The sequence below is a fragment of the Antechinus flavipes genome, chromosome 3 (genome assembly GCF_016432865.1).
Source record: "Antechinus flavipes isolate AdamAnt ecotype Samford, QLD, Australia chromosome 3, AdamAnt_v2, whole genome shotgun sequence".
Classification (NCBI taxonomy): Eukaryota; Metazoa; Chordata; class Mammalia; order Dasyuromorphia; family Dasyuridae; genus Antechinus; species Antechinus flavipes.
This window is the reverse complement of record NC_067400.1, coordinates 438,572,130-438,644,218: the sequence shown is the minus strand read 5'-3', so window position 1 is coordinate 438,644,218 and position 72,089 is coordinate 438,572,130.

Here is a 72,089-nt window from a genome sequence, read left to right as displayed (position 1 = left end):
TAAATCTTGCTCATGTTCCAACATGGAAATTAGTACACACTAAAATAAAAGTCAATGAAAAAAAAATTCTGGATATATGTCCAACTTTATCATTTAGGAATATGATGCATATTTTTCTAATTTTGGCACAGAAAATCAATGTGATTAGAATATACATCCAATAACATTGAGAATTTTAAGGGAAGTAAGTGACCAAATACCCAAAAGTATTCTTTATTGGTTTTACAACTGTAAAATTTGGAAGAGGAACAAAAAAATCCAAAGGTTATCAATCACTAGAAAGGAATCATAGATCATAGCACTTCAGATTAAGAATTATTTGAGTTCTTTTACTATCCATTAGTATCCATTATCCATTTCTCAATAATAGAAGTTGTATATTTAGAGAAATAAAAAAAAAAGATTTAAAATGTCCCTTTAAAAATGGGAGGGACAAGCTTTATACCCCTATGAGGTCTATATCCCAAAATAAAGTACCTTTATGTGCAAAAAATATTTTGCAGATCTTTTCTTGGGGGAAAAAATTGAAAATTGAAGGGAAACCTATTAATTGTGGAATAACTGAATAAATTGTGATATATGATTACAATGGAATACTATTGTATAATAAGAAATGATGAAGAGTATGCTCTCAGAAAAATATGGAAAGGCTTTCATGAGCTAATGCAAAGTAAAATATACTGTATACAAAGTAACAACAATATTATAAGACAATCAGTTGTAAATGACTTAGCTATTCCCAGAAATACAATGATCCAATATAACTCTGAAGGACTTATAAGAAAAAATGTTATCCATCTCCAGAGAAAGAACTAATGTTATCTGAATATATATTAATGCATACTTTTTTGGTCTGTTTTTTTCTTTTATGATATGACTATTATGAAAATGTTTTGTATGACTACACAAGTATAATCTATATCAAGTTGCTTGTTTTCTCAGTAGGGGAATGAGGAAAAAGGAAGGGAAAGAATTTGGAACTCAAAGTTTTAAAAACAAATGTTAAAAATTGTTTCACATGTAATTGTAGAAAAATAAAATACTAGATAACCATTTTAAAAATTAATTGTGAAAAAAATGAGTGACTTCCAATTCCAAGCCAAAAGTCTGACAATATTTTGTTTCAGAATATGCTACACACAATATGATGATGCCATCATTATAGCTGGTGATTTATAGCTCTTTAAGGCATGCAAAGCGCAAAAGTTCCTCATGCTGCATACTACTCAAGTGAAATTCTATCTACATGATGTCCACATGGACTAATATTAACACATTAGATAAGAAAAAATGTTTTGTTATTAAATTAGTGAGACTGCAATTTAGATTGTGGTTAAGAAGGGAATGTCTTGCATTTTATGGATAATAAATAGTAAAGCAACTGATTTAACCATTAAATACCAAAATGAACAAGCAGAAAAAAAGCAATTGCTTTTTCATCTCTTGCAAAGAAATAGTATTATACAATAGGAATAAAAATTAACCAAAATTAAAAAGATTCCAGTAAAAGTTAAGAGCTAATTTTCTAAACAAATGCCTATTCCAAACATAATAAAGCTGCATAAAACATCACAGTAATGATGTTTAGTTATAGGTTATCTTGAATTTTGACCTCTTAGTAAAGACTGAGACTTATTGCAGAAAGAATGTGTGTCTCCAGGAAGAAAAATTACATTGCAATGCAAGTGTTCTAAGTTTTCTCAACCTTCTTTGAGTGATACAATTTGCCAATTTCTGTTGTGACCCAACTCAATATATAGCTGCATCTAGAGAAAGACTAGCCAGATTTGAATACTTGCTTTTAGACAATATTTCTGTAATATTAGATAAATCAATTAATTTATCTCACTCTCAGTCTCCTCATCAGGATTGTAGGGAGAGGAGACAAAAGGAGAGATGGATTAGTACCCTTTAAGGTCCATTCCAGCTCTAAATCTAACCAGATAATACTATGATGAAATATTGTCAACAATTTAAAAAGAAAATGTTCCAAATACAGAGTTTAAAGAGTTGGAATGTTCAATATTTTGTTTTGGTCATTCTGGGAAGAGGTCTCTAACCCCAGATTCTGCCCTTGGCTCTATTCAGAATTTTTTCAATGAGTTATGTGAAAATCTATACAACATGCTTATCAATTTTTGAAGTTGGCAGGGATAGCCAGATAAAATTCTGAATGAGAGAACCAGGATCCAAAAAGCTTTCAAAACACTAGAACATAAAGTCTCGTTTTTAGGTTCAAATACTCAACTGCCCAGTTAGAAAATGGAAACTTAAGGTTCAATTATAGTGGGGGGACAAAGACCTTAAATACTTGATTTGGATTCAAAGGGCCTGGGTTTGAATTCTGGTTCTGCAACTTCCTTTTGTAATTTTAACATTACTCATATAATTTTGGGCAAATAAATCACTTAATCTATTTCTCAATTTTTTCATCAGAAAAATGATAAATTTGATGATAACATCTAACATCCCTTCCACTTCCAAATCTATGTTCATATGTCATGGAAATTTAGTGGACTTTAAGAGGCCCAATATGAGTCAAGAGTTTAACCAGACAGGCAGAAAGAAGTTTCATTTAAAATTTAGACTGTATAAGTAGCAGCATAGTGACCCCAACTTACATTTGTGTTTCATCATGTCACATTTATAATATGTTGTATTCAATTCTGAGTACCATATTTCAGGAGAAATATTCATCCTCATCACAATAAATAGTATTTATATAACTCTTTAATATATGTAAAGCTTTTTATAAATCTCATTTCACTTGATCCTCATAATCATCCTGTGATCACTTTGGTTGCCATGTGAAGGATGGAGCTAATGAAGGTACTATAGCAGTCTAGACAAGATACTACATGGGAATGAAAGAAAAGGTAGTTGTAGTAGAAGTATAGAAATAGAAGACTAGGTAGGAAAGATATTGAAAAAATAGGATGAAAAGGACTTTTCAAATGAAAGAATTGGTAGTGCAATAAATAGGAGACTAATCCTGGAGGCAGCAAAACTTGAATTCAAACCCAGCCTTGGATACTAATTAATTATCTGGGTAACCATGAATAAGTCACTTAACCTATTAATTCACTTTTCTCAATTATAAAATGGGTATATTAATAATACCTACATTCCAGGGTTTTTATGATACTATAATGAGATAATATTTAGAAAAGTGTTTAGCACAGTGCCTGTCACTTAGTAGGAGCTACATAAATGTTAATTCCTTTCTGGAGAATGAAGGAGAGAAAAGAGTCAAAAATGGCTTCAGGCCTGAAAGACTGAGCTGATAGTGAATGTAATCAATTGAAATAAGGAAGTTAAAGGAGAGGATACAGTTTGAAGAGGAGTTCAGTTTTGGACATGTTAAATTTGAGATATTGATGTAAGAGCAAAAAGTGACTAATCATCAGCAATTAGAAACAGAGGAATATCGTTTTGGACAAAGACTGGGGTTGGTGATGCAGATTTGAAAGTCATATAGATGTGAGTGATAATTGAAAATATGGAAGTGAATGAGAGCAGCAATGAAGATGGTAAAGGGAAAAAAATGGAGGTCGAGGTTAAATCTTAGGGTCCACCCATATTTAAGGGACAAGAGAAGAAAGATAAGTCAATAAAAGAGATAAAGGAGAGATCCAAGAGGTAAGAAGAAAATGAGAGTGCTTTATGACAGGATCTAAGGGATAAGAAAATATCAAAAAGAAAGAAGCAATAAAAAATACCAAAAACTAGAGAAGTTATGAAGAACAGGGACTGAATAGTGGCCATTGGACCATCTTGGATTCATCAATTTTCATTAATCAGAAGTGATGGAAGCTTCAATGTCAGATTTTGTGGAATAAGACAGAAGAAAGCAAATGCAACAAGTATAGATTATTCAGAGTTAGAAGTAAAGTAGAGGAAATAGAATGATGGCTTAATGGGGCATCATACTGAAGGGAAGATTTTAAGAAATTTTTTATCATTGTTGTTTGTCTCAAGAGCATGTTTGTAGACTAAGGGCAGAAAGCCAGTAGAGAGAAAGAATTGAATCTGCATGACAAGAGAAGAAATGATTGCTTGACTAAAATACCACAAGAAATTTAAAAGGATAGGCTTGAGTGCAATTAGCCTTGGCAAGAGAGTTTATCCCCTGATTTGAGAAGGCAAAGAGATAGAATGAATGAGCAAAAAGTTTTAGGGTGTAGTTGGAGGAGATAGGAAAGTTTATTTTAGAAGACCTTGATCTTCTTATTAAGATAGGAGACAAGATAAAGAAGAGCTGGTTTAGGGACTACTAAATTTTCTAATTATATATTCACTAAATCATGCCCAGTATCCTACAAATATTCATTGAAGTTTTACTTCCCACATAACAAAAATCAGAAGATGTGTTACTCAGTGCAGTAATAATTTCTGTTTATAGCTATAATTTGGTGTTATAATGTACTAATGGGAAAGGCCCATTCCATATCCAAGTTGTTATATATATTTTTTTATTATTTCATAATTCCTTGAAGTTTTAAACTCTCAAAATAAGCTTTACTTGCCTTATCACAACTACAAAATGTTAAATATTGGTACAGTAGAATTCCTTTTTGTTTCATGGACAGATGCATGATAGGATGAACAGGCAGCCATATATAACCAATAAAGAAACTCTGAAGAAGAACAATAATAAAATATCACCAGGAACGGAAGGGAAAAATAAACCAGGAAAAAACCCAAAATGTCCTATTGATACCTTTCAATGTCAGTAGAAATTCAGGAAGGCTTCTAATATGTTGGTTGGACACTCTCTGATAAATTTTGAGAAGATATAGATAAGAGGCTGGCCAGATGTGAATGGATCATATTCAACATCATTGGCAGAAAGTTTCAAATCTATAAGACCACAGATATGTTTGAGAGTAGAATTCTTTGTGAGATCCCCTCTTTTGCTTTGTATAATTGCTTTAAGAAAAAAAGTCGCTTCCGGTTAAGATGGCGGAGAGGAGGCTCACAGTTGCATAAGCTCCGCGCTTTCTCTCACTATCCACTTCATTACAAGCCTCTGAATCAATGCTTGACTGAAAAAAACCCACAAATAGTTACCAAGAGAAGCCATCCTTGAGATCCGCCAAGAAAGGTCTGTCTTTACTGGAGGGCTGGGGCGGTTTTAGATCGGGCGCAGGCGGCGGGCAGCGGCAGTGAGAGCACGGGAGCAGACTGGAGAGGGGGTGGGGAGTGATCGCAGCTGTCTCTGTGGGGAGAGCTTCGCTACAGGTTTGGAACCTGCAGCAAGTCAACAGCCCAGCAGAGAAGCTAAAAACACCGGGGCTGAAGAACACAACCGCAAACAGCTGGAGTCTCTCAGGACCTGGCCGCCCCCCCCTTCCCCCCCTCAGTGACTCAGCACGCTTTGGGATCTCAGAGCGCAGGCGCAGCACAGTCCTGCTAGTGCCTCACTGCTGCCACCTGCAGTCTGTAGAGGAAGCTCGATAACACACCCAGCCCCCCCCCAAAGAAAGACTCCAGTTTTTTCTGTTTTTCTTTGGTAGTTTGTCTCTGATTAATAGACAGAATGAGCAAGAAGCTGAAGAGGACTTTAACCCTAGACAGCTTCTACACAGATAGAGAGCAGACTCTAAATCCTGAGGAGACTAAAAACAGGCAGTCCCCAGGTGATTCCCCAAAGGAGGAGATCGTCTGTTCCTCAGCACAGATGAACCTCATAGAAGTGATTAAAAGGCTCTCACAAGGGAGCTAGAAGAAAAATGGGGAAAGCAGAGTGAGGCTTGGCAAAAGGAGAAGGAAGCTTGGGAAAGGGAGAGGGAGGCTTGGCAAAAGAGCCTGGAGAAGTCAGTTAAAGAGAGAGTGGATAAAGAAGTAAAATCCTTGAAAAATAGGATTAGTGAACTGGAAAACAAAATTGGCGAAATGGAAAAAAATTCCACAGAACAAAAGAACTCAATTGGACAATTAGAGAAAGATTTTAAAAAAGTGAGTGAAGAGAATACTTCACTGAAAATCAGAATTGAACAAGTGGAATTGAATGACTCGAGGAGACAAGAAGAATCAGTCAAGCAAATCCAAAAAAATCAAACAATGGAGAAAAATGTGAAATACCTTCTGGGGAAGACAACAGACCTGGAAAACAGATCCAGGAGAGACAATCTGAGAATCATTGGACTCCAGAAAAACATGATGAAAAAAAGAGCCTGGACACTGTCTTCCAGGAAATTATCAAAGAGAACTGCCCAGAAGTCATAGGAACAGAGGAAAAAATAAACATTGAAAGGATTCATCGATCACCCACTGAAAGGGATCCTAAAATCAAAACACCAAGGAATATAGTGGCCAAATGCCAGAACCCTCAGATGAAAGAAAAAATATTGCAAGCGGCTAGAAAAACCCAATTCAAGTATCAAGGAGCCACAATAAGGATCACCCAGGATCTGGCAGCATCCACATTAAAAGATCGAAGGGCCTGGAATATGATATTCCGAAAGGCTAAGGAACTTGGTATGCAACCAAAAATAACTTACCCAGCGAGAATGAGCATCTTTTTCCAGGGAAGAAGATGGACATTCAACGAAGTAAGCGAATTTCATCTATTTCTGATGAAAAAACCAGAACTTAACAAAAAGTTTGATCTACAAATATAGAACTCAAGAGAAATCTAAAAAGGTAAAGATTAATCTGGGAACTATATTTTGACTATATAGATGTATAAAGAATACATGTATACCTTGTTCTAGAAATTGATGTGGAAAGGACATTGTACCAGAAAAAGGGTAAAGTGGGGGTAGTACATCTCATGAAGAGGCATAGGAAACCTATTATATCTGAGAGAAAGAATGGAGGGGGATGAATATAGTGGGTATCTTACTGCCTTCAGAATTGGCTTTAAGTGAAAAATCTTAAGACATATTCAATCTATGGTGAAACTTCTCCCATCTCATTGAAAAGTGAGAAGGGAAAAGTGGAAAGGGAAGGAATAAGCTAAGCGGAAGGGAATACGGGAACTGGGAGGGAAAGGGGTAAGATAGGGGGAGGAACTCTAAGGCGGGGGGAGGGACACTAAAAAGGGAGGGCTGTGAGAAACAAGGGGTGCTCACAAGCTTAATACTTGGAAGGGGGGGAAAGGGGAAAGAAGGGAGGAAAGCATAAACGGGGTTAACAAGATGGCAAGTAATACAGAATTGGTCATTCTAACCATAAATGTGAACGGGGTAAACTCCCCCATAAAGAGGAAGCGGTTAGCAGAATGGATTAAAAGCCAGAATCCTACAATATGTTGTTTACAGGAAACACACCTGAAGCGGGGAGATACATGCAGGTTAAAGGTAAAAGGTTGGAGCAAAATCTACTATGCTTCAGGTGAAGTCAAAAAAGCAGGGGTAGCCATCCTGATCTCAGATCAAGCTAAAGCAAAAATTGACCTAATTAAAAGAGATAAGGAAGGACACTATATCTTGCTAAAGGGTAGCATGGATAATGAAGCACTATCTATATTAAACATATATGCACCAAGTGGGGTAGCATCTAAATTCTTAAAAGAGAAACTAAGAGAGCTGCAAGAAGAAATAGACAGTAAAACTATAATAGTGGGAGATCTTAACCTTGCACTCTCAGAATTAGATAAATCAAACCAGAAAATAAATAAGAAAGAAGTCAAAGAGGTAAACAGAATACTAGAAAAGCTAGATATGATAGATCTCTGGAGAAAATGTAATGGAGACAGAAAGGAATACACTTTCTTTTCAGCAGTTCATGGAACCTATACAAAAATTGACCATATATTAGGACATAAAAACCTCAAACTCAAATGTAGTAAGGCAGAAATAGTAAATGCATCCTTTTCAGACCACGATGCAATGAAAATTACATTCAACAAAAAAGCAGGGGGAAGTAGACCAAAAAATAATTGGAAACTAAATAATCTCATACTAAAGAATGATTGGGTAAAACAGCAAATCATAGACATAATTAATAACTTCACCCAAGAAAACGATAATAATGAGACATCATACCAAAATGTATGGGATGCAGCCAAAGCGGTAATAAGGGGAAATTTCATATCTCTAGAGGCCTATTTGTATAAAATAGAGAAAGAGAAGGTCAATGAATTGGGTTTGCAATTAAAAATGCTAGAAAAGGAACAAATTAAAAACCCCCAGTCAAACACTAAACTTGAAATTCTAAAAGTAAAAGGTGAGATCAATAAAATTGAAAGTAAAAAAACTATTGAATTGATTAATAAAACTAAGAGTTGGTTCTATGAAAAAACCAACAAAATAGACAAACCCTTAGTAAATCTGATTAAAAAAAGGAAAGAGGAAAATCAAATTGTTAGTCTTAAAAATGAAAAGGGAGAACTCACCACTAACGAAGAGGAAATTAGAGCAATAATTAGGAGTTACTTTGCCCAACTTTATGCCAATAAATTCGACAACTTAAATGAAATAGAAAAATACCTCCAAAAATACAGCTTGCCCAAACTAACAGAGGAAGAAGTAAATATCCTAAACAGTCCCATCTCAGAAAAAGAAATAGAACAAACTATCAATCAACTCCCTAAGAAAAAATCCCCAGGACCAGATGGATTTACATGTGAATTCTACCAAACATTTAAAGAACAATTAACTCCAATGTTATATAAACTATTTGAAAAAATAGGGATTGAAGGAGTCCTACCAAACTCCTTTTATGACACAGATATGGTACTGATACCTAAACCAGGTAGGCTGAAAACAGAGAAAGAAAATTATAGACCAATCTCCCTAATGAATATTGATGCTAAAATCTTAAATAAAATATTAGCAAAAAGATTACAGAAAATTGTCACCAGGATAATACACTATGACCAAGTAGGATTTATACCAGGAATGCAGGGCTGGTTCAATATTAGGAAAACTATTAGCATAATTGACTATATCAATAACCAAACAAACAAAAACCACATGATCATCTCAATAGATGCAGAAAAAGCATTTGATAAAATCCAACATCCATTCCTAATAAAAACACTTGAGAGCATAGGAATAAATGGACTTTTCCTTAAAATAGTCAGGAGCATATATTTAAAACCATCAGTAAGCATCATATGCAATGGGGAAAAACTGGAACCTTTCCCAGTAAGATCTGGAGTGAAGCAAGGTTGCCCACTATCACCATTATTATTTAATATCGTATTAGAAACACTAGCCTCGGCAATAAGAGTCGAGAAAGATATAAAAGGAATTAGAGTAGGCAATGAGGAAACCAAACTATCACTCTTTGCAGATGATATGATGGTATACCTAGAGAACCCCAGAGATTCTACCAAAAAGCTATTGGAAATAATTCATAATTTTAGCAAAGTAGCTGGCTACAAAATAAATCCCCATAAATCCTCAGCATTTTTATACATCACCAACAAAACCCAACAGCAAGAGATACAAAGAGAAATTCCATTCAGAATAACTGTTGATACCATAAAATATTTGGGAATCTATCTACCAAAGGAAAGTCAGGAATTATATGAGCAAAATTATAAAAAAGTCTCCACACAAATAAAGTCAGACTTAAATAATTGGAAAAATATTAAGTGCTCTTGGATTGGCCGAGCGAACATAATAAAGATGACAATACTCCCTAAACTAATCTATTTATTTAGTGCTATACCAATCAGACTTCCAAGAAAATATTTTATTGATCTAGAAAAAATAACAACAAAATTCATATGGAACAATAAAAAGTCGAGAATCTCAAGGGAACTAATGAAAAAAAAACCAAATGAAGGTGGCCTAGCTGTACCTGATCTAAAATTATATTATAAAGCAGCAGTCACCAAAACCATTTGGTATTGGCTAAGAAATAGATTAGTGGATCAGTGGAAAAGGCTAGGCTCACAAGACAGAATAGTCAATTATAGCAATCTAGTGTTTGACAAACCCAAAGCCCCTAACTTCTGGGAAAAGAATTCAATATTTGATAAAAACTGCTGGGATAATTGGAAATTAGTATGGCAGAAATTAGGCATGGACCCACACTTAACACCATATACCAAGATAAGATCAAAATGGGTCTATGACCTAGGCATAAAGAACGAGACTATAAATAAATTAGAGGAACATAGAATAGTTTATCTCTCAGACTTGTGGAGGAGAAAGAAATTTGTGACCAAAGATGAACTAGAGACCATTACTGATCACAGAATAGAAAATTTCGATTACATCAAATTAAAAAGCCTTTGTACAAATAAAACTAATGCAAACAAGATTAGAAGGGAAGCAACAAACTGGGAAAACATTTTCACAGTTAAAGGTTCTGATAAAGGCCTCATTTCCAAAATATATAGAGAACTGACTCAAATTTATAAGAAATCAAGCCATTCTCCAATTGATAAATGGTCAAAGGATATGAACAGACAATTTTCAGAGGATGAGATTGAAACTATTACCACTCATATGAAAGAGTGTTCCAAATCATTATTGATCAGAGAAATGCAAATTAAGACAACTCTGAGATACCACTACACACCTGTCAGATTGGCTAAGATGACAGGAAAAAATAATGATGAATGTTGGAGGGGATGCGGGAAAACTGGGACACTAATGCATTGTTGGTGGAGTTGTGAACGAATCCAACCATTCTGGAGAGCAATCTGGAATTATGCCCAAAAAATTATCAAAATGTGCATATCCTTTGATCCAGCAGTGTTTCTATTGGGCTTATATCCCAAAGAAATACTAAAGAAGGGAAAGGGACCTGTATGTGCCAAAATGTTTGTAGCAGCCCTGTTTGTAGTGGCTAGAAACTGGAAAATGAATGGATGCCCATCAATTGGAGAATGGCTGGGTAAATTGTGGTATATGAATGTTATGGAATATTATTGTTCTGTAAGAAATGACCAGCAGGATGAATACAGAGAGGCTTGGAGAGACCTTCATGAACTGATGCTAAGTGAAATGAGCAGAACCAGGAGATCATTATACACTTCGACAACGATATTGTATGAGGACATATTTTGATGGAAGTGGATTTCTTTGACAAAAAGACCTGAGTTTCAATTGATAAATGACGGACAAAAGCAGCTACACCCAAAGAAAGAACACTGGGAAACGAATGTGAACTATCTGCATTTTTGTTTTTCTTCCCGGATTATTTATACCTTCTGAATCCAATTCTCCCTACGCAACAAGAGATCTGTTCGGTTCTGCAAACATATATTGTATCTAGGATATACTGCAACATATCCAACATATAAAGGACTGCTTGCCATCTAGGGGAGGGGGTGGAGGGAGGGAGGGGAAAAAAATCGGAACAGAAATGAGTGTCAATATAATGTAATTATTAAATAAAAAAACTTAATAAAAAAAAAAAAAAGAAAGAAAAAAAAAAAAAAGGAGAAGGAAAAAAAAAAAAAATAAAGATACACAGAAATGGAATAAAATAAATATTAAGTAAAAAAAAAAAAAAAAAAAAAAAAAAAAGTCTACATTATGTTCACCTCTGTCCTTTGTATCCAACCAGCACCACCTGAACAATATGATAAAACCCTGAATCAAAAACTACATGTTTCCTCACCAGGATCTATAATTGTATATAAAAATTTTTCACTAGGATGTATATTTCCATCATTAAAATTGTCAATGACTAACTTTATGAGTTCACCTTGAATAAAGAGTTTTATCATATTCTCTACATATAAATATGCCTCTACAAAAAAAGGGGGGGACAAGTAATGTGGTTTTGTGGAAAACATATAGATTCTGGAGTTAGAGAACCTGGCTTCAAATTCTACCTCTGCTATTTACTACCTATGTGATACAGAAATAGTCACTTATTCTCTCAGGATTCCAGTTTCCTCATAACTACAATAAAATGATTGGATAGAATGATTTTAGAAATACTTTCCAATTCTAAATTTATGATTCTATATACAAATACTTCTACTTTATAGAAAATATTCAGGTCCTATTTTATGAGACATGACAAACTCTCACCTTTTCTTTATTCTTTCATATTTGTTCTTCAACTTTTCTTTGTGCTTCCTTAAAACTCTAGTGCTTATTTTTCTCCTTGTTACTTTATCATACTTTATAAGTAAATTTTCTCTGAGAAGGTAAGTACCTTTGTACCTAGCATGATATACCTTTAAAATTGCAATCAAAGCCAAGAATCACTCATATTCCTAATGACTTAATGGGAAAAGAAAATATTAGATTTTCTATGACTGTTGAAAGATAGCAAATCTTCTATAAAATCATTCAAAGTATCTTAGTCTCTAATGATGTTCTTAAGAGTACACGTATTGCTACAAGACTATAGCATGGGCAAATGAATGTGTTACAACAAAACTATCTTAAATTAACCATAATAATTCTCCCTTTCCTGCTTCCATATGAGACTTCAATATAAAATTTCTGCATATACTTAGCAAATTCATATTTTGACCAATGGTCTTATTAATAATATTTCCAAGTATATTCTAAATGTGTTCCCCTTAATAATTGTTGCTCTTGAGCAATAGCAGACTAGCAGGAAAAAGAACTAGCTTATAATGAGGGCCTCAAAAAGTCTTTCAAAAATGCATTAGATGAAATTAATTTTACTGGGAAATCTTCCAGTTGCAAAACTAAGGAAATTTCTGTGTGTGTGTGTGTGTGTGTGTGTGTGTGTGTATGTGTGTGTGTGTGCGCGTAGGTGGTCCTGTGGGTGCCAGAAGCATAAGTGTTGGTTGAAGGAAATTGCACCTGCAAACTACAACAAAATGAAATAGCTTGACTTTCATTTAATTTTCCCTTTATTTAGGATTTAAACTTAAATCCTCTAATCCTAAGTTTTCACACTCAAGAAGCACCTTTAGCAATAAAACCACTTAAATGCAATCAAATATCAATGGAAAACTTTAATCAAGGTAAATATTTTGTAATCGACTCCAGAGCCTCAGGCCTGAGCCCATATGTATACATATATGGGATTTTTTCCCCAGCAAATGTAAACATATTGTACTCTTTGTCCATAATAGACATCCTTAGAAAACTGATTCTCCATGCTAGTGATGTGATTTCACAGAATTCAAGAGGGGAACAAAGCTAAGCATCAATCCAGCTAGTACAAACCCTACCACAGCAAAGTCTTTTCATAATTCCAACACTATCTAATAGGGGGAAGCTTACAAAATATCAATTTTATAGCTACCCCTAGTTGAATATGCATTCTGGAGAAACAAAACTTACAACTAATGAAAGCATAGACCAAACAATATGATCAAAATTTCCTACACAATTTGTTAAACAAATTGCTCTAAAACTGCTTTAATACATTCAAAAAACTATCTTCCTCCCTCTGTCTCTCTGTGTCTTTGTATCTCTTCTCTCTTTCTCTCTAGGTTTCCATCTCTCTCTGTCTCCCTTTCTCCTTGGGTTTCCCTTTCTCTCTCTCTCTCTCTCTCTCTCTCTCTCTCTCTCTCTCTCTCTCTCTCTTTCTCTCTCTCTCTCTCTCTCTCTCTCTGTCTCTCTTCTCCCCATCCCAGTTTCCCCTCCTCCTTTCCTCAATATTTTTCCAAGTGGGATTAAAATTCTGATGTGAAAAAGGGAGAAACACAGGAGTTCATTCATCTGATGAATCCTTTTATATGATTCAGAACATCCTACTAGTTGGAAATGAGAGTTGCTTAAATATGCTAGTACTTCACCCACAAATATATTTTAAAACAAAGGAGAGTTTTTATATGATTATGTACAACCATCAATTTGGGGGTGGGGACAGTGGCCATGGAAACTTCAAATCATGAAAGACTGAGTGTCTTTGGGATTTTTGTGTCTTAAAGGGTGGCCAAGTTTGAAATTTTGGCAAATTTCAACAATGAATTCCCACCTTGATTCTAGCTCTGGATCAAGTGGTAATGATACTAACTCACTGTGTGATCAGCCTCTGTTGGATGTGTCAAATGGGAACAATATTATCAGGCATACTTTTACAGGGTTATTGAAAGGATCAAATGAGATAGTGAATGCTAAAATACAGGCTGTTCTCAATTTTTTTTATGTTCAAATCCTGACTCCTACATTTGCTACTGATGTTACTTTATCCAAGTCACTATACCTTCCCTTTTTTGTACACACTGAGTGAGATCTGTGTCCTTAATAACTCAGCATCCCTGGAATCCCTTTCCATAACTTTATGCATACTCTGAGCTGTGTTGAAGGAATAAGAATATTCTGCTTCCATTGCCATTTCCAGGCTTTCCTACCACATCATTCATATCTTTTTTGAGATTCATTCAAATCATATTTATGATACAATCTGGTTTCTGGTAGCTGTTATCTATCAATCCCAAGAACACTTCTCTTCTTCAAAATGTTCAGTGTTCTATCTTTTCTAATTTATGTTCTTTTACCAACATACATATTAAAATACTCTGAAGAACCCTAATTTCTCAGTTTCTCATCTCAGCAATAACTCATGATCTCTTTTTTCTTCCTTTCTTCAGCAGTTATAAAAGTCATCCCTTTAATCCTGCTATTATCCACAAGTGTTCAATTTCTGTGTTCTTGAGCTCTCAACTTTTTATTTGATCTTTTATCTAATATCATGTCCTTCCTTCTTCTTTCTTAACCTTAATCTTTCATTATTCCATCTTTCCCTTCATGGTCTCTAATCTGTTTTTTTTTTACCTCGTCATGACCTTTAATTCTTCCCCACCTCAATTTTTCTCAGTCTATCAGCTCTGAGTAGCTACACTTTCCATCCTTTCCCATCTTGACATCTTTGTAAATCAATTAAACTCTATACTGCCTTCTTCTTGAATACTCTTTATTTGCCATCTTTCCCTGACAACTTCTAAAATCATATTATTCCCATCATCTATTTGCTCCCTTCACACCTATTCATATTGCTGAATAAAACTGAATAAAGAAATCATGAAACTATGTTGACTGCTTCCACTACAAATTTATGTCATAATCTCAAGTAAGCTCTTTCCATGATCTCCCTACTCATTTTCACCATCCCACTTAATGATCTCATTTGCTCTCATGAATTCAATGAACTTCTCCATATACATGATTTAACAGTTCTGTTTATCTAGCTCTAACCTCTCCTCTCACTTTCAATCTCACATCTCTAACTGCCTTTGGACATCTAAATTGGAGATCCCAAGCCAGATTTCCCATATGTATCTTAAATTCAATATGTCCAAAACTGGGATCATAATTTTTCCAAAAGTTTTCCCTCTTAGAGCCAAGGGACCCACTATCTTTTCAATCATCTAGGCTTTAAATCCAGATGTCATCCTAAACTTTTCACTCTCACCATTCATATCCAATCTGCTAAGTCTTATCAGTTCTATTTTCACAACATCTTTTGTAAGTAACCCCTTTTTAGCAAAGTTGTAGGGCTCAAATGAGATAATGGATATAAAGTATTTTGACAACATTAAAGTGCTATCTAAATGCTTTTATTACTTTTATTATCATCATCATCATTATTTGCCCACAGTCATCAAACCCTAAATCTAATGATGACTTAATTCTTTGAATCTTTAACTGCATTCCTACTGAGCTCAATCAATATGGGGATGCTACTAAATATTTATATCTTTTATTTATTTTTTCTGGGTGAATAACTTTTTTAAATTATTTTTTAATAACTTTTTATTGATAGAACCCATGACAGGGTAATTTTTTACAGCATTATCCCTTGCATTCACTTCTATTCCGATTTTTCCCTTCCCTCCCTTTACCCCCTCCCCCAGATGGCAAGCAGTCCTTTACATGTTGAATAGGTTACAGTATATCCTAGATATAATATATGTGTGCAGAACCGAACAGTTTTCTTGTTGCACAGGAAGAATTGAATTCAGAAGGTATAAATAACCCGGGAAGAAAAACAAAAATGCAAGCAGTTTATATTCATTTCCCAGTGTTCTTTCTTTGGGTATAGCTGCTTCTGTCCATCTTTGATCAACTGAAACTGAATTAGCTCTCTTTATCGAAGAGATCCACTTCCATCAGAACACATCCTCAAACAGTATCATTGTTGAGGTATATAATGATCTCCTAGTTCTGCTCATTTCACTTAGCATCAGTTCATGTAAGTCTCGCCAGTCCTCTCTGTATTCATCCCGCTAGTCATTCCTTACAGAACAATAATATTCCATAACGTTCATATACCACAATTTACTCAACCATTCTCCAATTGATGGGCATCCATTCATTTTCCAGCTTCTAGCCAGCAAGAAAATATTTAACAATTGGCTCTCAGGTGGGGAATGGGAAGACGTATTCACACATCTTTAACTTTGATCTATGGTATTAAATTTTTTCATAAGTATAGACATTCAGCTAAACAATGAATTAAACCATGATTTGTAATGACTGGAAATTTTTGAGCTATAAATACTCACTCTGAAATTTTGTCAATCAAGAGATATTTAGAGCTGGCTCCAATATACCTTTATCCTCTTTTCCCTTTCAGCACTGCCTAATGCAGGCCTTCATCACATCAAAACTGGACTATCGTAGTAGTCTCCTGGCTAGTCTTTCTCCTGGAAGTATCTTGCTATTTCAGTCCAAACTCCATTCAGCTGTCAAAGTTATCTTTCTAAAGCATCCTAAAGTCCTAAAAGTGACTCTATTATTTCCAGGATCAAATATTAAATCCACTCTGGTTTTAAGCTCTTGTTACATGAACTCCTCTTACTCTTCTGGTCTTTAATCCCTTCTATATATTCTATAATCTAATGACATTAGCCCCCTTGCTGTCCTCCATGGCTAGAATCCTCTCTTCTCAACTCTACCTCTCAACTTCCTTGGCTTCCTTCAGGTCGAAACTAAAACAGCAACTTCTGCAAGAATTTTTCAATTCCTTTCCTCTCAGATCATCTCCAGTTAAACCTGTATATATCTTGTTTCTACATTTTTTCTTCCTGTTAGATTTTAAGTTCCTTGAAGACAGGGACTGTTTTTGCTTTTCTTTGGTTCTCTGTGCTTATTACAATTCTTAGGACATAGTAAGTAAATAATAAATATCACCATCCTGAATAAGTGGATAAATGAAAATGCAATTACTGGAGATACAAAAGGAAAAACAAAACAGTCTCTACTCTCAGAGAGCTCACATTCTAATAGGTGGAGATGGGAGTTTCAGCCACAGGTCAGATAAAAGAACCTCTTATCAGAGTACTTTAGCAATGTAATTAATAATACATCATCCATCAATAAAACCAGATTGGTTTCTGATTTTCAACCATTTCACAGTACCAAGGACTTAAGTGGTGGGAACAATTTTTCTCAAGTCTTCAGTAACTGTGGTTTCTGGAAGATGGGAATGAGTGGTGATGCAACCCTTGCAGTTAACCATCATACCTCCACAAAGATTACTTCCCTCAACTATAGCTTCAAGGTCCAACCCCCTATATAATCATTTTTCCTCTGAACCCAAGTTAAGCTTGTCATATTAATGACTCATTAGGTTTTTGTAATATCCTTCCCAAAGTTTCATTTATATTTTTACATGTAGTTCTCTTCTCCTCAACTAAATGGTAGCCTCTTCTCTGAAGGAACTGGATCTTCCTAACCCTTTCTGTCTACAGTGACTTACACCTCTTAGTACAGGAGAATTTCAATCTTAGTTTACTGCTCTATCATAGATTTCACATTTTCCTATGAGGCAAGGAACTATATTTTTGACCAACTATAATCATTCTAGAGTAATGCTGAAAGAAGACAAAATGAGGTGATGAAAAGTCACTTCTCACCCCTTTCCCCTGGAACCACTTGAAATAGTCAACAAGGGTGAGAAGATCATTTAATGTCAATACAAGGCATCTTTTTAGTTCACCTGAAATTTGTGGTACAAATATTTTCCCAATGTTATTACCCCTAAACACTAAAATATAGAAAACATACTGTCAAGCACCATAAAGCCCCTTTTAGAGTTATCCTACTTCCACTGGATATATATAATCTCCATCTTCTGAATGGTTCCTATACATTATAAATTTAGGATCTGCTTCCATGGTTGATAAGTTTTATCACTCACATCACTCACAAGTTTGAACATTGAATACAGTTTCACACACACACATTCAAATAATAGTTTCTTTATAATATTAATATGTTGGGTTAGACTGCATTATAGGTTAAATAAGTTAACTATAGAACCTAAGTGTCAATGACAACATTTTTACATCAAGATAAAATACATTCTGAAATTTAAGTAGCAACTACAAAAAACAAATTCTTCGGACATGACTTTTCATGATTAATAATAAAATAATGGTCTTTAATTCTTTGCAGTCTCTTCTGCCATCAGAGTAAGAGTGATGAAATAGCAAAACATTTTTAGACCATCTAAGAATTTCACCCCCCAAATTGAACTATTATGCCTTATCATGGTATAAAGGTTCTCAAAGCCTATATCAATGAAGCACAAGTGCCAAATTCTGAAAAATTCCAATGCTGATGCAATTAATTTTCTCTAGTAATATATTGACTTGTTGATCACTGGGTCAATGATCTCACATTTAGAATACAAACTGTTAAGTTACTGTTAATGTGGCCTAAAATAAACAAAGTTCTCTTTCTCTAGCACTTCCACTTTTACTGAAGGAATGGGAATCAGCTAAATGCGCCTTTATAATCCATTTTATACTTGACTTTGTTAGAATATCTAAGCAACTCTCTGTTTAGTCACTGTCCTTGTACTGGAAAAACACTTAATCTTTCTTAGTTTCAGTTTCCTCAGCGGTAAAACAAAGATGATAGCACAACATTGTTGTGGAGATCAAATTCTAGAGAATACACTATATAAATATATATGCATATATATATATATATGTGTGTGTGTGTGTGTGTGTGTATAGATATATATATCTATATATACACACATATGGACTGGTTTACTTATATATGGAGTACCTTAGTGCTGTTTTAAATGTTAATAACTTCAGTAGTATAAATGTCACAAACACAAAAAAATTGGAAAGTTAATATTTAAATTTTTAAATATAAGGGTTTCTTTTAAAAAGTTAACAAAATCACCATTCTGTGCTATATATCACTCTGGTCAGTTTCTAAACTTTGTAAAACTTTTCACTAGTTCTTGTTCAGTTAACAAAAGGATTGCATATGTAATTGTGATCTTGAAATTATCCAAAGAATACATTTTTGGTACATGTACTATAGTTCTGATGGTACTCCCTTCTCTCCCCCCACCAAAAAAAAAAAAAAATAGTTTGATGGAGATTATCAAGTAACTGGTGTGGCTTGCAAAAGAATCTTCTCTATCAATCAATGAATCAGAGAAAGTGTCATCCAGAAACACACAAACAATGCATAATGACCGAGCTTCATCTTGTTAGAAATTGTAAATAAAGGGCAACTAGATGGTGCAATGAAGAGAATATTGCCGCTGAAATCAAGAGAACCTGAGTTCAAATCCAGCTTCAGATACTTACCACTTACTAGCTGGGTGAATTTGGACAAATCAGTTAACTTCAACTGCCTTGCCTATAAATAGATAGATATAGATATTTATTTATATTCATATCTATATAAAATATTTTTGTGAAAATCATATATGTAATTTTCATAAAATCATTTTATTTTATTATTTTTTCTTTTTATAATACTAGTTTTCTTAATAAATGAAACAACAGAGATAAACAACTGTTCATTTACTTTCTGGTTTTGTTTTGTTTTGATTTTTTTAAACACGCATGTGTATTTACCAAAGATATTGACCACTGTCAAAAGAACATCTTGCTTAAAATCCAGTGGTAAGGTCTTTCAAATGTTCCCTCATCTAATGAGCATTGGGGAGATATTTCACAATAGGTAAAAGGCTACAGCATCCTTTAAGTATTGACATAAATAATAATCAAAGAGGTTTTTTTTATGTGGACTGGAATTTCATATAGATAGCTCAGACTTCCATGATAATTATGTAATATAAAGTGATCTAAAATAAGGTCTCTCATACTTTGGGTGGACCCTTTTTAGGAGATCTGTGAAGGAAAGGAGATAAAAATCAAGCAAAATTAAGATTTCTGAATAAATTGCAATCCCTACCAATAAAAAGAATATCCATATAAATGAGATACCAGATCCAATATTGAAGTACAAAAGTAATCTTTTTACAAGTTGAGGGTTACATGTGTAGCAATTTACAGTCTTTATTAGCATGATACAATACTTCAAAAAGCAGTCTACTGAATTTAATAATACTAATAGCTTACATTTTTATAGTGCTTAAAAGTTTACATTGTGTTTCAAATAATAACCTTATGAGGTAGGCAGTATATATGTCTATAACCTTTTGTGACATCCTATTTTTTCTGAAAATGAGCTTGCCTAAGACTTTTCCTTTGTTAATTAAATTTTGTTTTTTCGATTACCAAAAATCATTATCCCTCTCACCTACCAACATTAAAAACAAAACAAAACAAAACAAAAAAGAAAATCCTTATACCAAATAATCATAGTCAAGCAAAGCAAATTCCCTTCTTGCCATGTTCAAAACATATATGTCTGAGTCAAAGTTCTGTGTCTTTTTGAGAGAATATAGGTAGTGTGCTTCATCTCTAGTCCTTTGGAACTGAAATTGGTCACTACATTAATCAGAGTTCTACAGTCTTTTAAAGTTGTATATTTTTATTATTATGGTAAAAGTTATTTTTGTTATTCTCACTTTAAACTTTCTCAGTTCATTGAAGGCTTTTATTGAAACTCTTTCATTGTTTCTTAGGGCACAATAATCTTCTGTCATACTTACATACTGTAATGTTTAACCATTAACCTAATTGATGGACAGACCTCCCAACCCTCCCCTTTTTTTGAGTTATTTGCCCTCACAAAATAAAGATACAAAAAAATTTTCTACTCTAGACTTTTTCCAAAAAATATACACAGCTATTACCGAAAAAAGAGGTCATTTGCTTATAAGTTATAACTGAAAATTATAAAGTAGGATACCATCCTAGAAGAGAGATAGCGTGGTAAGAAGAAAAGAGTACCAAAATTTACTTTATGCCTAATTCAATAAAAAATAAAATCAACAAATATTTGTAAGCACCTACTATGTGCCAAGATCTGTGCTAAGGATAAGAATAAAATGAGTGAAACAACCATCATTCACAAGGAACTTACTAACTAGCTGTATGATCTTAGGGAAATCACTTACCCCAAAATGAAGGGGTTGGACAAAACGATCTCTAAAGTCTCTTTCATTTCTGTGATTCAAAGATCCACATCTTTAAATGAACTCTGAGTGGGGAATGGATGATCAAAGGGTCCCCAAGCAGCTGCTGCATGGCAAACATGGAATGCAACTGCAAGCAGGGAATGCAGAAGGAGATGCTTTGAAATGCATAGAGGAACAGCTTCAAACAGTGTGACAGAGACTGAACTTCTGGAAAACAGCAACAGCACAGAGACCAGCTTGGCAGAAGGCCATGGGAAACAGGGCAGCTCTTTCTTAAGCAAAAGCTCCAGACCAACCACAAGTTAAATAGACAGAGGAGTAAACAATGAGAGGCCCTTCAATCAGTTGGTTCAATCCAAAGAAAGGAAAAAAATAAAAAGAAACTTCCAGTGTTCTGAGTTGGGTGAGTCTTTTCAGTTACACCTACATGCACAGATCTGTGGATCATTGTCACCATCCCCAGTCACAACATCCCCAGCATCTGCAGAAAAGACCAAAAAGCTATTAGAAGATAAATGCACTTAGATTAACTCCAACGAACAGCAATCTGGTCTTTTCTTGAAAATCTCCAAAAGATACAAATCCAGAATCTCAGTAGATAACATGTATATGATTATAATGGTACACGTTTCTCTCTTTTGTTGTTCTGTACAGTCCTTTTCTGATTGCTTTTATAATTGCAGTCAACACCTTATTGTACTGATTATAATGAAAATGAGTATTATTTTCCTACATTGATTGAAAGAGGGTAAACTATGTAAATGTAATTCTCACAAATAAATGGGAGGAAAGTCAGTGAGCTTAAACCCAGTATCTGATATTTACTAGCTCTGTGACTCTGAGCAAATCATTTAACTTCTGTTTGTTTCATTTTTCTCAAATATAAAAATGAGGATAATAACAGTACTTAATGCAGTGCTTGGTACTCAGAAGCTACATGAACACTTAATCCCTTACCCCCATTAGGAACATGGTGGGCTGAGGAAAAAAAGGCGACTCTATCTCTATATAATAAACTGAATGATGAAGGAAAGCAACTCCAGAGGATTGAGAGTCAGGGGGCAAGCCCAGCAATTAACTAAACATTAGGAAACACCTAAGGCTCAAAGCAGTTAAGAAAACACAAAACTCCATCCCCTAGTTGAATTGAAGAGCTAGATGACCAGAGACACACAGCTAATCCATATCTGCTAGTTCAAAATGTTCATTTTATGTATAAGAACCCTGCCCAAAAGGAAAAAATGATCTGCTGGTTCAACTAAACCTTTCTATACACTTTGGGTATCTCCATTATCTTGCCTATAAAAATGGATATATCTAGTAGCAGAATCTTAGAATTTAAAGAAACCTCAAGAGTAATCCACTCTAACTTACACCTAAACAAGCATCCCTTCTATAATACATCTAACAGGGGTCATCCATCATCTGCTTCAAATATTCCAGCAAGGGTGAATGCACTACATGATGGCCATTCTACTTTTGGACAGCCTTCATTACTAGGAATTCTTTTTTTATAACAAGCATAAAACGGTGTCTTTATAATACACACACACATAGTTGTTGTTCATCTTCATTTTCCAAAAGGACCGGTGATGCCATGGTGTTGGGGTAAAATAGTGGATGATAGGTGACTTGTGCATGAATTGAATTTAAGTGAGACAGGCTATCAGCTTCACTCGCTCTTCCAGAGTCATCAAAGTCCAATAGCAAGACAAAAATAAAGATGACTGGCAATGGCTCAGGAATGGTGTCTTTGAGGTCTGACCAAGCTCCAAGCACTCCACAGCACCTGCTTTAGCTGCTTTCATGGTTGTTGGAACAAATTGTTCTCAACTGCCCATTCCATAGGAAGAAGTCTTCATATGCTTGATCATTGTCCTTATGCACCAATGGGTCTGAAACCTGTTGGTTTCTCTCAATGTGGTTTAGCTTGTTTGCCAAGATGGTTATACCAAGGTGTGGCTGCTACATATGCTACAGCTTGGAGCTACAGGTGAGAGTTTGGTGACAGGTATACAAGGGACATGGAAGGTGTGGAGGATGTTCAGGGAGGACTAGCACTTGGTGTGAGGGCTTGCCAAGCCCTTTCATGGTTGTTCATCCTCCTTTGGTATCCATCTGTCACTCAACTTATATATAATGTACACATGTATGTGTATATGTGAATATATGTATATACATGTAATATATGGGTCAAACAACTCTAACCCCCTTTTCACATGACAGCCCTTCAAAAACCTAAAGCAATCTAGCACATTGGATCTCAAAGGATTTCAAATCACATATCCTATTGTATATATGGGAAAAAAATATCTCTGGCTGGAATAAGAGATCCAGGCCCTTCTCTCATCTCCCTTTTTACCTTTGTACAAATTTCATCTGCTTTTCCTTCCCTTTTACTCCAAAATGACAGATGGGCAGAAGGAATTTTTGACTTCATTTCTTTGCTTCATCAAGTCTTATCAGAAAGCCTTGGTTCCCAATCATTTCATTAAACTTGAACAAACCTACCTCAAGAGATAGCCAGTACCAACCAGTGCACCTCCAGGTAAAGTATATCTGTGGAGCCCAAAAGGTTTAAGTCAAATAAAAAAATGATTTCTAAATTCTTGAACCTAAAACACTAGATTTTATACAAAATGGAATAAAATAATCTGACTAGGGATGGACAGTATGGTATGTGTATAGGGAAATCAGGTTTGAGTAATTTATTAGGAATCTTTAAGGGAAATATTATGTAGATAAAGCAGAAAAAATGGATGGATTCTAGTTAGACTTAATTTTTTTTATTTGATGGTCCTTCTGCACCAAAAGCTTTTTTTATTATTATTAAGAGATCATAGAATAATAAAACTATAGAGAACTTTACATCAGAAATAAAAATCTGATTTAGAATTTTTTTAAAAGGGAAAAGAGAAGTAGACCTATCTGTATCTGAATGAAGAAACATAATTAGAAGGGTTCCTTGGACCTCAGGGCCAGAATTTATTTAATTCTGCAAATAGGCAAATCCAAGAAAGTTAAATCAGGCACAAATGAAAAAAAAAATTCAGGGATGGTAATGAAGGGCCTACTTTTCTGGAGATAAAAAAAGAAATCCAAGTAAAATGGAAAATATAAGCTCTCTGAGAGCAAGGTTTTTAACTTGTTTACTTTGTATTTTTTAATATCACAAATTACTATTCATCCATTCAAACAGAATTGAGATATTGCAAGGACTAGAAACCAGACCATGCGAGGACCAGCTGAAGGAAGTAGAGTTTTAGCTTGGAATAAAAAACATATTTAGGAGGATCATGATTTAAATGGTTTCAACAAAAAGAAGACTTCACGTAAAGGTTAGATAATTTCTTTGTCAGGGATAGCATAGGGAAGATTCTACCTAGCTGGATTTGGTGACTTCTGAGATCCTTTCCAAATATGAAATTGATCCCCAGGATGTTTGGGAGTCCTTGAACCCCAGGTCAAAAAAATCTCATCCTATATAAATGTAGTTGTTTTATCAAAAAGATTATAAGGGAACTAAGAAACATCTATAGACAAACAAATAAGATGATTACAATGAGATGACATAGGAAATAGAGGTGAGAGATTAAATTTAATAAAATTAAATTCAATAAAAATCTATAAAGTCCCATTTTCTTCTTGAATATATACTAGTCTGATGGACCTTAGGGCTGATTAAATATGGTAGATTCCATATAGTAATTCCTGTGTTTTAAATATATTCTCTCACCATCAAATGTCTCACATTACAAAGAAGTTAAAAATGGCTTAAATGAGGTCAGCTGTTCCATTGATAAGCTTGGTGCATAAGCAATCATAGTATCCTTTTTCTCCCAGCCCTGGAAAGAATCATTTGTTTACTTGGAAGAGACAGTTTGAAAGTGCCTAATAAAGGAAACTGGGGCTCACCATCACACACCTTCTTCTTTAGAGGCTAAAGTTTTCTTGCTGAAACAAGTGTTATCCTTCCTGGAAGTAGAAGGCCAAAGAGACAATAGGGGAGGAAACTTTTGTGATCTGATGCCATAGAGGAAGAAGCAACTCCCCAGAGATGCTCATTTTCATAGAAAAATAATCCCTGAAGCCTTACCTTTCTGAAACACAGTCCTTAAATGATACAGAACATATGGACACAAGAAGATAACTCACCAATTTCCAAAAATGGTTTCTCCAAAACTTGGGAAGGTTGATATTGAATCTTTCAATCTCCTTTGAAGTTTGCTGAAAATTTGCTTGTTTCTCCCCTGAAACATCACAAAATTTTCATTTATGTTATTTCATGATTGCTTGGTGATTAAATATTTTCCCCAAGAAAATCTTGCTATTTGCACATAAAGGAGAAAAAACACAGAACTTAGTATTTAGATCAGCTATGTAAATAGCTTCTTGTTAATGATCTCTTCCCGTGCCCAGTTATCTTAGCCACCATACCACACAGCTGTGTGAGAAAATGGTACCTATGATCATCTCAGTCCTCTGTCCAGTTGGATTTTAACTCAGATAAGTGATCCTGAAAGCAAAGAACAATCATATTGAAAGCTAATAAATGTTAACATTAGTTCAACAGTTTAAGAATGGAAGATCTAAAAAGTAAGTCCTGTGTTTTGGTGACTAAATAATATATGTTTATATAATTTATCAACAAATAGTGATATATTTAATGTCTTGAATATGTGTACATTTTTTTTAATTACTCACATAGCCATGCAAAAAAGTCTCTCAATTCTTTAGGAGAAGAGACATTGCCATATTGAGAAAGGGCAAATAAGCAGTTGAACAAATTTGTTCTCCCTTATCTCAACCTAAGAAAATTGTGGCCTCACGCTGACAAAAGTCCATTTTAAAAAGAACTGATTCACAGTGAATACTCTACCTAGTACAGCAACATCAAATCTTTTTAATGTTCCACTGACCACATCATATATGAGCAGAGATGCCAATTAATGACAGCATTACATCAATGTGAGAGAGAAAAAATAGGCTATGTTTGCATAATTAAGAGGGAAAGTAATTTTCAAAGAAAAAATATTTTAAATGATATTAGTGCTTCCATTTCCTGTGGCCACCTGGGAACAGAGAGGTCTGTTCCGAATTCATCTGATAGATTGGTCCCAGAACAAGCAGTAAGAGCTAATTCACCAATTAAGCTATGAAAAAATTCAAGGAACTGTGCTAACATGTCCAATAAAAGGAACATGGATCCCTGAAGGTTAAAAAAAGAATAAAAGGAAAGACATTAGACACCAGGGGAGTATGGTGTAGTGAATATAGCATTACAGTGAAGGTAAGGCCACCTGAGTTTAATTTCCATGTGCCTTTGAAAAAAATAATTTGGCATCTATGCCTTAACATCCATAGCTATAAAATAGGAGTCAGAAAGACTTCCATAAAGATTCATTAGGAATTTTTTCTAAAGTATCCTGGATAGAAACACATTTTAGTAAATACACTGACAACCTGGGAGAGTACTCATAGGAGGACAACCTCGTTAGTGAAGGTATTTGGATTCATAGTTGAAGAGGCTGGAGACATTTAGACATTTAGTCTGGAGAAAGAAAGCTGTAGAGAGAATGTGGTAGCCATTTTCAAGAATCTGAAGCATTATCACCTTGAAAGTGGCTTAGAGTTTTTGTGTTTGTATTCAGAGAAGAAGATGAGGAGCAATGCCTGGGAGACACAAAAAGGCAAAGTTAAGCTGGATATAAGAGGAAAAACTTCCTAATAATTGTAACTATCCTATCAGAAAACACGCATATGCCAGGCACTATGTTAAGCACTGTGATAAAAATACAAAGATTAGAAAGTCCCTAACTTCAAGATACAAAAAACACGGCTACAGATAAGTGCATGTAGAATATATTCAAAGGGATAGATAGATGGCACAGTGCATAGAACACCAGCTCTGGAATCAGGAGGACTAGAATTCAAATTCAGCCTCAAACCTTTATTCCTAGCTATGTGACCCCAGGCATATCACTTAACCCCAATTGCCTCAAAAAAAAAAATAAATAAATAAATAAAATGGGACAGAATGTATACAAAACAAAGACCAGAGATTTATATGGGAGAAGTAATAAGTAGAAGCCAGACTGATCTGTTTTAAAGGAGTTGTTGGCATTTGAGCTGAGCCTAGCTAGGAGCCAATGAGTTCCAGAGATGAAGTGAGGAAAGAGAGAATTCTAAATATCAAGGAGAGGCAAAATGTATGAAGAAATAGATATTGAAGATGGAATACAAGAAAGTAGCTCAGTTTGGTTGGAAAATGAGCCATCCTAAAAGTTAGGGGGAGTTTTCCCCTCATTAAAAATCCTCAAGATAAGGCTAGAGGAGCAGAAATCAGTATAGAAGCACCTGTTTGTCATATACAGGCTAGAGCAGAAAGCCAACAGAGTCATTTCCAACTCTGAAATTCTGTGAACTCTGAGTACCTAGGAAAATGGAAACAACATTTATTAGCTTCACACAATTAAAGACCTCCAGATATCTGCCTTATAAACCTATTAATAAGGGAAATAAATCAAACTGTTAATGTCACTTATTACATGTATTAAAAACTTTTAAAACGATAATGGTACACACTAGTTTTCGGTGTACTGGTATTTTCTCAGAAAGTGGGATGGGAGGTAAATTGCTATCAGATGTATTTCTTCAGAAGAAGGGAACCCTAAAATGATTGGCGTGAGCAACTTGTCACCTGAGATAAAGAGTAAATAGAATCAAAGAGTGTAAGTAAGATTTGCTCTCAACCAAACAATTCAGATTTAGTCAAGAAGATTTATGAATAGGGCTTCAAGGTATTGAGCACATAAAAATGAAACAAAGCACATAAAAATTCATGTTGATTAAAGCTTAAATAATCATATCATAACAACAAATAAGTCAATAACTAAGACAGGACCTTCAAAACTGGCCTGTTGACCAAGCCATTCAGAAACCCCAAAGCTTTTGTCTTAGTTAAGCTTCATATGTGCCCCAAACTGAAGGAATCAATAGCCAGTGGAAAAACAAAGAAATAAGAAGAGACAGTAAGAAAATAGTCAAAAGTAGCAAGGTTTTCATTAACCAAAGAAACCCTCTCTTTAAGACACAGAAATAACCACCATTAAATTATACACAGACTTAAGGAGCTATATCACAGGATTGGCTTTCTGGGAACCAGACAAATCCCATGGAATTGTCATGGGGTAGTCATATAGATTTAACTTCCAGGGACTGAAAAGCATCCAAGAAACTAAACCTTTATATTTCAGATTTGCCAGGCAACTTGAAATCTACCTCTTCCCTTTCATGCAGATCCCTAGCATGGCAGGGCTCTTTTTTGAGTAAGAGTTACCTTTGTATCATTTGAATATTGCTTTAAGATGTATCATTCATGAGGACCTGGAATCAGATTTGCATTTCGAAGAGTTCTTCCAAGGTCAAAAGAAAAATCATATGTAAAACCACTATGCAAATCTTAAAGTGCTATATGTGTTAGCTATTATTATTTCTCAAGAAGAGTCCTATAAGAAACACATCTAGGCCACAAACTTCTTGGGGGAGAAAAGTACGATGCACAAAAATACCAAGTTTTTCTATCCGGACAGGGTGATAAGTCATAGGAAGCTAATTCAAATTCTATAAAACTAGAATTGGTGGACTTTATTCAAGAGTATGTTACCCAAGAATAAAATAACCTTAGAGATGGCCTTTGGGGAGGGACTATTGTAATAGAAATACAATGGGAACCATACAAAACCGTTTTATCACTATTCTCACCAATGTTATCTTTTTCATAAGTACGAGCATTTAGCAATCTTCCCACCCCAGAGTATGAGGACTTGAGTCTATGAATGTCTGCAGATGCATGTTTAAATGCTTATTATAATTTTGGTCACCACCTCTAACCCATGGAGGATGCAACAGCTAGATTCAGGCCTACATCAGTTCTAACTAATTATGGTTATATGCCAGAGACAATGAAAGAAGAATATTATTCTATAGAGCTAATCAAACTACAAAAGCCACACATCATTAAAAATGCAAAACCCTTACAAAAATAGCTGTGCTCAAACAAAGCTGGAAAATGTGTTCTAAAGATATTCATTTAGTTCACATTCCATTAAAATACTATACCATCAGTACTGTCAGTAAATGACAATAAATATATGTAATTGAATAAAATAACTAAAATAAAAGTGAACATATTCCTTTTAAAGATAATTAATTGTATTTTAACCTACATAAAAATTATTTGAATGAATTTTTTTCCCTTCTCTGTCCAAAGTAGCTTTTCTGTCTTTGGAATACTTCTGTTGCATACTGAAACTTTTCCTGAAGGGACTATTGCCCTGGGCTGCTCCATTTTTCTCTTTGTTACTGGAAAACATTTTTTTAAATTACTTTTTTTTTTCTTAACATTGAACACGATCACTTCTTTTCTTATATTTCAATAGTTTGAAATATGTTCTCTAGTTGGTAAATGTGTCTTGGGCAAATGACTGACCTTTTCAAACAAAATTTATAATTTTAGAAATGTAAAACTTAACATTCTTTAGTAATCCAATATTAAAATACATTTAGGTTGATCTATAAAAATGCTATGATTCCAAGGTTTCTTTTAAAAATGTGCAATAGAAAAACATTAACAACGCGTGTGGTTTAGAAAAATTCATTTATATTGCTGTTTGCAATGTCATGATGTATTTTAAACAAAAGAGGTACAGACAAAGGTATTGATTTTAGGGACTTAACTAAATAAACAGTATGTAAATTGTGTCTTTTTCTATAAAATTAGATCAAGACGCACATATTACACTGCCTTTTTCTAAAAGAATGACAGCTATTGAATTTGGCAGACATTGGAATTTGGTTAAAGAGTTACAGACCTTTGATCTTTGGATTACAATTAAATGAAACCATTGTAAAAGGACAGTAGTGGGCCAGACAGAATTTCTCAAACACACTAGCAAGCAGGAGGCGTTAGAGCTTGGTGCTGGCAGGAAACTCAGCATTTGGAATTATCTCTTAAATCCCAGTCAGAGGATGATGATGATAATGATGATACCTTCATTATAATGCAATATAACATGTTTAAGATACACTCTAGGTGTGCTTCTCCACTTGGGCTCAACCTAACATCCGGGTTGCATTATTATCCTGCAGAGGGGCCTTCCAAGTAATGATATAATACCATGGGGAGTACTTTCCTTCTTTATGTACATTTTTCTCAAGGTCTTGCATGGGGGTGAGGATAGGACACTGATTCCTAGATGCAAGTTCACTGGTGTTTTTGCCCAAAATGGACAAGGAATTTCAGGCTTATTGTGTCTCTAGCTGTTTCTTTGGTCTGGTTTTACATATGCACATGCTCACATACACATACACACTCACTTTTTTAAGATAACACTTTCTTAATCAACATGGGTTCTAATAAATTGGCTTCTACGTGCCATAGTGGTACCCAAGGGTACCATTCCCATGCCTTCTTTGCTTTTTATGCTAAATTCTGCAACTTAGAAAATAATGTCATTACGAACTAATGACAACATTTGACCACCATTTTAAAAAAGAGATTTATTGATAACCTTTTGAATAAAAGGAATGCTTGGTCCCCAAGTTCCCCATTAATTCACATTCTTCTCATATAAATATTATTAATCCTGATAAGAGGAACTCTAATAAACTTACCATAAAAAACTGTGACTTAGCAAGTTTCAGCTCTTAATCTAAAATTATACTTTCATAGCAACAAAATAGGAAAGTTGGGCCTCTCTTAGGTCTTTTTATTCCAACACACCCTATCTGTGTTGCTTTTTTTTTTAACTTCTTTGTTATGTCATTCTGCAGACAGATCTCAGGCTGTTTCCTGTCACCCACTAGAGCAAACTGCTCAACAGAAAGCACAGTTGGACAGTCCTTAATTAGTGCTACTTGGGATAGTCAGTATCTGAGTCTCTGTGTCAGCATCTCACTTAAACAGCAATAGAGCAGTGAGAATCAGCTGACAGTTTGAAATGCCCGACATCAGGTCTTTCACTTCCACCTACAGTAATACAATGCATGCTGCACGCCTGATAATGTTATGAGAAATGTTGGAAATAATGTTCTTTATGTAAATTAGGCCCAAATTATTCCATCACATCTTACAGAATGTTTATTTCTTTAAGTTATCCAGGTATACATTCTTCAACTAATATGTGAAACAGGAAAATATGCAAAAATTAAACTTAATATCACTTTCCTGATAATTAATGTTTTTAAATAGAAAGTGGACCTGAACTTGGAAGAATAGTTTTCACATATTTCAAAAGGAACCAGGCATGACATTTTCTAATTATTTAGAGATGGCCTGAAGATCTTAATTACTCTTAAAACAAAGGGAAATACTTTTAAGGTTTGTTTATTTTTTAAAGCATTGAGATTAAAGGAGGCAAAGTAATCATTGCTCAGATAACACAATGGAACAATCAGAAACAAAATTGTGTCCCACAAGACCACATATGTACAATACCTACAGAAGTTATCAGGAGGCAATGCATTTTGGGCTGCAACTTTAACATTCTACTGATATGGAATGATTTTTCCCTAGCTCATATTTTGAGATTCTTTGGGAGGAAAAAAAAAAAAAGCTTAAACACCCAATATGGTCAACTACTTTCACCCAAGAAAGTTTGCAAGCAGCTATAAAGCTTTCACCATGTACCCAACAGAGCCAGCCCAGAAACCTAACAGTTTGCTCTAGATGAACAAACACAGCTCAGCTGTGGCGTGATCTTTGTTTTATGACAGAGACCATTTAGTTTAAGTAGAAAAATTAGATTTTTTGTTATGTTCCAGATCCTGTTAGTTTGGTTAGAGAAGCCTGATCAATATATTCAGTGCTTGTGATTTACTATAATGGAACTATTGCATACCACCCCCTCACCTCCTCAAAATGTCTTAATCTAATTTTTTCCCACTTATTAAAGAAGTTCCTTTAGGTTAAATGTTAATAATCCTCATAATGTGTACTTTCCATAGGTAAACTCTTCCTTTAGGAAGTAGCTCTTGTGTTTTTGCTGCAGACATTTCTAATGAGCGTTTCTCTTTTCCTTGCCATTCAGAGCTGTGGTGGCGTTTTGAGGTTGGTGGCGGTAGAGCCTTCTTTATAAGGATGAATGAAGATGAAAAGCAAGACAAATAGAAGCGAATGAGGTACTGCTTTATGTGATCCATGATAGCTTGCAGTAAGCCTGTTAGCCTCTGCCTAGCTCCCTTCTCCGAGAGAATAATGGATAGTTACAATGTGTATAGTGACATTGTCAAACCATCAGGAATTGCTGATTATAGTGCTAAATATTGATCTCTGCTTCACATGTGTCAAAATTCTTTCTTCCCTTAATTAGAACTTCCCTAAGCACCATACAAGAACAAACTGAATATATCAGATCTCTGTGAAAGGGAGTGTGATACTAGAATATAATTGTGACCTCTTGTCTTTTCCTTTTCTCTTGAGTTTTGAGATGACTTCAGCTGTCTATCCTGCCCTTCCCAGCACATGTGATAATCATACTCATTTTTCCCAATCTAACCATAGGAAGATTTTTTTTCCAAGCCCCTGCTTTTCATCATTCTGAACCACAAGGGTTGTAGTCAGATGGCAGTGAAACTTAAAGTGGCAGAAGGTGCCTTTTTCTATTTGTTTGTTTCATGGTACACCGCACCAGGCAATGACCTGTGGCAACAGTGTCATACAAAACGGAGACAGGTTCACCCAATCAAAGGAAGGTTTAAAATTAACACAGATCCCTTCATTTCTTCATGCCAGATCTGGGAAGGGGCAATTTCATGGGTGTTCTAGTGTTCCTGGTTAACCCAAACACATTCACTCTAAAAATAATAGTAACTTTTGTTATGGATATGAGGCTATATTATTTATCTTTTTTTAAAAATACCATCGGTTATAACTGGGGAAAAGCTACACACTCATTTTCTTTCACTATTCAATCCCCTCCTATATTCTGTACTCTAGCCTGTAATACAACCTAATGAAAGGTAGTGATGTATGGTTTCAATTTACACTACAAACTGAGCACTTAACTCATTTATCTTAGTTTACCTGTAATATATTGGTTTTTTTTAAATCATGACACCATGGTACATTTGCCTTTAGTTTGATGTGCTTGATAAAATCAATACTTCATTAAAAGATTTTCAAAAATTGTTAAGAATTTCCTCAGCACATAGCCACCCTGATCCCACAATTCTGATTCTCAAAGTCACTGTTCTCCTTCAAATGTTCCTGAAAGCCCCTGGCCCATGGACAGAACTTTGGAGAATACCTCAGCTTGAATTTACAACCTTGAAAACTTCACAGGGCCCTTAACCATCATATTCAGTTCAGACAGAAGGAAAATTAAAAAAAAAAATTCCAGCTTCACTCTTTCCATGGGATAGGGTCATTTGTTCATCTCTCCTGCCATCCAGGATGAATCCTGTCTTTACATGGAGAAGTCTCAGTATCAACTAACCTTCTAGTGTGCCCATGTGAGCACAGGTCTCTCCACACAGCCGCCAGAGCCACACTTCTGCTGCCTCCTACTACATACAGGTTATCTACATCAGGAGTAATTATCAGGTTAACAGACTGCAGGGATCTAAGCTCAAAATTGGGCTTGAAGGACTCAAATTGCCGAGGAGAGGTAACACTGTCTCCAGCAAGTCAGAGAGAATTCACGGGGCTCACTTCATATGGAACAATTTGCAAGGAGAGCCACTCACATGAGAAATGTTAAGAGATGGCGCTCCTCATCTGTTACTTCCCTAGCTTGGGACTGAAGAAAGATAATTATGCTGCTTGCTTAAAGGACATATTGCCCATTTTCCTCTCACTTTTACCCAGGTTCAGAAAATAAAATATATTTATCACTATAAATCAATATCCAGCTATCTTCACTGGGTACAGTTTTGCCCTTTGGAGATAAGCAGAAAGTAACATGACTAAAGCCACTATAACATCTCAAAACAGATGTTTAAATAGAAGGCATGGGTTCCAATATCCAATTACACATGTGCAGTTGCAAAGAAGTAAGTTTAACAGAAAAGTGGAGAAAGTAACCATTGTCAATGAATAACTACCTAATTAGCAAATTGTGTTAATTCTGCTATCAAATGATACAAATTTTGATTGGGTCAGAAAACAAACCAAGGTGATGAATGCTTTAAAAATTACATGGCATGTACTATTTTATACCACAAGTGATTGATTCGAAATCGTAGAATCTGATTATCCTCTCTATCCCCATTCTCCCTTCACACACACACACACACACTCCTTTAATAGGACAAGTGTACAAAAAGACCACTTAGGGTTTTATATATATATGTAATCACAACTGTGTTTCACTAGAAATCAAGAATAAATTAGTCATTCTTTGTGCATACAGGAAATATTCTTGGCAGTTCGACTGAGATAGTTATGAAATGATTGATAAAAAGGCTGCTAGTCTTTAGTATAGATGCCCTTCCCATAAATCTTAACCAAAAGAAGTAATAATAAGTGGCAGCTACGGTTTATAGTATTTTTAAATAAGCAAGTGAGCCTTCTTCAACGACAAGCAACATTCTCTGGATATCAAAAATAATAACTGGTTTTGCAGCAATGCAGCATGGAAACACAAGGGTATAAGATATACTGTACTTTAAGCTCTGTTTGATGAATCTGAGCACAGTTCCTGGGGGATAGATTACTTTAAACCATGCTCTTTTACTTTCTAATCCTGACTTGATTTGATTTGTACTTTAATACAGCTGCCTGGCAATTCAACAGCAAATAGAGACTATTTATGTAATCATATTGTAAGTAGTGGGACAAGAAGAAACTCTCTAGAACCTTTTTGGAAAATAGTTTGTTGTACTTTTTATTTATTGAACAGCAGGGCTCCGGGCTTTCCAGTGCTCATTATAATTGGTTTTCTGCTTGAACTTTCAAAAACTGTCATGTCAATACTCAAACAGAATTTTTTTGCTTACTATATGGCTGTGGGCTCTATTTTCTCATGTGCTACTTGACAAAGTTCTTGTAATACCTCAGAGGCAAAGTTCTAGAGTTTTAGCTGCTATTTAAGAAAAATGGGAGCCAGAGTTATTTTGTACCCAGTATAACTCAAGCACACTTTTCTTTTCCAATTAAATGTAATAAGCCAAGTTATCTTTTCATTTTTTTTCTTAACCCTTGCCTTATTCTATTGGGGGGAAGTAACTTCATTACTATGAAAAAAGAATTTATCAGTTTGATCAAAAAGCTACTTCTTTGAGAGAATACCAATTGTTATCTCAAATTTCTGTCTATTGAAACATACATATCTCACTAAGTGATCCAATTGTGATTTGGCAAGAAACCTTCCCTTAGTCCTAAATTTTATCCAGGGCATTTGGGCTCAGTATGAGAATCTGAATATCTCATGCTCCTACTCTTGTTATAGGAAACTATGTTAAATATCAGACTAAAGATATCCATCCCCCTCATAAGCTCTATGTTTTAGGTAAACTATGACTTAGGTGAAATCAAACATGGCTGCCCAAGAATAAATTTTCAATATCTGGCCTTGTCCAAAACTTCTTACAATAAACATGAATATTTATATTTCCAAAAAAGTTAGTCCTATTGATGTTTGGAGTTTTCTTTTGTTTATTTTTATTAGAGAGAGAGGCTGTGTGTGTTATAGGATTACTTGTAATGAATTTTTACTTGGCTAGAAGAAAGATATTTGAAGGGCCAAAGATCTTCTTAGAAAATAGTGTTGTATCTTTTCCACTATTTTCCATCCTTTTTTTCTTATCAAAGCAGTCTCCATTTACTAGGAACTGTGTAAAAAGATACAATACTTGAGAAAAATAGAAAACTCTGGAAAAATATGAATTATAATAACTTCAGGCAGGAGAATATCTATACTTAAAGTATAATTATTTTCCTTGTTTCTTTTAGGACAAATAAGTGCATAGATTCTATAAATATTTAAAACACAGACTGGACCCTTCTTCATATTGTTTGATAACAAGTGTATTATTTGAGTTAACAAAAGACAACATGAGGCCTAGAATTTTTCTCTATTAAATAAAAACTTGATTTTTTTAATTTGTTCCTATTTCCTATTTTTTTAATCCTACACATGATTTCAAACTTGAAATCAGTCTTTCTCAAAAATTTATTCAAGAACAGGATTCTCAAAATCCATACTCAGAAAATATAGTCCTCCCATCATGAACAAGTTTGATTTTAAATTCAAAGAAATGCATCTATATAGTGAAATATTAGCATCATGGAAAAACTCTTCATCTGATCAGTTTTGCAACTTCAGTAGGATGCTTTGGATGAGTGCTGTACTAAGTAAGGTATAAATCTATTATGGGAGCATATACAAAGTCCTTTATATCTCTCATAAGGAAAAACATGACTGCTTCCAATGCTATTTAGAATACTGACATGCACAAGCAATATGGAGAAAGGAAGTTCAATTTTGGCAATAAAGTTAATACTGCTCATATATTTTTTTAATTTAAGCTTTAAAACAGGAGTTAAGTCAACATAATAAAGATGAAGCAGAGGATGGAAAAATATAACTAAAAATCTTAGAAGTTGGGTAAATGGCAAAACAAAAAAAGTCTTTCAGAAACTTGAAGCTTTCTTCTAACAATAATATATTCTGAGTCTTTCAATGAACCCAGTTATTTATTTATTCATTTCAAATATTTAATTGAAGCAGATTTATGTATAAATGCAACAATATCTAAGTGGGTAGTCATGTTAAATCAAAATGTAACTTGTATTCAGATCCAAAGTTTGCCATGCTCTCTAGGACAACTTTAAAGTGCCCCTGCTGGTGCAAATATCAGTAAAATGTGAAATATGTTCAAATTTTAGATTACAATTCATTTTCAAGTGTTCAAACATGAAACTATCTCCATAATAGTTTTCCCACACTTTTTCTAAGTTCAAAATGTATTCTATATAATCCATACATGCAATTTTAGCTGAGCAAAACTGAAAGGGAGAAAAAAGAAATAAATATTCCTATCTAAGTTTTCTTTGAAAAAATAAATCTGGACACCTTAAATGTTAATTATAAAATCTAAGCTATTAATTATATTTAGAAGCTCAGTTTTCTATTTTCCTCTTAGAAAAATGGTTCTCCCTTTTCTTGAAGAAAATATAATAGCTAATTAAAGACAGAGGGTACAATCCATACTGAGTCTGCACTATCACATGCCCCATTCAGCTCTGGCCATTGCCACTCTGTGCCAGAAGACAGATCTGTTTCTGTGGCTTACGTTTCCAAAACTATATCAAGGCTACTCTTTTAGTCAACTTGGAAATTTATATACTATACACTAACCCTCCTTTAATATCCTCTCTCTCTTTCCTCTGGGCATTTATTGCTGTTCTTTCTAGTTCAGTAACCAGTGAGCAGAAGGTTCATTAAAACTAATTGAATTGGAAACTTGTCTGCCCTGGGAAATGTTAACTCTTTGTTGTTATCTGTAGGAAATTCCTTTTGTTATGTTCCTTTGAATTGAATTATTGGATCTCAGTATTACAAACACCATGTTAAAAGTGATTTCCATCTTTAGATTGTCTAGACAGCATGTTTCAAGGGGGAAAATTGTATTGGATTTAAACCAAATAAAATAGCATTTTATATCAAGAAGAAAGCAGCAATTGTTGTGCACTCACTACCCATAAATAGGAAAGATGCTTCCCTTGTTAATGATTGTGGTTCTTCTTGCTACCTGCTTCATTCACAAGATATTTTTAAAAATAGAGGTTTCTATTGTGGCTCGTTTTAAACTGATAAAACAAGTAACACAGCTGTAGGTTAGCAAGTCAATGTTAGCTTAATATGGATTATTTGAGAACACTGATCCCACAATTGTTGCCACACATCACATCACTTTGGACAAATGTCAAAAAGAAAAGATAGTAATTATTCTTAATGATATAGTGAGCCTCATGTTAACTTTTAATTTCTAATTATTGGAATTTGGCCTTAAAAATGCCTTTGAAAAACAGGTGCTGGAGGATATCACATGTGTTCTGAAATTGTTAGGACAAAAATATTGACAAAATGAGAACACTTGATAATAGTCGCAGTAGTAGATTTTTTTGCCAGCTTTAAAAATCAATTTAAAATAACAGGCAACCCACTGTTGCTAATAAAAGTAAATATTTATGACTGATTTGACTGAGCTTCAATACTAGTCAATCACTTTCTAAAGGATCTTTGCAATTCATTAACCTCTTTTTACTGGTCTTGTCCCTGTTGGTATTAGCCATTAAAAAAGAATAAGGGAGGGGGTTTTGATTTTTCTGTTCTCATCATTCATAGCTTATTTGTTCATTCCCTTCATTCCCATACATTGCTGCTAAATTGATTGTCTGTTTAGTCATATGAATGATAAAGCAGCACTGCCAGCAAGATTGAAAGCCTCCATTAATTTCTGAGGAAGGTGGATACCTCTGATTCAACCACAACTGAAAACAAAATGACTTCCTAGAGTGTCTTCTATCATTGGTAACTAAATTCAGGTGGAAATAAAGGAAGCTTAAGTGTCTTTACTTCCATTTTAAACTTCTCATTGGTAAAACTTTGAAAAAGAGATTATTTATTAAGATTCCACTCAAAACTTGTTGACATCCTATACTATCTTGTCTTGATCATCATATGCAAAGAGCAAAAATTGCTCTTTTCCATTTTAAATCCTTGTAAATGATGCTCTATTCTAGACTAAAAAAAATTGTTGTTTTTCTTTAATTCCATTTGTCTAATAATCATCACATTCAAAGGTATTATTAAGGATCTTTTAAAGTCATTTCATGGTATAGTTTTCAGATTTCTCAAGACTTTTCTTTAGATTCAAGTGAGTTAAACCTCAATTAAAAGTGGGAACTTATATATTGTATTTTTTAAACATGAAATAGGGATCTAAAGTCACTAAACTACATATCCTTTCATCACCATTGCTAAGTCTATGCCTGAAAAAAAAAGGTCAAAGAAAGAAGAAAAAGACTCATGTACACAAAAATAATTAGACCAGATCTTTAGCCCAAAACTGGAAATTGAAGGGTATCTGCCTGTTTGGGGAATGGCTAAACAAATTATGACAAATGAATGTAACAAAATATCATTGAACCACAAGAAATGATTAAACAAACAAATTCAGAAGAACTATGATGATCTCTATGAATTGACAGTGAAATGATCAGAACTAGAGAACAATACACATATATCAACATTATAAAGAAAAAAATCTTTGAAAGACTTTAGAACTCTAACAAGTGCAATGATAATTAGATTCATGCATCCAGAAGACTGAAGGTAAAATGCATTACTTACCTCCTGCATGGTGAACTTAAAAAATCTAGAATAATATGAGGAGGGGAGGGGAAGGAAATAAACATTTATATAGCACCAATTCTGGGTCAAAGCAATATAAGAAATTGTTTTATTGGATTATGCCTACTTGTTAGGAGAGGGTTTTTTGTGTAGTTTTAATTGTTCAGTAGAAGAGTAGTAGGCGGACAGGAGAGAGAGATATGCCTGCAAGAAAAGATATATATATATATATATATATATATATATATATATATATATATATATATATATATATATATATATATATATATATATATATATATATTTAATTCCCTACTTCCCTCCAAAGCACATAGAAGATACCACCTTCTCCATGAGATCTTTCCTAATCGTATGTTTTTATAGAGAAAGGAGAAAAGAGGATATTGAGCCATGGAGTAAGTGGCAAATGAGAGAAGAAGAAAGAAGAAAATAAGAATTCTAGAGGAGAAAAGTATGTGTCTGTGTGTGTCTGTGTGTGTCTGTGTGTCCAAGAAAGTTAGAAATTTTGTATGTCAAATGTGTTTCCTTACAAACATTCTGTAATGCATTATGAAAGTCCTCAAATTTTCTTTAATTGAAGTTTTAAGTACCTCTTTCCTCATTGAATAACTGACCAACAACATATGAAACCTATACAACTTACCAGCGAAACTAAGTTAAAGTCACCTCCTGGCATCCTTATAATATATATCTTCTAGAGAGACAATGGGGTTTTTTGTTTGTTTGTTTGTTTTCCTTTTTTTTTAACTTGTTTTGAGCTATATAGAACAAAATTTCTCTAGTCACCTGCCATTGTTTAAAAATTAGATTTCTCTGGCACTTTTCTTCCTCAAAGCTCAAGCTGGGGGAGGATTCTGGAAGATGTGGAGTAGGTAGTTGGTAAATTTCAAATTTTTCTGATTTCCCCCACAAATAGAACAAATTTACACCCCAGGGTGATGAGAGTGGTGAAAAATCAAGAGGACTTGGGGCAAAACTGGGATCCTCCTGAAATAAGCAGAGAAGATTCCAATAAAGATCCAGGGCTGGGATTAACCTGTGTAAAGTGCAATCACCTCCAAACTAGATCCACATAATCATCAAATGGGGAGCTCTGAAGCTGGAATTTCTGTAGGAACCACAGAAACATTCACCTCCTGGACTGTTTGTGGAATCAGGGCATGAGTCTGGGAAAATTAAGTGAATTTAGCAACTCCAGGCCCAGATATACTGCCGAAACATGACCCTGAGTGAGAAGGAATTGGCACACTGAGTGATTGTGAAAGCAGTGGGGCAGGGACGCTACTGGCTGCAGGCACTTGAAGGAAGGGGATGCTCTTGGTTTGGAGTCCCTGATTAGAGGAGAGAGCTAAGGTGAATTTAGAGGCAACATCTCCTCACCCCATGTTTAGAGGAGCTTACAGTAATACCTCTTATTAAAAAAAAATAAATCAGCAAAAAAGAAAGAACCCAATCATAGAAACATACTATGAGAACAGGAAAGAAGGGAGTTCATCTTCAGAGAAGAACACTGAAATAATAAAAAAGCTTATACTCCCAAAGAGTAACATGAAATGGCTGCCTGGCTAGAGAGAATTCATAGAACTCAAAAAAAAATAAAAATCAAAGGAGAAACATTGAGGAAAAACTAAAAATAAAAAAATAAAAACCATCCAAGAAAAACAAAAAAATTATGAAAAAGAGCTCAAGCCATAAACTCTATGGGAAATTCTAAACCTGAAGCAGTGGTATGACAATGAAAATATTAGAGAAAGGAATGGAAGGAATGGTGAGCTAGTTGACGAAAAAAGAGAAAAGCAGTCATGAAAAAGGCAAACATAAAAGGCAATAAAGGAAAAGCAATAAAAAGACAGAAGAGAAAGCACCCCAAATCTCAAAGAAGAAAATAATACCCAATATCTCCTTGCCCTTTGAGTTCAATCTGAGGGCTTCTATCTTAAACACTGTATCCATGGCACCTTGTTCTTTTTCCTACTGCACCCTTCAGGGAGATGAAAAAGCCAGACATTATTGGCTACTCTATGGGCCCATTACGAACTACACTAAATATTTGAAAACCCGATTCCATTGGAGTACAAAAGAGCCATGATAACAGCTTGCTATTTTGACTCCATATACACAGTGGAATTTCTAAAGAGGTCACCAACCAAGAGGATTTTTATAAAAGTATCACCCCTCTGGAATCAATCAAGACTGGGAAATGCACGTTGGCCGATTTAGAATTTGATCCTCAAGGTTTCAGGCCTAAAAACCAAATCCACAATCTTCACTTGAATTTGTTTAACTAGGACTGCTTCATCCTTTCTGATAAGATATTAAAAGTGATGCATAATCATCAAGCTACAAAGAAAGTTTCATTCCAAATTATTCAAAGAACTCTAAACAGTTTGTCTTATAGCTACTGAAAAGCAAGCCTTTACCAATCTCCCTTAATTTTAGTTCCTTTCCTTTGGCAATTATCTCCAGTTTGTCCTATATATATCTTGGTTTTATATAGTTGTTTACACATGTCTAGCCATTTAGACTGGGAGCTCCTTGAGAACAGGAACTGTTTTTTACTTTTGTTGTATCTCCAGCACTTCTAACAGTGCCTGAAACAGAATAGACACTTGATAAATGTTTATCAACTGATTTTATGCACATTCTAAGTTTGATAAGATATTGGCTACCTAGGGGAAGGAAGGGATAGAGGAAGGAAAGAAAGAAGGGAAGAAAGGAAGAAAGGGAGGAAGGAAAAGGGTGGAAGGAAGAAGAGAGAGAAGGAGGGAAGAGGGAGAGAAGGAAGAAAGGGAGAGAGGAAGGGAAGAAAGGGAAGGAAGAAGGAGTATTAATTAAATGCCTACTATATGCCAGACACTATGATAAGAATTTTTACATATATTATGTTGTTTAATGTTTACAATGACCCTGAGAAGTAAGGTATTATTATTTTCATTTTACAACTGAGGAAACTGAGTTGCCCAGGATCACACAGATAATAAGTTTCTGAGGTCATATTTGAACTCAGGTCTTCCTGATTCTACAATCTGCCCTCTAAGACCTATCATCAATCCACAACAGGGATCGATCAAATATTTGTATTGGAATGTATTCTTGAAGGCCATAATATGGAAACAATCACTTTACCAATATGTCCAGCCTATTTTTTTTTCAGTCATAAAGTTCTCTACATTCTTTCCCACATCTCTCCTGCATAATTCCTCATTTGTAATGTAGTGCAATCTACTGACACCCATAGTGTACTTCTCCATTACCCTGAAGGTGATCCTAAACTTCAATTCTTCAGAGATTCTAGTGTTCGATGACTCACAGCTATAGAACATCACCAGAAGAATGATTCATTTCTAGTGACCCAAGGTGCTAAGAAAAATTATTCAAAATGAAAGTAAAGCAACTACTAAAACTCAAAGTATCACATCAAATCTTGGTCATTCAATTTTTCACTTAGAGAACTGAATGCAGGCCATTATTGCAATAAAGGTAATAGCACCACTTAGTACCTAAAAATACACATAATTAGGTCACAAAAGGTAAGTATTTTGTTATGCTATCAGTAGATAAGCAAAAAGACAAAGAAAGACAGACACAAATAGATGATAGATGATAGATAGATAGATAGATAGATAGATAGTTAAGAGATACATATATTTGTTAAGTAACTTACTTTGTGTCAAGCACTATTAAGCTTTAAAGATATAATCATCATCATCATTTATATGTCCTTTTAATGTTTGAAAGCACTTTACATATGTTGTCTTATTTTATGCTCACAATGACTTTGTGAAGCAGATGCTTATATTATCTCTGTTTTACAATTGGGGAAACTGAGTGGCTAACCTTGTCTATGGTTATACAGCCAGTAAGTTTCTGAAGCCAAATTCAAACCCCTACTTCCCTAACTCCAATTCTAGCACCATAAAAAAGAGAAACCTAGATGTGTTATATATATACATATGTAAGGATGGATGTATATGAAGCAGCTAGCTATCTCAATAGATAGAGTGCTGAGTCTATAGTCAGGAAAACATGAGTTCAAATTTAGCCTCTGACATTTGTTAGCTTGTGATCCTCTGTCTTAATTCACTGGAGAAGGAAACAAACTGAAGTGAGAAATCACTCCAGTCTCTTTGCCAAGAAAACTCCATGAACAGTGTGGTCCACAAGGTCATAAAGAGTCAGATGCAACTGAACAACAACATAACAAATGTGTGTATCCATATATATAAATATATAAACTGCCATATGTATAAATACAAAAGAGCAAAGTAGATCCTATTCTGAAAGATCTTACATTCTAATGGAGGAAGACAATGTATAAGTGAAGCAGCCTTCCAGGGTAGTATCCAAAATTATGATGGAAGGGGGATGAGGATGATGAAAGAGTAACATCATTATGATACGGCCAAGAAGTAGAGTGAAGGTCAGGTGCTAGTAGAGATGAGACAAAGACTCACCTATGCAAGCTTATATCCCAGGGGCAAAAACCAAGAGTCTGGTAAAATGGGGATATTTAGATAGGATTTCTTTGTGTCTTGAAGTATGAATATTGTTTCAACCAGATTTCTTTATAGTTTATTGGATTTGAGAGAATAAATTCTCAGAAAATAAATTCAGTCTTGAATGATACCTTTGAATTGGAGAAGAGAAAAAAGAGAAAAGTAGCCAAAGCTCATAGTACAGATATAGTGATGGTATATTTCAGTGAGGTTGTCTACTCTGATACTTTCATGTTATAAATATAAATATGTTAGTGGATACATAAAAGCTGAAGGGACCATTTCATAAGGTTGTCTCCTGGGAACAATTTTGCATCAAATAGGATTACAAAAGCCAGTGAGGTCATTGTAGTAACTGCCATGGAAAAGATCTGTAACATTTCAGGATTGCTGGGTCATATATTTCTGCCTTAATCCTGGCAGACAGACCAAACAGAAGTAACATTGGTTCACCCATATGAACTATGCTCATTTGTGTGGACCACAAGTGTACCACTCAGGAGACTACTAAGGTTCAGACACAATTTTATTGTTGTTTTTTTCTAAAAGCAGGGTGGGGGGAGGGGGAGAAGGAGGGGATTGTTTTGTGATTTCTTTGATAGAGAAAATTTCCAGTGAGGAAGGTCTTAGTCATGACTGAGTAATTGCCTTTTAATTACAGTCTAAAAGGGTTGCCAGAAACACTAAGAAGTTAAGTGTGGAGTCGTACATACAGTGTGTGTCAGAAGTAGGACTCAAATGCAGATATTCTTGATTTCAAGGCCAGCTCTCCATACACTATGCCAAGTTGTCTCTCTTGGAACATCCTTCTTCATGTTTCCCAAGCTTATGGTTCTTGGCTAATAAAGCAACTATGGGAATTGTAGAGGAATCTGTCCATGTGCAGTGCCTAGAGATTTGGGAAGTGTATATATTTTTCACTTATACACTTTACATCCTGTTATAAGTAGATGTCTTTAACTTAAAAATAAATTCTTTGCAACAATTGTCACACAAATAAAATATGTATTTTTACATCTTTAGCAAAGATCACCTGTCTTTCAGTAGGAATGAAAGAATGAAGAAAAGAATGAGCAAAGGATTGAAGGAAGAAAAAAAATGAAAAATTCAAATAACTTTTAGAGACCCACATGTTGCTGAGGTAAATGAAAGTGAATGACAGGATTTCTAATTAAATTCTCCTGAAACAGCTGTTTTTTTTTTGTTTGTTTGTTTGTTTGTTTTTTGTGGGGTTTTATTTTTTTACAACATGGGGAATATTTTCCTTCTGGAAATGATTTCCTTATGCATTTGGGGGAGTAACTCTGAAGCCTCATTGCAACACTTTTGCTACTGAACTGACTTTATCATGTCAAATCCATCTTGAATCCTGCTTTGGGATGGGGATAGAGAAGGCTAGCAACTGAAGACTGTAAAATATTTCAAAACATTTCACATATGTTATCTCCATTAGTCTTTTTTATTAGTTTGCTTTATTTATTTTTAACATTCTTTTCTTTTTGAATTTTGAGTTCAAAGTTTCTCCTTCCTCTCAACTCTCTAATACCAAGGCAAACAATATGATTCATGAAAGGAAGGAAGGAATGAAGGGAAGGAGGGAGGGAGGAAGGAAGGAAGGAAGGAAGGAAGAAGGAAGGAAGGAAGAAGGAAGGGAGAGAGAGAAAAAGGAAGGAAGACAGGGATAGAGGGAAGGAGGAAGGAAGGAAGGAAGGAAGGAAGGAAGGAAGGAAGGAAGGAAGGAACGAAGGAAGGAAGGAACGAAGGAAGGAAGAAAGAAAGGAAGGAAGGAAGGAAGGAAGGAAGGAAGGAAGGAAGAAGGAAGGAAGAAGGAAGGAAGGAAGGAAGAAGGAAGGAAGGAAGAAGGAAGGAAGGAAGGAGGAAGGAAGGAAGAAGGAAGGAAGGAAGAAGGAAGGAAGGAAGGAAGGAAGGAAGGAAGGAAGGAGGAGGAAGGAAGGAAGGAGGGAGGGAGGGAGAAAGGAAAGAAGAAGGGGAGGGGATAGGAGAGAAGGAGGAAGGGAAGGAAGAGAAGTTAGAGAAAAAGAGAAAGAGAGAAAATTATAACTTTATTTTGCATTCAGACTGTATCAGTTCTCTATCTGTAAATGTAAAGTACTTTTTCAGAGGATCCATTGGAATTATCTTGGACCTTATATTAATCAAAGAGGTCAAGCCTTTCACAGTTGATCATAATTAAAATAGTACTGTTACAGAATACTTGCTTCTTCTCTTGGTCCTTCTCACTTCGCTTTGTTGTTCATATAGTTCCTGCCATGTTTGCTATTGGATGTTTATTTGCTTGTTTGTTTGCTTTCCTGAAACCACTCCCTTGTCATTTCTTATAGCACAAAAGTACTCCATCACAATCATGTCACCACTTGTTGAACTTTTTTCAAAATGAAAAGCATCCTTTCAATTTCCAATTTTTTGTCACCACCAAGAATTGCTATAAATATTTTTGTATATATAAGTCCTCTTCCTGTTTCTCTGTAGAGAGCTGGAACTCTGGAGAAGTATGTTTGAAACAAAGTGTTATCAGTGGAAATGAACTAGATTCTCTAGTTCACATATATTCTTAGTACTTGTAATTCTCTAAGTTCACATATAATAAGTATGCTGTAATGATGTAATTACAATAAGGTATATAGGGGCTAAGAAGGACTGGACGATAGACATTCTATCTTTGACCATCCTCATGGTGGCTTTCCTGCCTCCTGCATTAAAATCAAGGCTAGTCCCAACGTCCTCCAGAAAAGTAGTCCAAACATCACATTTCTTTAATCTCTTTGGGGTATAAATCTAGTAGTGGTATTACTACATAAAGTGTAAACCCAGTTTTATAACCTTTTGGACATAATTTCATATCATTCTCCAAAATGGTTCACTACTTTACTAGCGGTTCATTAGTGTACCTGTTTTCCCCCATCCTCCTCAGAATTTATCATGTCTGATAGGCATGAGGTAGTACCTCAGAATTGTTTTAATTTGCCATTCTCTAATCAATAGTGCTTTAGAATACTTTTTCAAATGATTATAGATAGCTTTGATTTCTTCTTCTCAAAACTGTCTGTTTATATCCTTTGACCAATTATCAATTGGGGAGTAGATCAAAATTTAATAAATTTGACTCAATTCCATATATGTTTGAAAATTGAAGCCTTTATCAGAAAAAAATTGCTGTAAATTTTATTGGTATTATTTCATTGTATGTCGAACATTTAGCAAAATGTAATTTCCCTGATCATCTCTTTCAATTAGGTCTATTTTTGCTTTTGATTTATATAGCATTATGATTGTTACTTCTTTCTTTTTTATTTTAGCTAAGCTTAAAAGATTCTGCTCCAGTCCTTTATTTTAACTTTGTGCATGTCTGTTTCAAATGTGTCTTTTTTACAGAACATGTTATTAGTTTCTGATTTCTAATCCATTCTGTAGCTCATCTCTGTTTTATGGATTTACATTTATAATTATGATATTACTACATATGTCCCTCCATTCTACTTAATTTTTTCTATCTCTCTTTCCTGTTTATTCTGTACCTCCTCAAATGTATATTACTACCCTAATTTACCTTCCCTTTTAGTATCTCTCCTAGTTATTAAGTTTTCAAAGTAGGATTTAAACTCAGATTTTCCTGACTCTACACCTAGCACCTCATCTACAATACTATGAAGCTACTCATATCATTACAAGGCTATCTATCTCAACTCTAGATTACAAGCACCATTCCTAGAATTCACATCTTTTTTTTAATTCAGAATAAAACTGCAAAAAGTTACCCATGTGAGAGACAATTTTTAAACCTTTGTATCTTAAGTCTCAAAATTCTCTTTTTGAGTTTCCAAGTTGCCTACATCACTCTGGCTTCAAATGAGACTATTGAAAGTAGGTGATGCATTAGTCTTGTTTCATACAAAAGAGGGAAAACAAACATCTAAAGTCCAACAAGGAATTTTTCCTTTATTCCTTTCTGAAAAGTTCTTTGTAATCTTCAAATGATCTGCTAAGGAAGTGAAGGTAAACATTCTACTTGAGTCGTTACAACTGGACTGAGCAAAGTACTCCAGAAATATTGACTAGAACAATGAAGTCTCTGGGAAAACTTGAGGAAATGGGTTAGGGGAAACAGAATTCCCTTTCAGAATAGTATTTAAAACTTTAGAGTTATCTTTGGATGACTGGATAATTTTCAAAGCTCTCATAATTTTAATTAATTTGATTCTCATGTAAGTAATTTATAGCAACTATCATTATCCCTCTTTGACAAATAAGGAAACTGAGGCTCAAAGGGAATAAGTTCATGAAAGAACATGGAGTCTAGTCCTGGTTGGACCATTAAGTAATTATGATACTGGGTAAGTCACTTAACCTCCTTAGGCCTAAATTTTAAGTCAGTCAATAATATTTGTTAAGGGCCTACTGTGTACCAAGCACTGTGCTAAAGGTTAAGGATGTGAAAAAGGTAAAATCAGTTCCTGTCCTTGAGGAATTCATAATCTGATGAAGAAGACAATATGCAAACTATGTACAGACAAGCTACATGCAGGATAACTGGAAATAATCTGCAGAGGACAGAACTAGAATTAAAAATTCTAGGATTAGGAAAGAATTAGGAAAGGCTTTTTGAGGAAGGTTAGACTTAAGGGAAGTCAGGAAGTAAAGATGAGAGAGAACATTCCAGTCATAAAAAATATCCAGGGACTCTTTAAAAGGACAAGATCTAGAAAAAAATTATGAATAAATGAACATTATTAAATAATTACTAGGACTTGTGCTAAACACTAAACAGACAAATACAAAAAAATAAGACTCCTTGCTTTCAAGGAGTTTATTTTCTAACAGGATGGTAGTGGTGGGGATAAGGGGAAATGTTGATCTAAGAAGTCACAGGGATGGTGAGTCTTGCCACAGACCAATTAATTGACTTTCAAGGAATGGTAGAATTTATTTATTCAATTTCTTTTCCCAGAGGTAGAATTAAAAAGGAGGGGGAGGATAGTGAGGAAAAGGAGATAAAAAGGGCTTCAGGGAAAAATAGATGAGTCACCAAAGCACGATTATTAGAGTAGAATGGTGAGTCTGGATGAGGGTCTGGCCTATAGAGAGAGAATCAGCACTCTGGAACACAAGGCCTCAGGACAGGCAAAAATTAAAGTTTGTCTCCCATCTATGGCCCATCCATACTTCTCCCTAGGCCTCAACCAATCCTCCTCAACCCCCCAATGTGATCCTATTCCCTCCAAAATAACAATGGCCTCTCCAGAAAGTTCTGCAACATTCCCATTCCTCTTTCTCATTAAAAGTTATCTAGCTAGATAGAAAATTTCTAAGCCTCAATTTCTTAATCTGCAAATGAAGATATTATTAAGTCTGACCTGAAAAACTCATGGGGTTCTTGTGAAAATAGAGACATTTCAAAGTGCTTCATATCCATAAATCACTATACAAATACCCAGTGTTGTAAATAAGGCCAGTCTTGTGCTTACCATTATCCTACTATAATAGTAATCACTAGGGAGTACCTTGGTAATAAAATGATTTAAATAGCTGTTCCTTAGTACCGAATCATAAAACTCTTCCTAGACTAAGCAAATGGATAACTGTAAAGCTGTTCCAACTTATTCTTAAAGTACATTACCTTCTAGGTAACCTTTTTCAGGAGGTTACTCTCCTGACTTACATAAATACTGCTTCCTGCTAAATGGTTCAGTTAATCCTTTTCCCTAATGATTGACAATGAATCTTATCATGTTTCCTTTAATGATCAAAGGGATCATGAAGGCAGCCTTGGTGTGATGGTGATATGATTGCATTTGGAGCCAGAACAATCAGCTTCAAATTCTGACTCTGATATGTACTTCCTACTTGTTCTGAAGCAGACCATTTAATCTTTCTAGGCCTCCATTTCTTCATCTGTGAATACCTTTAAGGTCTCTTCTAGTGGTGAGATTATCTGAAAAGACTGCTATTTTCTAGTAAAAGTTTTCCTATGCATTTTATCTAGCCATGACTATGAGTACTAGGTACTCACAGTACTCATAAAGTACCATAAGTAATATAGGTACTATATAGTACAAGAACTGTAAAGGTACCTAGGATCATAGAACCACAGATTTAGAACTGGAAAGGACTTAAATTCATGAAGTCCAACCTTCTTATTTGACACTTGTGGAAACTGACACCCAAAATATTTTCCAAGATAACACAGGAAGTGATTCAGAATACAGATTCTTAACCTTTTTTTGGCAGTCAGAAGAAATCTAGAGACCCTTCTCAGAACAATGTTTTAAATGCATAAAACAAAACACATAGGATTACAAAGGAAATCAAATATATTAAATTAGTTATCAAAACATATTTTTAAATTAAGTTCATAGATACCATATTAAGAATCCTTTAATTCTAAACCACTTTCCTCCTTGTACAAATGAGCCAGCAAATGAGCTGACATGACTTGTCAACATTCATATAATTAGTGGCTGAGCTGGAAATAGAATCCTTGTCTTCTGGCTCCAGGTATATTGATCTTTCTGCTACCCCAGAATAATATGATGCCCATGACCTTATTCCAAGAATTCTATTTAAGAATTTATTTTGGTCCTACTATGTGTCAATAAATCAGTATTTAAAAATCAAGATAGGCTTGATAAAAATAAAATACTTCCTATCAAACTCTTAACTTTGTCTAGAACTTTAACATGACCCATTCCTGGCTCAAAGATTGACACTCAGCCTATTACCCTGGATTTATGTCTGCTTGTGAGCGCAACAAAAACAGGTGATTTTTTCAAGTGTATAGAAGCCAACTCACATGCCTTAAAGTAGGAGTAAAAGTAAGAGAAAGAAGAGGAGGAGGAATTAATAATAATAGCATTTATATGGGGTTTTAAGGTTTACAAAGCACTGACAAATATTTCATTTGACCCTCCTAACAATTATGGGAGTTGGGCTATTATCATCTCCCTTTAATAGGTGACTATAAGACATAGAGGTTAAGTGACTTGTTAATAAATAGCTGAGGCTACATTCGAACTCAGGCCTTCCTAACTTGAGGTTCAGCACTCTTTCTTTTGTTCTACTTAGCTGTACTATAACATGCCTTTGATTGAAATCCCTAGTAGCCAGCAGCAACTTCTCAAGATGTGTCTCACAAGTTGCTACTAATCACCACAGTGACTTCTAAGGAAGTCTCCAGACCTCTCCTCCTGCTCCCACTGAACTTCAAAGGGGGAAAAATGAATAAACAAAAGTATACTTATTAAAAACTGAAAGACCTGGGTTCTAGTCCTACCTCAGCTCTTTATTATTTGTGTGACCTCAAGCAAGCCAAAACTCCTCATCTTATTTCCCATCTACAAAATAAAGATAATAATTATCCTGCTTATTACAAGGAGTAGCTGTGAAGCTTAAATTAAATAGTGGGTGTGAAAGCATGTAGTAATGGTAAACTGGTATGTAAGCTATCATTAAGATTATTATGAAATCACTGAAAAATGTCAAATACCTGCTAAAGAGTGCATCTTTTGTCCTTTTAATCTAGTGATGGTGTTGCTGATAATAATATCTGGCATTTACATAGTGCTGTAAGGTTTGCAAAGCACTTTACGTATATAATCTTAATAATATAAATAGTAGAATTTGGAGAAGTGTTCTAGATAGTTGAGAGAGAAGATGGAAGACTGATATCATGGAAAGAACATTGGGCAGGAGAAAAGAATACTAGGTTCAAATGCTCATTCTATCATGTCTCCTCCCTGGGTTTCATTTGTCTTCTTTGTAGAATGAAGAGATTATACTAAATCAGGGACACTTAATTTGGGATGCATATGGATAAATTTCAGTTGATCTTGAATTGGAAAAGATATCTTAATTTCACTGTGATTGTTACAAACCAAATGCAATCAAGAACATAAAATTGGGGGAGACATTTTAGAGGCAATTTATCAGATAAAAGTTTTATTTTTAAAATTTATAAAAAGAATTTTGTCAAACCTATAAGAATACTATCATTCCCCAATTAATAGATGCTTAAAGATTATGAATAGACAGTTTTCTGGTGAAAAAATCAAAACAATTTATACTCATGAAACAAATGCTCTAAATCATTATTGATTAGAGAAATACAAATTAAGGCAACCTTGAGATATCATTTTACACCTACCAGATTGGCTAAATTGATAGAAGGAGAAGGAGACAAATATTGGAAGGGGATATGAAAAACAGAGACCAATTCATTTGCTGGTGGATTTATGAACTGATCCAACCATTCTGGAGACCAATCTGCAATTATGCCGAAAGAACTGCTAAACTACTATATCCTTTGACCCAGAAATACTACTACTTGGTCTATTAACAGAGATGGTTAAGGGAAAAACATGTTCTAACATGTTCATAGCTACTCTCTTTGTGGTGGCAAAGAACTGGAAACTTCAGGGATGACCATCAATTGGGGAAAGGCTGAAGAAGTTGTGGTATATGATTGTGCTGAAATATTATTGTACTATAAGAAATGATGAGCTCAGTGATTTTTAAAAAACATGGAAAAATTTGCATGAAATAATGAAAGGTAAAATGAGGAGAAACAAGAAAACATTATATACAGTACCAGTATATTGTTTTAAGAATGACTTTTACCAAATAAGTTATTTTGACAATTATAAATATCCAAATTAACTATAAAAATATATGAAGAAAGATGCTATCTGCATCCAGAGAAAGAATTGATCATTAGAAGTAGGTATTGAATAATTTTACATATATGTACATATATGCATGTATGTATATAGCTATTCATCTTGAGGATCAGGGGAAGGAAAAGAATAAAAGGGAAAAAAGGAAAAGTTACATGATAATTATGTTATATATCTGAAAACAAACTGTGCATAATACATATGCAGTTTCATTTACAATCATCTTTTATTATGTTTTTTGTCTCAAAAATTAAAAATAAAATATTTTTTTTTAAAAAATGATTTCATTTGTAATTCTATGTATTTTATTTTATATATTTAAAAACATATTCTGAGAAGAGGTCCACAAACTTCACCAAACTGTTTCCAAAGGCATCTATAATACAAAAAAAAGTTTAAAACCCCTGGACAGTGATTTCTAAGCCCTCTCTGTTAGCTCTCACATTCTATGAGCAGAACAAAGTGGCTTGTAAGTTCCAATTGTAGACTAACAGAATTTTGGCAAGACTTAAGTTTATTAGGAACCCTGCCTGCCTAGACTAATTACTTGCAACCCTTCTTAGAAGGTCATGTATTCAGAACTGAAAACCAATCTCTGATAATTCATGAAATCTTTCCTTGCACTCTTTTGCCTACTTCCTCTCCTCCAAAGATGTTCATAGTCTCTTCAAAATATAATGCCACTAACTGAACATACTGTAATAATAAATACCTTACTAGTGACAAGCAAGGAAACATAATCAGCACATTTCAATTCTATTAATGCTTCTTCATTTTTACCTAACCTCTGTTGAGCAGTGAAAGCTATGGGTTATGTGTGTGTATATGTATATATATATATATATATATACATATATATATATATGTATATATATATATATGCCAAATAAACTTAAAGTAACACAAAATCTTATTTTCCTCTTAAGAAACTCATCTATTCTATTCACTACATTGAAAAGAGAGAAAAGAGACTTATTAACACACTTCAAGAAGATAAAAGAATATTGTATAGATAACAATGAATAGAATTTCTCTTTTCCCATTGACAGAATCTCAAGAGAAAAAAAAAAAAACCTTAAATTGAAGCAGGAAATATTTAAGTAAGGGATTCATAAGGTAAAGCTTTCTAATCCTAAGAGCTTATAGTTACTAAAATGCTTCAGCGAAGGAATATATAGTGACACTCATGTCCTACTAGTGCCATCTTTCAGTGATAGTTTGAGAGTTATCTGACTACCAAGTCAAGGATCCTTTAAAAATTTCCAATAACTACACTCCTGTAGCAATGGATTGATGGAGTATACCACTTTTCAGAAGAACCTGAAAGTGATCTCTCAACCTTGATCCAGTGAAGAGACGTGCAACATCTTGTTCAAATAACACTTGAATAAGAGGATCCCTCTTAAAAATAAGGTCCTGGAAAGATTCTAGAAACTTGTTACTTATGGGTCTCAGAACCTCACCCAGGAGATCTAGAAAAGATATGTCAACTAATAGTCACAAAATTCCTGGGAGAAACCCACAATATAAATAATTAATTTATGGTTCTCTAAGTCAATATGCAGTCCTCAGGGATCTATTTCTATTAGAGTCACTGGTTTAGAAGATCATCATCTAATCCTTTCTCCATTTTTAAACTCATAGGTTTACAAGACAAAAAATATGTAATTTTCCTTAAAAATTAATGAAAACATGTGGGACATATCTGAGCCCCCCAAAAATTATTTACAAATATGAAGAAATCAATTTCTCACTGTTTCCAAAAAACTTAATACAAGTTCAGCAACTTACAGTATTGTCCTAAGTACCTGTTCAGTAGAATGGAATCAAGCTTTTTGCTTCTCCAAGATTCCTCTGTCTTTGCAAAATTTCTCATTCGGGGCAGTTTTCACATCTCACTAACTATGACCTTTATTCATTCCCTGTCACTGCTTCTTGTCATTCTCCTTCATAACTCAGACTTCTACAATTCTTCTTAGCTCTTGAGCAGTTGGTCCCTTCATTAACCTTGTTTGTTGACCTCAGAAGCTTCCAGCAGATGGTGATCATTCCCTTTTCCAAGGAACCCAGTTCTTCCAAGAAAAGGTCTTTAAAGGAAAATCTTCCAGGTATGTTTGTAGGTCAAAAAGTTTAATTTTTTTCTTGGTTCTCTTAGGTTTAGTCCTCACATGTGAGAGTTGCTCTAAAAACCTTTTCTCCTTGCACCTCTCAAGCATGTCTCTATTTCCTTACAATCTCAAGGTGACTGAAGACATTATTTGCTTCTTTTCTCCCCCAAGTACCATGATGATATAGCTCTCAAATAATCAGCACTTTCCATCATGTCTTACATCACAAGGTAACAGACTAATTTTCCCCTGAATTCCCTCTTTCCCCTAGGGTACTTAAGTCATTGTATTTCAGTTACATGGATCTAGTTACTGAAATATCCAGAAGCTGGAGGAAAGGAGAACTGGTTCTGCCCAACAGCAACAGTGGATAACAAAAAATTTTGACAACAAAAATATTACACATATCAGAAAGGAACAAAAATACCTAAAAAAGTAGTCAAAAGGCCTAGCTCATCTGTCCACTCCTAAGGTGGAAAAATTCAATAAAAGAGATTGATGTGGGAAAAAGGAAGATTTCAGAGTTTATGCTATAGAACTAGTATTTAGACAAAAAGAATAGACTTTTCAGCAAGTGATGGGCTTAGTAAAATCCATCAATCAATAAGCCACCCCAAATTTTTGTGTCTTCAATTGAAATAAGATCCTCTTTCCTTATTCCTCTTAGTCTAAGCACTGAAAAAGTCATAAAACTTATACTACTTCTATTTAGCACTGATTAAGTCTAATTCCCTGAAGGACAATAAAAATTACTCCTCCCATAGTCTTTTGGTGATATCAGCAGGATGGGATGAAAAGGTATGGAGGGAAGGGAGAAGAGTGGAGGAGAGAAACAAAGTCATCTTAGTTTGTTGATGTTACTTATCTAATGAATGTCTGTCCAGTTTAATTAGGCCTCAATACTAGAAGTTCCTAAAGCTATTCCTAGTTCATCATATGATCTTAGCAAAATCACTTAATCTTTTGGAGCCCTGATTTCCATGTCTATTAAAGTGGAATGACAGTTTCTATCAATCAATTAATTATACTACCACATATGGTGACAATTACATAGATCATATCCATTGTTCCGTGAGGATTAGCTGGGGTTGAAGTTTAGATAGGAGGGTAGCAAGAAAGGAAAAGGGCAAGGAAGAGGGACTGAGCATCAATTTATCAAATTTTCTTAACAGTATTCATGGTGCCCTTTTAGGGAAGAAAAGAGGAAGGTTACCTCCTCCTCCCCCAAACCATGACGAAAACCACTTCACAAAGACTTTCTGCCTGGTGAGAAAGGAAGATAAAGAAGGGATCTTCTCAGCAAGACCACTAAGCCAAAATGGAGAAATCTCATTATGTCACTTCTCTACTCTAAATTCTTCTATGGTTTTCTATTGTTTATTAAATAAAGTTCAAACTCAAGTCCAGTATCCAAAGTTTTTCATAAAACTCAAAATGAATAAAGCTCAAACTTAAGCCCAGTCTCCAAAGCTTTCTACAATTCCTTGTAATGCTCCAACTTTATCTCCTGTTACTCTCCTTTCTACATTCTAAGCTCTAGTCAAATTGGATTGTCATCTTTACCCCCCCCAAAAAAAAAATCCTCATACTTTCTTCCCTCTGTTTTTTTTTTTTTGTTCTCAAAAGTCATCATGTGTCAAATGAACTTCCTACTTCTTATGAAAATATTGCCCGTATTTTAAGGACTAGTTCAAATGATTCCTGCTCCTAGTACTTATCACTTGGAAATTATATCCCTCCAACTCAAAATGTGCATTTTTCAAGTAAATAACACCTTCACCTTGATATTTCTAGTCGGTTTCTTCTCTAGCTTATGTGAATATCTAGTCATACTCAAAAAGAAATTGCTCTAGCAAAATAGTGATACTCTAGTGACACATTTCTAAATTAAATAATACAAAAGACATTATTTTTAAAGATGGATTTTAATTTTATCTTGTCCATCATTAATTTATATAGCACTTTTCTTCCAAGGAGTTTGAAGTTTTTTATATTATCTCATTTATCCAAGAAATGTCACATATGATGTTTCTGGGAAGTTGCTACTGAATTGTATGTAGCTTCAAGGAAAACCTTGTTCTCTGCATACCTGGATTCTGCCCAGCAATTAGCATATTATTTTATGCATAAAAAGTGTTCATGAAATGTTTGTTGGCATGAAAGAAGGAAAGAAATTAATGAATGGAGGAATAGAAGAATAGATAAAAAATAGGCTAAGGATATTGACAAGTAACATTATTGATTAAAACTGAAAACATATAGCACTGCTGAATCAAATTCCCTGAAGGATTATAAAATTACTCTTCCTATGGTCTTTTGGTGATATTAGCAGTATGGGATTAAAAGATATGGAGGAGAGAGGGAAGGAGGGGAAACAAAATCATCTTAGTTTGGTGATTTTAAGTATTCTTGTTTAGTATGGTATATTCAAGATCACCTAGCTAGTCAGTGTTACAAGTATGCTAATAAAGAAGATCTTCTGTCATTTTTTCCCACCAAACTCAAATGTTTCTCAGAGACAAATTGTCTTATCATGTGTGTCAGGGAAAAGAGGACTACTTCACAAGGAGTTAAACATCGTGGTTTCAGTTGGACTTATAAAAAAAGAAAAATTAAAATGATGGTAAGTTCACCTATGTACCCCTACAGCAGAAGAGTTCCTTACAAATATGACCTCTATTTGTTCAGCTCCATGGAAACCACTTCACTCCATTATGCACACACAATTTACATAAAACTAAAGGCAGGGAAGGCAAAAGAAGGTACTGCCTGAAAAGAAAGGGTAAGATAGACTTTAGAACCAAAGTGGCAGAAAACCCAGAGGAATTGACTGAGCATTTGTATTCACTAAAAGGATACATCAATTTGAGATTATAAGTCACTCTGTAATTGCATCAGATGAAGTGACAAGGAAAATTCACACCTCTCCATTCTCAAACAGGAACCTGGACAAATTCAACTCCCTTTTATCAAGTTAAGTGATCTTGTTTACACAAAATAAGCCAAGTGTAATAATAAAAAAATCACTTATGTTGACAAGCAATAGCCTCAAGACAATACTATGCAGACCATTGGCTATTCAGAAAAAGAAAACACAGAATGGGGGAGTTATTTGGACAATGCAGACAATTACCAATGTCTGAATTTCCCTGATGAAAAGTCAGAGCATTTTTCCTGAATTACTTAAATAACTATTTCAATTTACCAAGTTATTATGTCAGGAAAAGTATAAATTTCATATAAGTAGATAGCAAAGCACATGGCCAAAAGATGAATCTAAGCTTTCATCCCAAATATGGAATTAATCCATAAACAAATTATTGCATAACAGGTGCTATTAAATACACACACAAGTGCTTCTTTGAATGTGTTCTTTCTCATGGAGCTAACTCTCCTGTAGACTGAGTCTCATGTGTCTTGGTGAGTACCAAAAACTCTTTTTGCTGTGGGGGGAAAACATATATACATTTTTATTTACAGTGTTCATTTATTCCATTTGGAGGAAAACAATCCACGATTTTAGTATCACTAGGTTAAAAAATGTAGGCACACTATATTCTTAGAGTAAAGCTGAATTTAGCATTGAAACTTCCCTATTTGCCAAGCAGTAGCTATTACACAAACCACACATTCTGTAAAGAGGAAGGTACAAAAAAAAAAAAAAAAAAACTGCTTTATCCAGTTTTTCTGCCTCAGGGTTGAATCAGATCCACCTCAATTTCAATTGTAAACCTCTCCCAGGATGTGAACTCCTTCCAGTGACATCAGCAACCTTTCCTAGGACAAGTATATTTTCAAGGAGGGACAGTTGGAAACCAACATACAAACATACAAATCCATTTTTTTTTTTGAAAAATCACAAAGCATTAAATACATCTCAGAATCAAATTTAGAAAAAAAAAATTCTATCCAAATAGCATCTTTAAGACTTTCTGATTAAAGAAATTGATGGGTAGCAGATGACAGGGGGAGGAGAAGCAGTAAAAGCTATTGAAATAAAGTTTAGGAACCATTTCTAGTTAGTTCCTACTAAGAGCCAGCTTTTGTAATAAATAGTGCACTAGAGAGTCAATGAAACAAATCATCATACATGTCTAATAACACTTTGCCAAATCTCCAACTAATGAATTTCTAGATGGAGATATGAAAGTGTTGCTGAAAGTAGAATATGTTCTAATTTATGGAGAAAGCTGTTTGAGTTCAGTGCCAGGTTGTCATAATTATTACCTCTCTCAGGAACTCAATGATGCTCTCAGCCCTAGTTTTCCTTTCTTTCAAATAAGGATAACCAGAGGATAAAGAACTTTGATGAAAGTGAATGAGCGTATATTTGAAAAGGGTTTGCAGCTGGAGTTGTGACAGATGTGTTTATATGACTGAAAGATAAAGAAGTAGGAAACTCTGCCATTCTACATCTTTACCTGCTGAAATGTAGCAGAAATTTGCAATCTTAGACATGGCAATGGAAACCCAGAATCCAACGGCTTCATAAAAGACTCTCAAAGACAAGTTATTAAAACCACTTCACATGAACCAAAGTTAGGCAGAATAAAGATTATTCAGTTCTATTATACACATTACACACAACACACATGCACTATATATACACACACTTATATAGAGTATGTATATATATCTACACACTAAAGAGAGAGTGAGCATACACACAGAGACACATATAGATAAAGAGTATATACACACTATAGAGTATACAAACACATTAGATGGACATATAAAGAGAGAATATACATGCACACATATGTACGTATACATGCATACATACCTCCAAATATACATACAGAAACCCATATTGGCAAGTGACCATGCTCAGAGACCATCAATATACTTCAACAAGCTATGGTAATATTTGGGGAGGGTTTCTTAAGAAGTTGAGATTAAAAAATGCAAAAGACAATGCTTCATGCCTAAGAGAAAAGTAATTTCTCTAGCCTGACTTGGTTTATAATATATGAGTGATTCCTACTGTCAGGTCAGAGATAAAGAAAATTTCTTCATCATCAAATCATTATATAATATATCTTTTCAAACCTATTGTACAGAATTAGGAACTGAGACGATATTCTGGGAAAAAAATCAAATTGTTTGTGGTTTTTAAAGATTCCAGTCATATATCGGGAATCATATATCAAGAAAATCAATGCTGACACTGATTGGGGAAATAACAGTTGAGCAAATTGCATTTGGCCCCTTTAAATTCTTTCTATCATGTCAAAGGCCATTGTAATACAATATATTCTATTGTTTTTCTGCCGTAAATTGTCACATCCTGTTGCTGTGCATGGATCAGTATGTGCCAAACTCCACCCTAAAAAGGGATGTTTTCCAATGGTGGGTCTGTGGCAGAGTGCTTAGAATCTGTGGCAAGTAAAATACCAGATCTTGGAAACAGATTTTTAGAACTAGCAAATAACCAAATAACAGAACATATTAAATTATTGGTTAAGAGAAGAATGAGAAGAAAGGAAGGAAAAATAGTAGCAGTGGACTTCTAAAGGCTACAATTTCTGGCACTTGAGTGAGGAAGTATTTCCACTCTATTGTAACAGATCTTTCACTGGAAATTAACTATGTTCTCTCTTATGCAGAAGTTAAAACTTCAGTGTTAAAAAAAATTATCCAAATATTCCTAAAGGAATTTTCCTAATTATAAAAAACAAAACAAAACAAAACAAAAAGCCCACCCAGAACTTCAGTCAATATTTTCAGCGTCAACAAGAAGAAGGGGCAGGGCATGAAGAGAGCTATAAATCTTTGAAATAAACTTTATCTTTTTGTTTTGTTTTGTTTTGTTTTGGGGAGGAAGAGGATGAGATGCCTTCAAGAACTGAGAAATTAAAATTAATTTTTAGTCTAAGTTATCTCAAAGTAACAGATGAAAACTAACAATAGATGAGAACTTTCCCTGTATAAGAAAGCATGAGAGGACAAGTGATTATTGCAAGCTATTCTAATAGGTTATTAAACTAATGATTTGGATAGAGGAAAAGAATGAAAAAAGATGAATGCAGACCCAGACACATATACAATATTTGTCAAATATTTATTAAGCATCTACTGTATACATAGCACTGCACTAGGTATGAAGAAAGTCAACAGCTGTTTGCTTCAAAGATTTTGAAATTTAATTAGGAAAATATCATAAAGTACACAAATAAAATATCAATAATTATTCAATACTTCTATGGATCTTAGAAGTATGAAATTGTCACTTTCATTGTTCTATAACTCCCATGAGAGTCATTAGGCAAATTTATCTCCGTGACTGTATATGTCAAGAAATCTTGTATGATCTTAAAAATAAACTTGGGAGACAGTTTGCTAGAGGAGAGGCTTTAAGGTTGTGCTACTCTATCTAGCATCTCCTACTAATGAGGAATTCTATATCTTTGAATTTTTCCTTTCTCTATAAGTCACAATCCATCTTTTCTTTCAATTCACATTCATCTCCATAATCCTAAATAATTCTCTGGTGTGTAAACTGCTCCCTTCCTAGTCACTCAGAATAAATTTTATTTATCTTTAGCTGGCAAGAAATTTAATCTCTCAATAAACCAAACAAATCTCTAAGAATATAAATTACTAAACAGTTGTTAAAGTACAGTGGATTTCCTAACCAGAAGTTCCCTTCAACAATGAAATCAAAGCTCAAGATAAAAGAAATAATACCAACTTCTTTTACAACTCACTAATATAAAATATATTATATTTATATTTTATATTGAGTAAAACTGATGCTAAGACAATAGTCACAGTAACCAAGACCCATACTCAAAGATTTAGCATCTGATTAAGACTTTCCAGAATAGACATTGAAGGTCACTCAAACCTCTACTGTTAGAGCCTCCAATAACCTTAGATCACTTAAATATCAAAATGAGAACCTGAAATAGACTAGCACTTGAATATACAAAAAAAAAAAAAAAAAAAAAAGCAACTACCCAAGTGAACATTGGGAGAAAGATAGAAATCAGTTAAGCAATAGACCAAGAGACTTTGGTGGACAAGTTCAATATGAATTAGCATTGTAACCATAGACTGAGAGCTTGATGAGATCTCACTATCCATCGAGTCCCTCTTCCTTATTTTATGGAAGAAGAAATTAAAATCCAAATCTTCCTTATTTTATGGAAGAAGAAATTAAAATCCAAAAAGATTTAAATGTCTTGCCCAAGGTTACATAGGAAAAGGTGGGCTTTGAAGTCAGGTGTTTTCACTCTAAATTCATGACCTTTGCCACTGTTCAATATTGCCTCATATGTAGTTTTTAAGAATTCTAGTAGGATTTTATTATACATTAATAAAATTGCAGTATCTGGGGTGAAGGACCTTATATTCTTGTGATGTATTGCCCTTAAAAGAATGCATCTAGAGTGTTGGACTGAAGTTCTGGCAGGCATATATTAAAAGGGACATTTAAAAGGTCTAGAATATCCAAAATAGTCACCAGAAATATGAAAAAAAACTTGATACTATAAGGATTTATTAATGCATCTAGGAATGTTTCAAGTGTAAGTGAGAAGACTTAGGAAACCATATTTTAGCAATCTTAAATTACTTAAAGTTTTGTCATGTGGAAAAAAGTCCTTTTTCTGCTTTGCCCAGAGGGCAGAATTAGGAACCGGTAGGTGCAAATTATAGAAAGCAATATTTTGCCTCTGGGATTTGAAGGCTTTCCAGCTTGGTAGGACCTGCCAGGGCTTGTACTCCTCTTACATAGCCTTTGGAACCTAGGATTACTTCCATGTCATAGTGAGACAACAGAATAGGACTTTTGTGGAGAATCATACATACTTACTACAATATACTGTATTATAGTGTGATGATAATAGTGAATTGATAATTCATTAGAAAGTTTCAAAACAAAATTAGGTGAAATCTGAGTGTATGTATCATCACAGATTGGAGAATTGGGTGTTACTGTCACAGTGACATTTAGATGTATCAAATTATTTTTCTTTAATAATAACATGGAAACTGAGGCTTACAGCGGTTAAATTCCTTTCAATGAGCTCTCTGGAAGCTTAATCATAGAATCAGCAGAATAAAAGGCTACTGAAAAGTGATCTAATTCAGCCTCTACTTTTAGCCTGGTGGATCTCTAATTCATTTAAGACAAATCATTGCCCATTTTCTTTCTGAAAATCTCCAGGGCCAAGCTTCAACTATCACTCCATTTGTTCTATGTTACCACCTTGATAAGCATATGATTCTGCCTTAAAAGCAATTGAAGTCTCTCTTGCTTTAACAGAAATTCATAGGAGACCAGAATTCAGAATCCCTGAATTTTTACTCTGCTATTTAGCCAAATAGAAGTCCCTCAGCTTTTCTACCTGCAAAGGTGATGGTTGGTACCCTAGAAAATTGTGTAAATGTGCTTGTTTCCTAAGACATAATAGACCTCAATTTGTAAATAAATTGTATGCAAAAGATTGAAAAAAAAAAACTGTAAGTAGATTAGAATGTAACCCACTTTCCCAGAGAAACATAATCAAATGTTGTTAAATTTTCAGGCAAGTTCACAAAAAATGTATTTGACATAAAAGAAAAAATAATATTACTACCTTGAGTCTCCAGGCCTAATAATTGGAACCCTGTGTGACAGAATGAAGGAAAAGCAAGAAGCAGAGATTCTTTATTTTTACTAGATTAGAACTGCCTCTAAGCCAGATTTTGAAATAAGTGAAGTTTATCATTGGCATCCTTTCACCTCCCCTTAAGGAATCATGTTCCTATTTCATAACACTCTCTTCCTAAGCCCCTTGGGACCTCATTTTGTCTCTTATCTCTTCTCTCCCAAAAGTCATTGTTCTAAATCTACTTACTACTATCCCCTGGCTCACAAAAATAAAGTGACTAAATTACTGGAATAATAAACATGGTTTTGTTTCAGTTTGGTTTTTTTGTCATTTTGTTTTACATGTATCCATAGTGATATTAATTTTTTAAACATGAGAATTTATTTTATTTTTTAATTTATTATTTTTATTTACAAAGCATATGCATGGATAATTTTTCCAACACTGACCCTTGCAAAAACCTTTTGTTCCAAATTTTCCCCTCTTTCCACCCACTCTCTCCCTCATCTGGCAGGTAGTCAAATACATGTTGAATATGTTGAAATACATGTTAGATCCAATATGTGTATACATATTTATGTAGTTATCCTGCTGTACAAGAAAAAAATCAGATCAAGAAGTAAGGAAAAAAAGTAAGAAAGAAAACAAAATGCAAGCAAATAACAACAGAGAGAGGGAGAATGCTATGTTGTGTTCCACAGTCTGTTTCCATGGTTCTCTCTCCGGGTGTAGATGTCTCTTTTCATCACTGAACAAGTGGAACTGGTTTGAAACCTCTAATTGTTGAAGAGAGCCATGTCCATCAGAATTGATCATCATATAGTCTTCTTGTTGCCATGTGTAATGATCTCTTGGTTCTGCTATTTCACTTAGCATCAGTTCATGTAGGCCTTTCCAAGCCTCTCTGAAATCATCCTGCTGATCATTTCTTACAGAACAATAGTATTCCACAACATTCAGACACCATAATTTATTCAGCTATTCTCCAATTGATAGATATCCACTCAGTTTCAGTTTCTTGCCACTACAAAGGGGGCTACCACAAACATGTTTGCATATGTGAATCTCTTTCCTGCCTTTAAGAAGTGTTATCCACTGGGAAATGATTGTGAACTATTTGCATTTTTGTTTTTCTTCCCGGGTTATTTTTACCTTCTGAATCCAATTCTCCCTGTACAACAAGAGAACTGTTCAGTTCTGCAAACATATATTGTATCTAGGATATACTGCAACATATCTAACATATATAGGACTGCTTGCCATCTAGAGGAGGGGATGGAGGGAGAGAGGTGAAAAATTGGAACAGAAGCGATTGCAAGGGATAATGTTGTAAAAAAATTACCCTGGCATGGATTCTGTCAATATAAAGTTATTATAAAATAAAATAAAATATTAAAAAAAGAAGTGTTATCAAAAAAAAAGGAAAAAAAGGAAATTTTACATTGTATTTTTATTCCAAAGGAATATATAAAAAGACCACACATGACTCATGTTGAAGTAGCATTAACTGTTTTTCATTTTAAATTAAATATGTTAACATGTCATTTTGACAAACAGAAAATCTCAGTTTAGCCACTGATAAAAAAAAAAATCAACTGTTTATCTGTCATAAAATTTTGCTCCATATATAATCCTATTGTAAATTTACTAGAACATTTAACTTTTTACCCAAGAATCTTCACAATTCTCAGAACTTTCAGAAATTGGAGGGAGGTTAAGTTCATAGCACAATTGGAATCCCAGTGATGGAAATAGCATATGTTCATGTGTGGCAAGCCACTTAACCTCATTAGGTCTTAATTTCATCATCTGTAAAATTAATAGCTTTGAATAGATGACCCATGGAAATATCTTCTATGTTTAAATATCTAATCTAAAGCCACTTCTCGAAATGAAATGAAAGAAAGAAAAAGAAAAAGAAAGAAGGAGGAAAGCATTAAGGAAAGGAAGGAACAAATAAGAAAAAATGAAGAAAGGAACAAAGGAAAACAGAAAGAAAGGAAGGAGGGAATGAGGGAGAAAGAAAAGGAGGGAAGGGAAGAAAACAGAGAGAAAGAAAGAGAAAGGGAGGAAGGGAAGGACAGAAGGAGAGACAAAAGAAAAGTAAAGTAAAGCCATAGAAATTATTATAAACTTTTGAGGTCAGGACCACATCTTGTTTACTTTTGTGGATCTCAGCACCTAGGACAGTGTCTCATGTTTAAAAGATACCTGATAATCTTGAATGAATGGATTTCAAGTCTAGATTAGTTATAACTGGCAAATATGGATAACCTAATGCATAAGCAGAAAGTTGAGGTATGCTTGAGGTTTTCTTCTTTTGAGTACCCTCAGAGTTATTTATCATTATATATGAGACATGTAATTAGGAATACTTTTGTTATTCTGAGCTACTTGTCAAATGCTAACACTTTGCACAAATAGCCAATAAATGACATTCTTGAAACCTAGACAGCATAAACTAGCATCAACAATCTTACTATTCTGGTAAGTAGACTTCGAGCAAATTAAACTTTACAATAGTTTTGTTGTTATTTTTTTTTTAAAGAGACCTACAAACTCTCAATGGGGAAACTTTCTCTGCCTATCCACATTGGCAATCCTTCAATTTGCATTCTTCCTTACATGTGGACACTGAGAAGTTTAGTGATTTGCCCAGAATCTCACTGCCAGGATGTGTCAGAGGTAGACCTTAAAATCAAGTCTTCCTGATTCACAGGCCATGTGTCTATCAAAGTATGCTACCATTCTTTTGACAAAATATAATTTTATAATTGACATGGCTAGTTCTTAGCAAAAATAGCACTCAGATCAATTTTTTAAATGGATGTAAAAAGCTACTCTCAAAACAAAAACAATTAGCTAACATTCTATAAAAATATGTTGTGTGGTTTCTTCTATATTATCTCTACTGATCAAGAACATTTGATGAAACTTCCAGCCCTTGTATTTACTCCTGCTCTTCATTGAACTATGAAGTGTCACAGTCTGTCATGAAGAACTACATTCTGGCTTCAAATGTCTTAGTAAGCATTCAGGTTAACAAAATCAATTATTTTCATTCATTTTATGTATGGATAAAGCAGAATTTGACTTTTCTTCTGCTCCCTATAATTTTCCATCTGAAATAAAACAATTTAGCTTTAAAATGGCAATTTGTCTTGCCCACTTCTCAAAAAAAAAAAAAAATGTTGTCCATGAAATGAGTTGATTAGTGAGAAGGTCGTGGACTAGCTCCACATCATGGACAATAACTTATATTTTGCATCCTACTCCCCCAATCACATAAATGATTTGTTATTTAAGGAAGTTTTGCTTTTGGTTTTGTTTTTCAATAGAGGAAGTTAATCACTAATTTCAGCCTTGTATTGAATCTATTAAGCAATCTGATCCCTCAAAATTATCTTGAATTCCTGTACATATATTTAGTAGAGACAATATGACACTGTAGGATAAGGAGGTCAAAAAGAACACAGATGGCATTTTTCATAACATCCTAAGAATCCAATAGAGGATGATTACACTAGAGTTTTTGCTAGAATGTTTCGTGGAACCAGGAAATGGGAAAGGGAAAATAGATTGGACCTGCCTCTATGCTGTGGTGCACAAAAATCATTCTGTTAATAGAGTGGGTATAACTAAAACTGGCAGCTGCAACTGGAAGTGCCCTGGAGTAGCACTGAGGTCTCAATCTCTATTTTTACTTTTTTGTTTATTGTAGAAAGTAGAGATATTCCTGAATACCTGTGTTGACTCAAGGTCAAGAATCTTGCCTCTCTGAAGCCCACATTCAGTGTGCATAACTACTCTTTGGGAGGCCATTTTTAGAATACAGATTTCTAAGGTGGGTACTCATTGTTGCTGTTAATAATTTAGTGTGAAATAGTTTTGTGAGATTAATTAGCCAACAACTTGACAGAATAAGACATAGGATATAAGCTTTGAAGGAGAAACAGAAAAGGACAATATGTCTGATGAATGAAGTGCTTCCAAGGAGGACAGACCTCAAAGGGACACTATAGTAGAATGCCCTGAGCAGCAGGGAGAATATGAGTTCATCATGGGACAGAAGAGAATAGATGGATAGATTCTAAGTTGGAAAGGATCATAAAATCTATCTAGTCCAAATCTTTCATTGTACAGGTAAGGAAAAGTAAGATCTGAGAAGATTACAAAGGAAGCAAATGACAATGCTAGAATTTGAACTCAGGTCCTATGATCCCAATTCTAGAAGGCACAGAAAAGAGCAACTCAGATAAGAGTTAAAGATATATAAAGATAAAATTGCTGTCAGTCAAATTATAAATTTTATGTAAATTTTGTATATTGTGTTTAAATTAGTATTTTTCTGGATGCTGTGCTAGCTATAAAATCTAAAAAAAAAAGATATAAATGGTTCTTTAAGTCAGGGTTTTTTTGTTTTATTTTGATCTAAGGTAGAGGAACTTGCTACTTAAATTTATTATAACAAACCGACTTTTCAGAGTTAAAGCAAATTTCCTCATGTTTCTCTAGGGGCAAAAAGAATAAACATTACAAAATGGTTAAGACTCTGGACTTCCAACCAGAAAGACCTGTATTCAATTCTGCCAGTGGGGCTTACTAGCTGGGTGACTCTAGGAAAGTTAGTCTCTCTGAGCTTCAATCTAATTATCTGTAAAATAATACATACCTCATGGGATGTTATGAGGCTCAAATGACCTACAGATAGAGAAGTAGATAGATGGGTAGAGAGTAAATCAGAAGTTCTCAACATGGAATACAGGGATAGATTGCAGGAAATACATAAACATAGATGGGGGAAAAATTACAGCTTTACTTTCATTATACCCTACTTGAAATTTAGCATTTTTTTTCAGTTACTATATTTTAAGACTATTCTAAAAGATCTGCAGATTTTACTAGACTGACAAATACGTCCATGACTCACTAAAAAAAAAAAAAAAAAGTTAAGAATCCCTGCTTATAGGACATTGCATCTGTATTTTATGAAATAAGATGTAGGCTATCCAAGAGAAAAGCTCATCTCTGTTAGAGGCTGTAAGGCAATAACCAACCATCTGACCAACACTGCGAGAATATCTTCCTAGTGCAGAAAGCAAAGCTAAATCCACAGTAGGCAAATAACACTGGCATCATCCTAAAGAAGATCACCACAATTTGGGAGAAAGGGAAGCTAGATGGCATGATACAAAAGGAAGGAATTTAAATATTCCTATTCTACAAAAACATGCAGTTTTAATGACAAAGGCTAAAGTTGTCCAAAATACATAGACTTTTTTGTGATAGGTTGAGTTTCACATCTAATGGTTAAGGCTTAAATTCTTCAACAGACCAATTGGTAGTAAAAATTGGAGGAGAGATGGGGAAATAATTTTCAAATGTGAAGAACAGGATGCAACTTTTCAGCTTAGTCAAGCATGCACAAAGGTTGTGCAAGTAAAAAAAAAATCTAAATCTAAACTCAATAATGCTTTTCTTCGTTTAGGGGAAATATTCTTCTAAAGAAATTCAGTTAATAGAACATTAACCAAGATGGCCTTATTGAATGAACTTAATACAATTCCTAAAAGAAGCATTTTACATAAGGTAAAAACAAAGTGACAAGAGCCTTGGAGGAAAATTCAGAAATTCCAAGCAAAGTGAGAATAACTCTATGTAGCAAGACAAATTTGTCAAGTAATGCCCCTACCAAATATATGTATGTACGTATTCAGCTACATTTATTTGTGTTTATATAAATATATGCATATATATTTTAATATACACTTATGGAGCTTAGTTAAACTAAGGAAATCTTAGCTAGTAAATAGCAATCAAAATGTATATACATTCTAGAATATTAAAGGAAATGACAGTTTAAAAGTGGTCCATCAGGAAATTTACAGAATGGAATACTCCAGGCTAGAGGCTGATTACAACTTAAAGGAATATCTTCAATGTAGCTAAGTTAATAAATCCTTAACTAGGTTGAAAGGAAAACAGTGTCAGTGAACATTGCTGACCCTCTAGATCCTGTCAGAAGCCTGTCAAATGGGTGACAGTCAGTGACTGAATGACATTGGCTGACAGAGCTAGCTATACTTTAAATAAAAACAGAGCTTTAAGGGAATGATTTAATATAGATGTGAGTCTAGTTACTCAATAATTAGTTTTGCTCTTCATTTTGTGATTGATTTATTTAATATTTGATGTTCAGTATGTTTTACTAATGTACATTATTTGTTTTAATATATGTGTGTGTTATCATTATTATTATCTGCTCATTTGTAGTAAATATTCTCTCAACTTGCTTCACACAAATCCTGGAACAGCCAGTGTGCTCTATGTCAGCTACCCAATCTTACGATTCCTAGCATTTGTGGCTGAGACCATAGTTAAGAATTACCACAGGATTCCCCCAGGTGGTAATTAAAGTATATATTATACCACCGGTGGAAGTCATGACATAGATGGCTGATAGGGATTGAATCTGAAATTTCCTTGATTTCCTTGAGAACTAATAGACAAGAAGATTCCCTCTAACAAATGCCAGTCTGAAACATCACTGCAATTTAAGTCACAAAGAGTTTGGAAAGATTTGTTGAGGGTCACGGAACCAAAAAGTGTCAATAATAGGACTCAAATACAGGTTTTCCTGGTTTCAAGGCTGCCTCTCTATCCATTATGGGACATAACATTTTCAGAAAAATAGATGATCAATGACTTTACAAGGAGGAAGAAACAAATGAAGAACAGGAATGAAGTTCTATCGAATGTGAAAATATCAGCATTGAATCACTTTTAAAAAATTTTTATTGATATCTTTTGTTTTTTTATGCTACAGTTCTTTCTTTATATATTCCACTGAACCTTCCCATGTGACAAAGAAAAAATAGTTAAGTAAAACCAACTCACAAGTTAACTGTGTCTGATGGTATTTGCAACATGCCCAAATTTTGTCCCTCAGCTCTCCACCTAGAGGAGAGAAGAATCTTTCATCATAGGTCTTCTGGACAAGATGAGTAATTGCAATTAATCTGCTTTTTAGTGTTAGCATTAACAACTTTGAGAATATAGGCAATACAGATTATTTTTTTCTCTTGAGGAGGAGGGGGTCAAATAAATAGGGAGAAAAATTTGAAACACAAAGTCTTACAATGTCAAATGAATGTCAAAAACTATCTTTACATGTATTTGGAAAAATAAAATACTACAAAAAATAAAAAAGAAAATAGGCAATAAATATCTATAAAGTGTTGCTATGTGCCAGTCCAATTGAATACTGGGTCTCTCTTTCATATCTGTATCATTTAGGGGCAGCTGGGTGGTTCAATGGATAAATGATCAAACCTGAAGTCAAAAAAGATTCATTTTCCTGTGTTAACATGTATTCTCAAATACTAGCTTTGTGACCCTGAGCAGGTCATTTAACTCTCATGCCTCAGTTTCCTCATCTATCAGCTGATCTAGAAAAAGAAATGGCAAATGATTCCAATATCTTTCCAAGAAAACCCCAAATGGCGTTATGAAAAATTGTACACAACTGAAATGACTGAACAATGTGCCAGTCACTGTGCTAAGTACACTTTGCAAAGGCAATGTTCCCAAACAGTTATTTAGTGCTCAGCAAGTCAAGTAATTATTAAGAACCTACTATGTGCTAAGAGCTAGAGAAATAAAGAAAAGAATTTACAACCTAATGAGTGAGACAATACAATAGCAATTATGTACAAAAAAAAATCTACAGTATGAATTAGAGATAATTTCAGGGAATCCATTAGCATTTATGGAAACTAGGAAAGACTTCTTGCAGAATGTTGAATTTTAGATGAGATTTGAAGAAACCAGGAGGTGATGAAAAAGAAGCATAGTCTAGATATAGGAGACAGCTAATGAAGATCAGCTGAAGAAGAAAAGCAAAGAGATCAGGGTCATTGGATGACAGAGTACAGAAGAGAAGAGTAAGGTGTAAGAAGTATAAGGAATTGGAAAAGGCAGGAGAAGAGGTTGGGTAGCAGACTTAGGGAGGAAGGTTAGGATACCTACTACAAAGAGACATATATAATAAACCCCTAGAGACTAGTATATATTTCAAATATTAAAATTATCACCTCATTTAAATTTAGGTGACAAAAACAAAATAACGTGTGTCTCTTTATCATCAGCTATTTTCTTAGTATCTCCAAACAAAAGCGGTTCATCTTCACCTGTGAAAAGAACAGAAGAATAATGCTCATAGCAAGTCACTTTCAGGAGATCTTGTGAGCATGCAATTAAGTGGCACACCTATTATAGATGATTGATGGCAGGCACAGTGTGCAGCTAACCATAAGAAAAAACAAACACCCAGACCAGCACTATGCACACAATCCACAGTGAATGGGGTAGTGTATTTAGATAATGATGACCTGGAGGACAACGCATTCATCCTGAGTCTGTTCCTGTGCAAGATACACTATTGGCCTGTCTTCAATTCACTAATGAGTCAGGAGCAGCTTCACTGATGTTCGTTGCCCTACTTTTCTTACTACTTCTATGTACTTTTTCTGATTACTTTTTACAAAATACAAACTTCAAAGGAGATAAGGAAATGACCTGGGGTATAAAGAAAACTGAAAGGTGTTTAAGTAACCTTCAATAGTTACTTGATTATAATAAGGTTGTAGATCTGGGGCTAGAAGGATAT